We start from the raw sequence: 72,089 nt of genomic DNA on the forward strand, positions 1-72,089 counted from the left end.
TCTCGCTCAGGTCTAACGCCCCTCTTACACTTCTCGCTCAGGTCTAACGCCCCTCTTACACTTCTCGCTCAGGTCTAACGCCCCTCTTACACTTCTCGCTCAGGTCTAACGCCCCTCTTACACTTCTCGCTCAGGTCTAACGCCCCTCTTACACTTCTCGCTCAGGTCTAACGCCCCTCTTACACTTCTCGCTCAGGTCTAACGCCCCTCTTACACTTCTCACTCAGGTCTAATGCCCCTCCTACACGTCTCGCTCAGGTCTAATGCCCTTCTTACACTTCTCCTCCACTAATCATTCAGTGTTTCACATTTGTTCTGAATGGGAAGAGGGAAGTAAGCCACTGACCAATCTCTCTGGAGGTGGCTTATCTACCCTCAGAACAAAAGGTTCAAGCATGTTGAACTCCCCCTTAGACTCCACTATACACATGAGATGGTCAGTGGCTTTGGCTAGCAATCTCATTACTTATGGCCCATTTACAAGTAATGATTATTGCTCAAAATTCGTTCAAACGAACACATTTTAGAGATAATTGTACATTGTAAATGCACTGTCGTTCGCGATTTCTTAAACTGACTTTTCAGTCAACTTAAAAAACCTTGTTGGCTCGCAGGCTTATCGTCCTGTGTAAGCGCTCCCTGCCCAGCGCTTCCTAAAGGAGGTGAAGTGCTGAGCGAGAGGTAGACGAGAAGCCCGCGATCCAGCCTCAAGCCTTTCTGTGTAAACGCTTTGCACAAGTATTGACGACCTTAGCGGTGACATCAGTGCTGTGCAGTCGTTTGTAAACCTGTCAACCTTGTAAAAAGGCCATTAGTGACAATGCCTGTTTGCACCTTAATGTACTAATTTTCAGTTTTTTTTGTCATCGTCGCATTCCTGCAGCCATAACTTTTTAACTTTTTCATTGACATAACCATATGCGGACTTGTTTTTCTTTTTTAATGGCATCATTTTTGGGTACATATTATGTTTTGTATAAAACTTTTATTCATATTTTTAGGGGGATTAGAGAAAAAAACATTTGCTTTTTGGATTTCATTTTTATGGCTTTCAGTGTGCAAAATAAATAATTGGATACCGTAATTCTCTATTTTTAGCACGATTCCGGCGACAGCAAATGTAAATGGTTTTTTGTATTGCCATTTTTGCACAGAAAAACGTTTTTTTAGATTTTCTTTTGTGTTGCTGCATTCCAAGGGCCATTGCATTTTTATTTTGACATTGATGGAGTTCTATGAGGGCTTGTATTTTTGCGTGTTGAACTGTAGTCTTCATTTATTCTATTTTTGGAAACCTATAACATTTTGATTGCTTTTTATTCAATTTTTTTTAGAGGTAAGATTACCAAAATCTGCAATTCTAAAATTTTTTTTTAACAGTGTTCGGGCTTATTTAGACGTCCGTAAATTGGACAGGTTTTCACACCCGGCCGATATACAGTGTCCCTTTTTGCAGGGGGGAGGAGGCGGGGCGGGCTGGGCTGGGAGCAGTGCACGAAGCTCCCGCCCCCTCTCACTGTTTACAATAAGATGGCAGAACAGGGTAGAGCTAAGTTCTGCCCCGCCCCGTCCTACCCCCTCACATTGCACATAGTGGTGAGGGGTGGGAGCTAAGTGCACTGCTCCCGGCCCGCCTCCTCCCCCTGCAGAAAGAGACACCATATATCAGCGGGACGTGAAAACCCGGCTGATATACGGACGTCTGAATAAGCTCTTAACCATGCAGCATGAATACGTTAAATTATTTCTGCTGGCCAATACAACTATGTCAATACCAAACTTTTTTCTTCTTCTTCCTTTTCAACTTTTTCACGCTTCCTAAATACATATTTTTTCTTATTGCTGCATTCAAACACCCCTAACATTTTTCTTTCCTTTTTGTCAGCGGTGCTGTGTGAGCATTTTTTTTTTTGGCAGGAGGAGTCATACTTTTTAATGGTACCATTTGTTGATCCGTGTGACCTTTTTGATCACTTTCTATTCTATTTTTTGTAAGGCGAGATAGGCAAAATCAGCTATTTTCACCATGTTTTTTATATTTTTTTTTCATGGCGTGCGGGTTAAATAAGGTACTAAGTTTTTTCTCTGTGTCAGTACAAATGCAGCAATACCACGCGTGGTATTTAAAAAAAAAGAAAATATTTTTTACATAGTAAAAGGCAAAAAGGTGGGTTTTATATTTTTTAGAGGCTTTTTAAGCTTTTTATTTTTGCCCCACTAGGGGACTTGAATATCACTATATTTTAGCATTCTTCTAATACACTAATATACTTCACTATAGCAGTGTATTATAAAGCCTATAAGTCTCCCCCAGAGGCTAAGCCTCATAGGCCACCGTCGTTGGCAGACCCAGAAACCATATTCAAGCCTCCTGGCACCATAACAACCCCATAATCAGATCATCGGGGTCTGATGTGTGCGAAGAGCCCCCCTCCCTCTCTGTTTTTTCCATGCCATAGTAGCACTGACCGCAGCATGTAAAAGGTTAAACAGCAGGGATCGAAGGTTTCTCCAATACCTGCTCTTTGAGCAGGTGCCAAGCTGTTTTCAAACAGCTGATCACCCACTCCACCCGGCACAGAAGACCGGTGCCAGGCTTCTGATGCAGCCGCCGTCAAAAAGGTGGGGCATCAGAATTAAGCCCCTAAACAGACGCTGCCAAAAGGCATATGGGCGGTCATTAATGTATTATAGCTGAGTTTCCCTGCCACAGCAGCAGTTACAACCCCATCAACCCACAATGGTCGCATGAGTCTGCTGGGAATACAGTTTTTTCACAATTTCAAAATTGTGCGCCCATTGGCCAACATGGGTGGGCGGGGCTTCAGCTGCCACAGCATGCTAGCCTGTTTTCGATGCCAGGGATGATGATGATGAAAAAAATACATCCGTGAAAAACTTTTGCATTCACTTTCAGGCTACTAAAGGTGGCCATATAACCTACATAGTTGTCTGCCTAATGCCTTTCCTCCCCCCTACACATGCATGGTTAATATGGAGGAGGGGGAGAAGGGCACGCTTGTTTTTCTGTAGGGAGAGGAGAATAAAGGGTACTTTACACAGAGCAACTATCCTCTGAATTCTCGCTCGAAACAGCGAATTCAAGTGATGATCGTCCCACGTACACACGGCCGCCAACAGGACACCGAGCGAGAAATCGTTCACTTGTTGGAGTCGCTTGGTTTTTAGCAAAACTAAAGACGAAGGGGCTGGCAGCCCATGGAAACAAGAGACGCTCAATGTTTGCGCGACTCCCGTTTACCGTCAATGAAGGCGGGCGGGCCGGAATGAACCCGGCCCGCTCTGCCTCCATTCACTTGAATGACTTAAGCACAGGCGTGATAGTCGGGCGGCAGTCCTGTTAGGCGCTTCTATACCCGATAGTCTTCCCTTGTTAAGGGACCAGAAGCTCCTGCCAAAGATTCCTAGCACCGATGAGAATATAGGTTTGGGCTTTTGGCAATCTAACATGTCCCATCTTTGCCCCGGTATCTGCCATCAGGGAAGGGGGGGGGGGGGGGGCATGACCCTGACTGCATGAGACTAGAAAATCTCACCTGTGTTAAAGGGAACCGGTCATCAACTAGAAGCTCCATAAACTAAATTATGGTGCATGATGTGGAGTCTAGGAAGCCTCTTTTTACATTCACCCGCTTCCCTGTCCTTGTGGTATCCCCCTGCAAAGTCAGCATGCACAGGAAGCTTGACTTGTCAGTAGGCTGTGCGCACGCACGCTCGTAGAGATGAATTGGTATGCGTATGCAGTACCTTCTGAAAACAGTCACACTTGATGCGCCTGCCCTGATTTTGCAGGGAAGGTGTCCCATGCGTGCGTCCTGGTATACAAGTCTGTGGGAGAGCATGCATGAGACACCGCCAGAGTGGGCGGGTATAAAAAAAAAAAAGCAAAAAAAAAAAAAAAAACCTCACCCGGCTCCCTTTCATATTCCCTAAAAGCCTGCTAACATAGTTTATGGTGCTGTGGGGATGTAACAGGTTCCCTTCAAATCTGTGTTCAGGGGTCAGCTACCCAGCCCCGATTTTCCCCTCCTCTTACACTGGCGTAAGCTGCTGTGAATTTAAAAAGTCCCAAAATTTTTATTTTTTTTTGTGGGGGGGGGGGGGGGGGGGGGGGGGGAACAAAAACAAAACAAAAACACAGAAGCCATAACCATCAGGAATTTAATCATCACATTTATTCTAAATATACACTACACATAAGTGCTGACATGTACGTTACAATGGTATCCGTAGAACAAAAATTGCAATATACTTAAAAACTTTCAACCGCAGCAATGAAACCGCGTAAAGGTAGTCTGTTGCCCATTTTCTTGTGCTATAAACAGAATGTACTGTAGAACATGCGATGTTAGGCGGTATCCACAGGGGGTACCTTTATTTCTGTTTTAAGTGACTCCACCGTCCAGATATTCGCCTTTATGTTTATCCGGCCCCACATATAAATTAGCTTTTGCACCATCTGTTGGGCGGCCCACCGCTGCCTTTGGCCCGGTTTCTCTCCCTCCCGTGTTTGAAAAACCGCCATCCTTATTGACGTCTCCAGCTCCACCTGCTGGAGACATCACGCGTTACATCATCATGGCGCATGTGCAGTGAGTCCTCAGCCAGGACTGACCTCACATGCTTGTGCCAACAGTGCAGCGCAAGTACAGTGATGATGTAACACGTGATGTCTCCAGCAGGCGGAGCTGGAGACTTCAATAAGGATGGAAAGGGGCGCTTTTTCAAAACAGGGGAGGGAGAGAATTCGGACTGAAGGCAGTGGTGGACCGCCTATCAGACAGTGTAAAGCTAATTTACATATTGCGCAGGATAAACATAAAGCCTAATCTCTAAACGGTGGAGTCATGCAGAACAGAAATAATGGTAACCCTATGGGATTCCGCTTAACATCGCACATTCTACAGGGCATTCCGTTTATAGCACAAAACATAGGTGCCAGACCACCTTGAAGAACGGTGTCCCATGTGTACCACTTTACATATGAAGCACCAAGGTACCAGCACTACAACAGGGATCTCCTCTATACACATATATACAACACACACAACATCAAAGGAGAGATGCAACAGATCATTTACCACAATGTAGACTATAGTATATAACTCCACTAATCTGTGCTGCCGCAATATACATTAGGTTACTTAAGAAAACCCCCTTCACAGAACTTTTTGAAGAAAATCTAGAAATCGTACATTAAAAAAAGTGTAGTTACAAATGATTGTTTTCTTCAGCGATGTCGTTGCTTGGGGGGGGGGGGGGGGGGTAGTAGTGCATTGGAAGTCGTATTTCTCAGCTCTTAGAAGACCAAGATCACTGGACTCTCTAATCTTAGATAGAGAAATGAGGTCAAGGGACTATGAAAGACAATTATCCACCTGTCCGTAACAGACAGGTGTATCCCAACCACATTTACAAAAATCAGAAATAGAAAAGTGTCCCAGCTTGACTGCAGGTACCCCGACTCAAACATCATAGATTCTTATGCTGCTGAGAGTACAGGTCAGGAGCTCCGTGGCCAGGCCACTCATCCGTATTACGGACACAAATGCAGGTGGAATACACTCTTCAAATCATCAGATTAAAATGTATTTCTAGATTATTCTGAATATGGCAGGCTAGGGTGTGACCAACTCCTGAGCTGCATCAGCTTTGAGCAGTCATTTGCAACAGACAGGTTTCTATGGAGTTATCAGGCAGTGCGGCCATAGTAACCAAGTGTGTCTTAGATTACTCGTGCATTCACACAGGCGACAGTGAGTCTCGCTCGATATTCTTGGGTTCTAGAACAGGAGGGGCCGAGCAGATAATACATAGCTTTGTGGAAGGATTCGGTATAACTTGTGACAACGACAGCTCTTCTGTAGAAAGGTTAAGACTTCTATAAAAGATTGGAGATTTCAGAGGTAGAACTGAACTACATCTACAGAACGAAATCACCAGCTGCGGCGACGGGTATTAAAAACCGCCTCTGGTATGTAAAATTTAGTGGAGCGCACACTGATTTCTTTCTTGCCACATGCAGAACCTTCCAATGAGACATTTATGCTATAATTACATAATAAAAAGATAAAATAGCACATTTTATGGTAACATCTACAATATGAGCAAACGCAGCTGTCACCTTCTGGTGACAAAGGGGAATTACTCCCAGCCTGGAAAAATCAGTTTTATACACTTTCTTCTGTTCTTCAAAACTATTTAAACTTTACATATTAAAACTGGTCTGAAGAAATTTTTACAACTTACATGAAATAAAGAAAGTGTCTGAATAGTCGTTAAAGCTGATATCTCGCCACTGGCCTCTAAAAAACCCCCCGCTATTAAATGAACGTATGGTCATTTAATACAAGGCCAGATCGAGTCTGACCGAGTAGGATCCGCTGTCAGTTAGGCCGGGGGTCACGTTGCTTCTGAGAAACTTGACAAGAATACTCGTCCATGTGCCGTATGATTTCCATGTATCGCGCACATTGCATCGGTCCGTGTGACAAACTGGCCGTCTGAATAGCCTCATAAGCTAGAATGGGGCTGTGTGCTGCCCATGGAATAGACGGACAGCACACGGCCTTAACATATGGCTGTGTTTAATGGGCCTTTCTGTTCCAGCTAGTAGATGGAGATCCAAAGCGGAGGACTCTATGATGTCTATATCCTCCAATAGGTATGGATAGAGGATTCTTCAAAAGACTATCCTTTAAAGGGGTGTTCCGGGGCTTTAACCATGATGTCCTATCCTGTCCATCAGTAGTTGATCAACAGGGGACTGCTGCTGGGGATTCCTAGCAATCAGTTGATCGTCATATATGGTCAGTGAAGGAAGTGTAATAGCCTGTTTTACTCCCATTGAAATCAATAAAGCACTGATTTCTATTGCCCTTCCGGTCCTCACTGCAGTCAGAGTTGGATGCCCGGTCATCACCGCAATGAGGAGCCGGAAGTCTAATAGGCAGCAGTGCCACCACTGATTTCAATGGGAGTAAAGCCAGCTAGTTTTGTCTAGTTCACCTCAATTAAAAGCCTCTGTGACATCCCTTGTGAAGATCATTAATGACACAGCCCAAAAATGGTCATCTCTACTTACAGAGATGCTCCAAAATAACCTACAGATAAAAAACAGTTAAACATTTTGCATATTGTTCACATACTGATAGATGATGACATTTTATATGGCGCATTGAACCTGGAAAGAAAGAAGTTGGAAGCAGCAACTATCCATGACCAGATCACTGCTCGGGCAGTCACACAACTCTGACACAAGCCTACCATCTAGTGACCATAAGAGTGAACTGCAGTTTATGTGAATATTACAGTTTTACATACATAGTTTCTAATAATGTGTCTAATAAAACGCTCCAAGTTGGGGAAAGCTTGGCAGCTGTTATGACTGATGGATTTAACTGTCCCCTTTACAAACAAGGACAATGTTGTGTTGTGCTTCCTTGTAACAAGTTGGATCTCAACTTTTTCCTCGTTCCAAACCAGCAGACTGTTCTTTCTCAAGAGCAGAAACAATTAATTATTAGTGCAGGAAATTGCATCAGACTGGCTAAACTGGTGCCACATCCACCCTTATTCTCGTTCCACCTGTTTCCCGCTCTAAGATCGGGATGAACTGTAATCGGATTTTATAGGTTTTTTTCACATCGCAAAAAGTTTTATTGGAGTTTCTTTCTAAAAAAAGAGGGCAGGTCCAAAACCAGCAACACCAACACTGGTGAGAACTGGAAGAAAGTAGTTCACTCATATGGCCAAGTCTAAATGGTAGTTTTTTTCCCCCTACTAGTACTATGCAGGTATTTACTCTTTGGGGCCCAGAGTGCAGAAAATCTAGCTCTGCTACATTTGCAGCCCATCTACTTTCCACCTATGACAAATCTGGAAAGAATCAGAGCATAACTGTACTTGTACGTCTTCAACAATGGTCGGTCACACGCTCTATTGGCCTACAGCTACATCTCCTGGCTCCCCCCCAAATACATGATCACTTGGTTCAGCTAAGTGTTGTACATGGGGACCATGGAGAAACCCACAGGCTTATCTCCAGGGAGGACATGAAGCTCAATGTGCCCTATCCTTCTTTCCCCTGAAATCGAAAGTGGGAGGTCTCCATACACACACAAGTCATCAAGTCCCTTCCAAAATCAACGGGTTTGAACTATGTTTGTCTAAGATATATGACACTCTTAAAAGGTGACCTGTCATGATGTCAAGTCAGTGGGGCAGGCTGCACCCCTACTCATTCTATCCACTTTTTTCCCCCCATACTCCCCTCAATTTGCCTGGATGAGCTCTTCTTAGGTCCCGTTCCCGGCGCCGTCAGTGGAGAAAGTGGGTGGTCCCCACTGCTCATTAGCCATGCACTGATAGTGAGCACTGGGAGCCCAATCTAAGAATCGCCTGTCTGATGAAGGGAGGAGAGTATGGAAGAAGAAAAAAAAAAAGTGGATCGAGTCAGCGGGGCATTAACTGAAGAGTAGAGATGAGCGAGCGTACTTGGTAAGGACAGATACTCGAGAGAGTATCATCCTTACAGAGTACCTGCCTGATCACCCGCAAAGATTCGGGTGCCGTCTGGGGTGAGCGCTGTGTTGGGCGAGCAGGCAGGTACTCGGTAAGGACGATACTCGCTCAAGTATCTGTCCTTACAGAGTACATTTGCTCATCTCTACTGAAGAGCTATGCAGCCAGACCCGCTGATTTTACACCAGGACAGGTTCCCTTTAAAGGAGTAGTCCAGCCATTTACAACTGTTAACCTACACTCTGGATAGGTCATCATTGGTTGATCGACAAGGATCCATCACTCAGGATCTCTTTCCATCAGCTGATTGTTCAGCCCACTGTCAGCGCAGCGGGGCCAGACATAGTCATCAGTGATCACAGCAGGAAGTGAGAGCGCCACCACTTCAATACACCTCCTGCTCTTCTTATGGTCAGGACTGCATAGAACTGACCCAATATATCAGCCATCCCACTAATTTCAATGGGAGTGAAGCCGGCATTCCCTTTTCCTGCCCTGACTAATGACCATGACATCTGGCCTTGCTGCAATGACAGTGGGCCGTACGATCGACTGATGAATAGGGATCCCGAGCGGAGGATTCCCGTTAATCAACTGCTGATGGCCTATCCAGAATATAGGTCATCAGTTTTAAAAAGCCGGAATAGCCCTTTAAGATGTCTTGTAAGAGTCCAATAAATCTGTCAGGCCAAAACTATCGCCACAACCTGATGAGATTACCGTTAAGGTTTCAATTAATCCTAGAAGAATAGGGTCCATAATCACAACTGCATCAAGGGGTAAATAATGGGTTTGCTTATTTTCAGAAACAGTGCCACTTGTGTCCATAGGCCGTGTCTGGTATTGCAGATGTACATCATTCAATTGCATGTGTAAGAGCTGCAATACCAAACAATACCAGGCACGGCTATAGACACAAGTGGCGACATTTCTTGGGGAAAAATAACGCCCTGATACAATTTCAGCAGCTTTCAGCGGGCCCTTAGGTGCATCCTACACAGGCATGTCTGTACCTTCATAGGCAGTATGTAAGTCATACCAACAGGTTATGGTTTTTCTATGATGTACCTGTGTAGGACGTCTCATAGGACATCAAGTATTCTACCTTGGCTGGAAGCTACCGAATGCAAACCATCCCTTTAAGGAATAAAACTTTTTTTTTTTTTTATGTAATTGAAAGACTAGGAACTTCATTCTGTTCTAACTGGATTCCCAAAAAATGTGACCACAAGTACAGGACGCTATGCGGGTAGTAACATCCCTACATGGATACACCACGTTTTCCAAGTCTATGGAATTTTTTCTTGCACAAACAGCTGAAAACCGTAAAAAATATCAAAAGTAGTAATACTCATTACCAATCCATGTGGCTCCGTTCTAGGGTTTCCCCTCAGTCTCCGTGGCGAGTCAAGACAACATGGAATCGCTGGAGCCAGACGAATAGAGACCGCCGGGCATCCAAGAGGCATTGAAGCGGCAGGGTCTTGGCAAGGAGCGTACTATACCTTTTGTAACCATACTTCTCCTAAGGCTGCTTTCACATGAGCGCGTTATGGGTGCAGTTACCGATCGCTTTACAGACAAGTGTACCTGCACAAGCGACGGGTCCCCTAAACTCACAGCATCATAGATCCTTATGATGCTACAAGTTTAGATCAGTAGTTATGTGGTTAAATCACTTGTCCATCGGAATCAGACACTTGTGTGAAATCGGTCCAAGATGGAAGAAGCGGCGATATCCGAACACAGCAACATGGTAAAAGTGTGGAAATGTATCTGTCTGTACCGAGGCCTTCCAATACATACAACCCCCTGGAGCTTATAGAGATAGGTCATGTGGTCTGGTTGCCCCACGAGCTAGATCTGGCCCCCACGACTATACAGGATCCGATCAGGACACCATGTGCCCCCTGGAGCTTATAGAGATAGGTCATCTGGTCCGGTTGCGCTACCAGCTAGATCTGGCACCCACGACTATAAGGATCCGATCTGGATACCATGTGCCCCCCTGGAGCGTGCCTCCCCCCAAAAAACTGGATAGAACTGTTTGCATAACATTTAGGAAATACACAGATTACAAATGTATAATTACACGACCATATTAAAAATGCCTTTTTTTCTTTTACGCTGTTTGACGTTAAAAAAATGAGGGTAATTAAAAACCGCCCTGTAAACGAGTGAACATTCGTGTAGCATCTGTAGGGTTCCGGATTCTCGGCTGCGGCTCTGAACCTAGAACGTGCACTGTATTGCTAGTTCACAGGGGAACGTCACTTATTCTACAGTGATACAGAACAGTTTGTGTCTTGTGGGCACATGGCGCAGTCTCCTAGTTTTGCTGCCTGCGTTTCGCCGATCTCATCTTTTCGAAGCGCGACTCCATTTCTTCCAGGACGCGAGGGGTGTACCGGACCACCAGCTTTACCTTTCCTTGGGCAGCTTTCAGGAGTTCCACCGCTTTCTCGTGATGCTCACCTTCCACGCTCTGGACGGGAGACCAACATCAGCGTTGTAAGAGAACAGGAGAAGTTAGATAATTGGACATGCCACCATTATTCAGTGGTGGTCCAGGTGGTGAGACCCCCACCAAACACTAAAACAAAGGGTTAGAAGGACTTAGCTAAGCGCTTTGCCCCTTTGGCTGTGATCCGCGCTCCTTGAAGAGTTGATCAGTGTATAGCCTCATTGTCTATAAGGCTGTATACTAGAGATGAGCGAGCATACTCGCTAAGGACAATTACTCGATCGAGCATTGTCCTTAGTAGGTACCTGCCCGCTTGGAAGAAAAGGTTCGGCTGCTGGCGCGGGTGACAGGTGAGTTGCGGCAGTGAGCAGGGGGGGGGGGGGGGGAGGGGGAGAAAGGGAGAGATAGATCTCCCCTCTGTTCCTCCCTGCTCTCCCCCGCCGCTCCCTGCCCGCCAGCAGCCAAATCTTTTCTTCCGAGCGGGCAGGTACTCGCTAAGGGCAATGCTCGATCGAGTAATTGCCCTTAGCGAGTATGCTCGCTCATCACTACTGTATACCAATAACTAGGGACAATCACAACTAAATGAGAACACCACTCAGCTGCCTGCCCCTTTGTTTCAGCGATCAGTGGAGGTCTCCGCACACGGACCGACACACATCAAGACTAAGGTGTCAAGACAGATACACTTGGGTTCAGGGGGGTATTTATCATCTTAGGAATAACTTCTCTATGGTTTGAGTTTTCAATTAACTATGGTCAGAACCGTGAGGGCACAATATACCTTGCTTCATAGTCATAGCCCCCCGTATGTCAGCGATACGAGGTGCGTTCAAGTTCTAAGGTCCCCAAATGTTGTTTCTAAGAAACGACTTACCCAGAAAGCTGAAAATATTGCCCTTCTCAGCATCATCTCCCTCTTGATGTACATATTTTTTTCGACACCACGATTGCTTTAAATGCTTCTTTGGGGGTCTATTTTACGCACTGGGAAATCACTGGTGCAAGAGCGGCACGACTGGAAACCGTGCGACCACGGAGAGATCCCTTCAGCCGTGTCTCATCCATTGTGTCAACTGATGGAACGAAGGTACCATTCATGCCATTATCACGCGTGTAGATCTCCTAAAACATTGCCACGCATGTAGTCTTGTGATCAAGGTTCATGTCACCAGAGCCTCGTGTGGTGCAGAGTGTTAAGGCAGCAGACATGCAGGCCTAAGCTCTCGCTCACGGCCTGAAGGTTGCAACTTCAATCCTTGCACGGTTCAGGTAGCCGGCTCAAGCCTTCCATCCTTCCGGTAAAATGAGTACCCAGCTTGGTGGGGGGTAATAAATTACTTGAAAGCGCACTATACAAATAAGATTTATTTTCACCAACCTGGAGGAAACTTTCCGCAGGATGGTATACACAGATCCTATGGCAATGCCGACTTTGCAGGCAATCTCTTCCACAGTCCTCTATAGCCACTTGCTCCACTCGCACAATCATGTTGTCGGACCGGCTGTTGCACGGCCGAGGCTCTTAGGATTCGTTCTCACATGACGTTCGGCCTTCTTAAAACATTTGCGCCCTCAAAAGCACATTTTCATGTCCATGATACCTTCACCGCATGTTTGGCGATGAATGTTGATGGGTATCATTCTACGCAAGTGAAGAAAACGGATGACTACACGCTGTTCTCACAACTTGAAAGTCGCCATTTTAAGTATTGAAAGTGCTTCCAACTCCAGCCGCTGTCATGTGGGTTCTGCGTACCGGACGATGCTGCCATCTATCTGGCTTATCCCCAAAGAATGCCGACGTCTTCTAAAGTGTGCCCCATATTTCTGCTCCTGCGCCCAAGAATATTAGCCCGTAGACCTTGACTGCACCTCGTATAAGCAGCTCCTGCGGGTTTTCCAGTGCAGACGCTCTGGAGGGGAAGGCGAATGCCTGGAACATTTAACCACTGAGATCACAAGTACGCTGCCCATAAACCATCACCACAATGGAATCTCTCTATTAACCCATTTATGTGACGCTGAGAAAAGCACGGAAAATTGTGTCTTTGCCAAGGAGTCAGAAGTTAGGATTCACATATTCATACATAGATGGAACTATCAGGGGACAATACAGAGATCTCTCCCATCATCTAGTTATATCCAGGACTGTAACAAGGGGGCGCTCTCTACATCTAGAGGAAAGATGGTTTCTACACCAACATAGAAGAGGGTTCTTTACTGTAAGAGCAGTGAGACTGTGGAATTCTCTGCCTGAGGACGTGGTGATGGCAGACTCACTTAAAGAGTACAAGAGGGGCCTGGACGCCTTTCTTCAGTGTTACAAGATATAGTCAGCGAGTAGCTGATCCTTGGATTATTCCGATTGGCTAGTTTTAGGAGCAATTTTTTTCCCCTGAGATGAGAAAAATTGGCGTTCACCTCATGTGTTTTTTTTGCCTTCCTCTGGATCAACAATGAAGGGTAATAGACTGAATTGGATGGAAACATGCCATTGTTTAGCCTTATAAACCAAAATACCAGTTTTACCAGTACATTGGCAAGGTCTTCCCTAAACTGAGTTCTCCAATGTATCCTTATTGCAAATCACAAAAAAAACCCTGCTCCCAGGTAAATCAGACACAGTAACCATATTGCTGTATAGAGCATGTTTGGTCTTTGACCATCCACGAGACGTGTCATAAATGCCTGCTAGGTGGGAGCCCTGGGAGTGCCAGGATCCTGCAGGCTTTTGCCAAGTCCTCAGTGGCATCATCAACCTTTGGTAGCCTGCAGCTGCATCGCAGAGAACACTAATAGGTAAAATCAAAGAATCCATAGTCGCTACTGTGACACCTAAGGGGTTAAATGTCTGAATCAGAGATATTTCCCACCCCGGCTGTAGCAGCAGGATGTCGGCTGTTAGATAGCCATCTTTAGGATTTAATAGCACGGATGTTTGTGACAATGACCTGCTAACCGCAATGGAGTATAGTGCAAGATGGAAAGGGGTTAAAATGGGGTTTTCTATAAGCAAACCTATAAGTGGCCAATCATCAGGATAGGTAAGCGATAGCAGACCAGGTCCACTGCTCGGGACCCCCGCCGATCAAATAATTACATGCTACTAAAGACAGCCAGAAATGCCAAAGTGCTGTCCGATCGGCAGTGGCCTGGTTTGGTATTGCAACTCTCTCCCTTTTACTTCAACGGGAGAGAGCTGCAATGTCAAGGCGGCCCACTGCGCTACAGGCGGCGCTTTGATGGTTTCTGCTGTTTGTAGCAGCAGATCGGCAGGGTCCCAAGCGGCAGACTCAATTGGCTGTTTGAGACCTATCATGAAGATAGGTTAGCAATAGTTTGACTCCAGGAAAATCCCTTTAAGGGTATGTTTACACGGGGCAGAAATACTGCAGAATTTCCATTGGTGCGGATTCTGACTCGAAATCAGCTGCATACCCACAGCCGAGTTCAGAATTTACAGCACTCACCTCTGAAGTCTTCGGCTGTCAGCGCTGCCTTCCCCGGGTACCTGGCGGCCTCTAGTGAGCGCAGCGCCGCTGGCAGGTGATGCGGAAGTGCAATCACCTGTCCAGCAGCACTGCGCTCAGGACAGGCCGCCAGGTACTGGGTGAATGAAGCCCTGTTAGCTGAAGACTTCAGAAGCGAGCGTTGTATATTCTGAAATCCAATGATGCGGATCTTGACTCTCATTGGATGCGGAAATGTTACAGAATTTGTTTCAAACATTCGGCAACCTTTCCGCCCCGTCTAAACAGACCCTAAAGATTACTGCACAAGAGTGACAGGACACAATTCTGCTAACTCAATATCCCATTATCCCCTCAAGTTACACGAGGGTCCTAGAAGCAGAGATCGGGGCTGCTGTTTGCAGAGCGATGCACCTGTAGTTACCTGTAACATGGAGGTAAAAGAAAAGTAGTTACCGCCTCCATATCTCTCCTAACAATATGGAGGACGGTTTGATAAGTGGCGCCCCCTGCAACAGTGATTTCTGGGATCTCCTTTTGCAGGGTGCTGAAGTACAGATCAGTTGCCTGAACGTAGTTATGTGATAAAGCAGCGAGTACAGATTCCTCACCACGCCGTTAACGGAGAGCAGCTGGTCGCCGCGCTTCAGGCCTCCGTGTCTATCGGCGATTCCTCCGGGGATAATACGAGAAATATAAATGGGGGAGTTTTGCTCCTTTCCTCCCATTATGTTGAATCCGAGACCTTCTTCTGTTTTGGGGAGTTCGACAACCCGAGGGTGAGAGTGTCCTTCGCTGGCAGCAAAAGCAGCCACTGTTGCCTAGAAAAGAGGAAACGATTGCATCTATGAAAAGTGTTAAAAAAAGTTCGAAGTTAGTTTATTTTCAAAAAAAGGGAAGAAAAAAAAACTGAAAAAAAAATACACAAAAAAACAACACACTTTCTTTACAAATCCCCTTTATTATGAAAAAAATGTAAAGAATCATTACGTACCGCTGTGTTCCTAATGACCGACACTATAAAAATACTCCACATTAAAGGGGTTGTCCCGAGAAAGCAAGTGGGGTTATACACTTCTGTATGGCCATATTAATGCACTTTGTAATATACATCGTGCATTAATTATGAGCCATACAGAAGTTATTCACTTACCTGTTCCGTTGCTGGCGTCCCCGTCTCCATGGTGCCGTCTAATTTCAGCGTCTAATCTCCCGATTAGACGCGCTTGCGCAGAAGGGTCTTCTCCCTTCTCTTGGGTCTCGGCAGCAGCGGCGTTTTGGCTCCGCCCCCTTCTACGCGTCATCGCGTAGCTCCGCCCCGTCACGTGTGCCGATTCCAGCCAATCAGGAGGCTGGAATCGGCAATGGACCGCACAGAGCCCACGGTGCACCATGGGAGAAGACCCGCAGTGCATCGTGGGTGAAGATCCCAGCGGCCATCTTGGTAGGGTAAGTAAGAAGTCGCCGCAGAGCGGGGATTCGAGTAAGTACTAAACTTTTTTTTTTTTTTTAACCCATCCCTTGTGTTTGTCTCGCGCCGAACGGGGGGCCTATTGAAAAAAAAAAAAAAAGCCGTTTCGGCGCAGGCCAACCCCTTTAACAAATTAAGGAAAAAAAAAAAAAATCTCCAAAAAAAATCTAAGTAAAATGTTCATGTTCCCCAAAATGGTTTGAATAGAGGCAGGTCGTCTTGCAAAAAAAACAAGGCCTCCCACGGCTCATTTGGAGAAGTAATGAATGGCAATGGGTGATGCAAATACAATTTTTTTTTTAATAAAAAGGGGTTTTATTGTGCTAAAAAGATGCAAAAAGATGCAAATTTGGCATCGCTGTAATCGTATTTACCCAAATAACAAGGTAAGCCAGAAATGCCAAAATTATTGTTTGTCTGTCTTGCAAAAATGCAGAAAGTCACATTTATCCGAAAGTGTTACTAAAGGAAACTACAAATCATCCTGCAAAAATCAACCCCGCACGGATCTCCGCTGGCGGCTAAATAAAAAGCTTACAGATCTGAGAAAAAAATACTGTATTTGCGTCGTCACATTCTAAGTGCCTTTATTTCAGAAAAATAGCAAACACAGAAGCAAACAGTGCAAAAACAAAACCTAAAAAAACTATGCAAATTTCTTGGGGGGGGGGGGGCGCATCTCCTTCAAAAAAATTAAATAAAGGTTAAACAATACATTATATGTACCAATATGGTTCCGTTAGAGGCTACAACTTGTCCTGCATAAATCAAGGCCTCAAATGCCTGTCGATGAAAAGGTTAAAACGCTGCGATGTTTGTAATGTAACGTGAAGACGGAAAAAAATATGCCGTCACTAACGGGTGATAAAGGTCCTCTAAATACAGGACATACTGCTGATCATCTCACTGAACTGGTGGCCAAGCCATTCTGAGTTGCTGCCTGCTATCAGCCACTAGATGTCACTAGAGCAGCTGCAGCCACTAGAGGTGCCCACACACCTCCTACAGCTTGGTGTGATTGTTCTCAGTGGGAGAAGCCAAGTCATCTTGTAGATAGGATACCTTTTAATGGCTAACAAAAATACATGATGTTACAGCAAGCTTTCGGATCATCTATGGACCCTTCATCAGGCTAAAATGGAACCGATTAGGATGGGGCACATATAGAATATACAGATGCAGAGAGGACAGCCCTCTTCATTGAAATACAAATGTTCACACACAGACATTCATGACGGTTTTATAAAACAGAACTCTGCAGGACATGGAGGAATATTTCAGGAGGCCAAGACTGAAAATGTTCTTCCATGACAAAAGAGGAGATAGGACCTCCAAAACACAGGAGGAACTAGGGGCCAGGAAGAAGTCTGATAGGATGCCCCCTACTGGCCGCAACCCCACTTTGTATAAATACATAGACTCCTTTAGGCTTGTTGTGCGATCTACTATCCTGGACAAGCAGAAAAGGGAAGCATTTACTATCAATATGCAGGAAACAAGGACACTCCAAGACAACAAGGAGATCACCATTAAACCTGCAGATCAAGGTGGCGCTATAGTCCTCATAAACACATCAGACTACAAGAAGGAGGCAGACAGACAGCTGACGGACACCAGATACTGCACCAAACTGAATCAAGACCTGACCCAAAAATGTGTGTGGGAATTGAGAGGAGTCATCAGAAGCCTGTCTGTGGGCTCCACAAAACTTCTGGACTTGATACCGGAGAACCCCAAGGTGGGAACATTCCACATGCTTCCCAAACTATACAAAGTAGGGCAACCCAGGGAGGCCGATTATCTCAGGTGTGGGAGCCCTCACTGAGGGAATCTCAGGATGGGTAGAAGGCGTCCTCAAACCACTGGTGAGAAACACAACCAGCTACTTGAAAGACACCACGGACCTACTGAATAAACTATCATCTGTAGGTCCCCTCGCCGATGACGCCATCCTGGCCACCATGAATGTGGAATCCTTATACTCCAACATCCCACATGAAGATGGACTGACTGCCTGCCAGGTGCACCTTGCGGCCAATGAGGTTACCTCTGAATCCGTATTACAACTCTCAAGATTCATCCTCACACATAATTATTTCTCCTTTGACAAAGATATTCTTGCAACTCATTGGACCACCATGGGCAGTAAAATGGCACCGCAATATGCCAACCTTTTCATGGCAAAACTGGGGAGTGACTTTCTAGCCTCCTCTCCAGCAAACCATTGGCCTACTTCTGCTACATTGATGACATCATAATCAATTGGACCAACACCGAACAAGAATCAATAAAATTCCATGAGAGATTCAATGCATTCCACCCGACCATAAACCTGACATTAAGCTAGTCGTATACCGAAATCAACTTTTTGGACATGACCATAAAGACTTCAAAAAAACTCAATACAGACATCCTTATACTGAAAACCGATTGATCGGCCCACATACCTCAGATGGGACAGTTCTCATCCTAAACACATCAAAAAGTCCATAGTCTACAGCCAGGCCATCAGGTATAACCGGATCTGCTCCAACCCAACAGACAGAGAGGAACATCTATACCCTCGTAAAAGGACATTTATAAATCAGGGCTGCCATCCCACCTCAACTGATGACCAAATCACCAGAGCCACCAGGATACCCAGGAATCAACTACTCCAATACAAGGAGAAGGAAAGAAACAATCGTGTGCCTCTAGTAGTGACCTACAATCCGCAACTAGAGGTACTAAGGAAAACCGCAAGAAAACTCCACCATACCCTACACAAGGATGACCGTCTGAAAACCATATTCCCGGACCCTCCGCTTCTGTGTTACAGGCAACCTCCTAACTTGAGGAACTTTATAATCAGGAGTGCATTACCCTCTGACACACAAAAAGGAACTTATCCCTGTAATGTAAGGAGCTGCAAGACCTGCTCACATGTACTGACCACGGACAGGATATGGATCCCCAACACACACCAGGACTATAAGATCCCGGGGACATTCACATGTTCCACGTCTGATGTTGTGTACCTGATCAGGTGCAGTGAATGTCCTGTTGGGGGGCTTTATATTAGTGAAACAGGACAAAAAGAGAGCGAGGATGAGATCTCATCGCCACACGATTAGAGAGGGAAAGACTGAACTACCTGTGGCACAACATTTTTGTGGCCAGGGACATGGCATAGAGCAGATGAGTTATTATACTGAGCGGCAAGTCACAGCATCACAGAAGAATTTGGGAGTACAAATTTATGGCCATGTATGATACCCTCAAGAATGGAATGAACCTCAGCCCAGGATTCTTGCATAAGTGAGAAATATGAAAGGTCTGAAGGAGGTCAAGAGGGAAGTCCTCTTCGCAGTCATTTTTTTTTTCTTTAAAACTTCATAAAAACTCAAGACCTTGACTTGTAATAATGTTGCCATCCAATAGGTGGTGCTGCATTTGTCCTGCGCTCAGTGGACTGATTTAGGATTTATGTCTCAGCTCAGTTTGTCTGTTTTGAGCGCAAATCAGTCTCAAATTTCTGTGTGTGAACATTTGTATTTCAATGAAGAGGGGTGTCCTCTCTGCATCTGTACATTCTATATGTGCCCCGTCCAAACCGGTTCCATTTTAGCCTGATGAAGGTTCGATAGACGATCTGAAAGCTTGCTGTAACATGTATTTTTGTTAGCCATTAAAAGGTCTCATATCTACAAGATTACTTGGTTTCTCCCATTGAGAACAATCACACTGCTCCAAACCTTTTTTTCGTCTTACCTTCTCCAGCCGTCACCCTGCTGCTTCCTTCACCGCCTATGGTGCTGACAAGCTTACACTCAGTCATCTCCGTCAGTCCAACAGACAATGATTGAAGCAGCACTGTGCGAACTGCCTTCTCGTCGCTGTAATGCCGAGACCCCTGGGCTAGTGACTATGGGGTCAGGCATTTATCAACTATCCTACGGACAGATGAGAACTGTGCTTTGTGGCAAAAACCCTGTAAGAGCCATCATCACATGATATGACCTTGTATTACATTAATAGAACCATTATGACAGATCGACCATACTGCCATCCAGTGGAGAATTAACAGTATTACAGCTGTTTACCTTTAAACACTGCCTTAATAGGAGAAGGTATGCGGCAGTCGCCGACCTGCGTGTATTAATCCAGGCCATACGCAGATTGAGGCTGCGAGTGGGCACTTTTACCTGAAGTGTCCTTCCAATTTAATTCTCCTGCCTGATCTGGCATTGAGCGTACAGAGGCGCTGGGTACTACAGCTGCTAAGGTAGTGATAGCCACTACTAATTATACACCATCCTACCAAAAGTAATTGCACACCTGAGCAAGAAGCAAGGTAGTATTTATTTCCAGATGTTAATACTTAGTTTGGCTCCTTTGGCCCTAGTGACATTGGAGGCTCTCTGTGGTATACGGTCTACTAATGTATGATACAATTCAGCTATTTCCCTCCATTCATCCTACAAATGTCTAGTGAATTCTCTAAAACAGTGTTCCCCAACTCCAGTCCTCAGGGACCGCCAACAGGTCAGGTTTTCAGGATTTCCTCAGTATTGCACAGGTGATGTAATTATTGCCAATGCCTCACACATTACCACAGGTGTTCTTACCATAGGATATCCTGAAAACATGACCTGTCGGTGGTCCCTGAGGACTGAAGTTGGGGACCCCTGCTCTAAAAGAAAATGTATCAGCCAATGGTGCAAGCAGCATCATCATTGGATAGTTGAGCAATAAAAGAACGTTCTATGAAGTGACGAATCATGCTGCTCTATCTTCAGATCAGATGGATGTACCTGGGTATGGAGGAGGCCTGGGGAACACCTTCTTGCTGAGTGTGTTGTGCCGTTATGGTCTGGGATGGTTTACATGGCATGGTCTCGGTCTGTTGGTTGTAGTGACAAGAACCATGAACACAAAGGTGAACCTTGTCATTATAGACAATAATTGGAACTTCGGATCAGGAAATATGAACAGCGCCCATCTTCTCTCGACAGACATTTCAGGATGAATGGAGGGAAATACCAGCTGAAGTGTATCAGAAGTTAGTAGAAAGTATGCCACAGAGTCCGTCATTAGGGACAAGTATTAACATATGTAAATAGATACTACTATTGATTCTTGCTCAGGTATCCAAATATTTTTGGTAGGATAGTGTAATAGGCCCTGAGCACACGACCGTCTGCTACTATATGGTGATCCTGGCAGCTGGTAGCGCCAGCGTGTGCTCTGTACCTCTGAATGAGCAATGTAAGACCAAACAGCAATTGGATGGTTACTAAGGATGAGCGAGTATACTCGCTAAGGCACTACTCGTCCAAGTAATGTGCCTTAGACGAGTATCTCCCCGCTCGTCCTTAAAGATTCGGGGAGCGCTGCGGCTGACAGGTGAGTCGCGGCGGGGAGCAGGGGAGAGAGAGATCTCCCCTCCGTTCCTCCCCGCTCTCCCCCGCAGCTCCCCGCCCCGCGGCGGCCCCCGAATCTTTAAGGACGAGCAGGGAGATACTCGTCTAAAGCACATTACTCGGACGAGTAGTGCCTTAGCGAGTATACTCGCTCATCCTTAATGGTTACATGAAGAAACCCTCCTTCATATTCCATGCCTACCAAAACAAGCCCGTCAGCTAGTAGTCAGTGGGGTCACAGCAGCTGGACCCCCTCTGATCTAACATGTAGCACCTACCCAGGGGATATTGAACTCTAGATCGCACTATGCTCCATATTCACACTGTTGTTGGCCTCTCCTCCTCTAAAAAAAATTCTCAATTATTAAAGGGGTGTTCTCATCTCAGTCAAACATGGGAGAGATAGGTACACCCCTGATTACAAGGTGACGGGGATTTAGTTTCCATAACTCCCATAGAAGTCAATGGCAAAACAGCTCAGATCATCAACATCAAATAGTCAGGGGGTGGTCTGACTTCTGGGACTTTGGAAGGGAGAACTGCGATTGCATGACTGTATACTCGGCATAGCGCTATACATTGGGTAGAGGCTATGCCTGGTATTGCAGCTCAATCTCATTCACTTGAATGAGACTGAGCTGCATAAATGCCATCACAAGTCCAAAGTGGAGGCTGCAGCACTGGTGCAAGCACCACATCCCCTTATAACAGCGGATCAATGTGAGTGCCGGGAGGCAGACCCCAATCCATCTGATATTAATGGTCTATCATAAGATCATTGATAACTGAAAACTATGAATAACTATAGAGGGTAACTTTATTCACCTAAAACGTATGTATTTGGGGCTGACAGAAGAAGCCATCTTTTGGGGTGAAACACTGCATTAAGGTGCATCTAGGCCGGTGCTTTATATAGTAGAAGCAGGTTCATTTATTTGGTGTGGTAACGTGACTGCGATTAATGTATTGTGATATGATGCCGCTTATACAGTGTAACACGTATATGGGACATCAACCATTATACTAATGCATAACTGGCTGATGATGGACCGTTTGTGTGTGACGGCCGCACTCTCTTGTGAAACTTGTCCATTTTAAATATAAATATTTTAACCCTTTCCAATCCACTGTCTGACGTCTGAAGACATTATGATTTAAGGCTGTACAGCTCCGATGTTGGAAGACGTCCGTCGGGGTTCTCTTACTGTATATTGCCAGCCTCTCTGCTGTTGGAGCCTATCCAATGTGTCACCTCATGCAGTACTGGCTTTAGCCAGCATATAGCGCCATTGTATAATGGTAGAAAAAGAGTAAGCCCCCTTAGGAAAACCGGGATACAAATTGGATTGGAAAGGGTTAATATGAGACCCAATCCCTTTACTTCCTGATGGGGGCAGCAGGAATATACAGTCTCTGCATCGGGGAGACCTGAGAGGTCAGTAACTGATGATGTTATTGGCGCTCTTACCTTAGCGGTGGCGTTGGCTCTCACTTCCGGGCTGCTGTTTATGTCCACGGTCTCATAAACATGTTCGTAGACCTGGAAGACAACAGTACTGAGACCTATGGGAACCACAACCTCCCAATATCAAGAAGCTTCAGTTTTTTAGGGGGGGCAAATTCCATCGATGACCTATCTTCAGGTGATCGATAGATAAATCTCTGGCAACCCGCTACTCAGCACCCCCAGCGATCAGCTGATCATCCAGCTTGCTGGCAGTGCAGCGGGCCGGGCGATCAGCTGATTGCCGGGGATCCTGAGTGGAGGATGACCTATCCTGATAATAGAGCATCAGTAATATCTGCCCGGACAACCCATTTAACAGTAATGTTCCATCTTTAGGAAAGGGCTATGAGGATTACATCCCTGGTGACCCAACTTCTAACACCCGTTTGAAGGGGGCCATGGTACTCCAGAAAGTACAAAAACTGTACTTTTAGCGGCATTTGAATGGGAGGAAGTTGTAGTAGACTGCAATACCGGGCACAGCCACTACTAAAAGTGTAGAACAGTGTCTGCTAAAACAAGGTAGCAGCACTCGCCAGAGCGTTGTGGCCCCTTCAAACAGCTCCACAAAATAGCGCCACATCTGCCCATGGGTTGTATTGCAGTTCCGATAACAGGGATCAGCTGCAATACCAAACACACCCAAGTGGGTCTGCTTCAGTAAAACCCAACAGAGCTTTATTCCTAATCCCCGACATCCCCTCTAAGACGTCCTGAGCGCTCACCTCTCTGACAGCGGTACAGAAGTCGCTCTGCAGGACTCTCTGCAGCGCGTGGAGTTTGTGGGGGGGAACTTCTCCGCTTCTCTGCAGCTTCTCCAGCAGCTCGATGGCCCTTGAGATATCTGAGGGAGGGAGGAACACAGATGCCCATTACCTTTTGTAGCTTTCTATCGACATGGCCAGATGAGGCTTGTTAACTGCGTAGCGAACTATATTGTTGAGTACATGTAATGTATTGGAAAGCTTTTACTAAATGGTTTTTGGAGGGCAGGGAGAGAAAATACATCAATTTGCCATTTATGGATTGTTTTTTTTTTTTACAGTGGCAATTATGCAGTATAAGGGCTTATTCAGACGACCGTATATCGGCTGGGTTTTTATGCCCGGTCGATATACGGTGACCCTCTCTACAGGGGGAGGAGGCTGGAAGAGCCGGGAGCAGTGCTCTGAGCTCCCGCCCCCTCTCCACTATTTGCAATGAGAGGGGGCAGGATGGGGCAGAGCTATGTGTGGGACTTAACTCCGCCTCATCCCGCCCCCTTCCATTGCAAAAAGTGCCGAGGGGCGGAGAGGGGGCGGGAGTTCAGTGCACTGCTCCCGGCTCTTCCAGCTTCCTCCCCCTGCACAGAGGGACACCGTATATCGGCCGGGCGTAAAAACCCAGCCGCTAAACAGTCGTCTGAATAAGCCCTGAATGACATGATTAACCCCTTAGTGACCAGCCCATAGTGTTTTTACGTCCTGCCCAAGTGGGCCTTAATCCCTGAGGACGTAAAAACATGTGTCCTGCAGGGATTAATGCCACGTGGGCTCTCGACGTGACAGCTCCATGCTGTAGGTACCCGCAGGTAGCCGACAGCATGGAGCTGTCATCCCGCGCTGCAGGGAGTCTCCCCCGGCAATGCGATCGGTGCTATCCAATGGATAGCGCCGATAGCATAAAAGTGCAAAAAAGTTTACTAAAAGTTAAAGATTCAGCTGCCCCCAATTAGCGGGTCGGAATTACATAATCAACTCGCAGAAAATAGAACACAGCATGTTATATTGTACCGCGGATATCTGCGACTTAGAGCCCATTGTGCTCTATGACTGCGGATATACCTGCAGCCCATATGCAAATACATCGTGTACGGGCTGTGGGTACCCGGGTCATCTCTAAGCGACGGTGCGGGAAATACAAACAAAAAATGGTGTACTGCGCATGACCTCCTGTGTGAGTACGCAGTTATGCGCAGTACAATACGCGGCCGTACGCAGGGCTCACAGCTGGGATCCGCTGCGGGCCTCCGCAAGAGGATTCCACATCCGGCCGCGTGAGCCCGGCATTATTCAGACCGCTACCTGTAATACGCAATTTACAAGAAGCCCCGGGAACGTTCGCCTTCCTGCAGTTCCAGGAGCAGCTTGTTGAGCGCCCTCTGTGTGTGACCGCCGCACCGCAGCAGGCTTACGGAGCCTCACAGAGTGATACTTTGTACACCCCATACCCGCCACTGAGGTCACAAAATACCCCCCAAAAAGCATGGGAGGAGGGGGGATACCCGGTTTTCTTGCCCCATGTGCCCATCCCAACCAGCCTCCGTAATTACCCCTGTCTTCAGACATAAAAACGCAGTTTATATTATTACTTTTATCTATGATTTAGGGAATGCCAAAAAATGACTTTAGGGAGTCAATTTGTTTTCCCGCACAAGTGTATAATGGGGCCTGGAATGTATTCTGTTGTGCCCTGAAATCCAGCGGGCATTCCCTCCATTATGGGCCTAGCCATGTGTCCTGTAAGTAGATTAGGGCCACAAGGGGTATGGTTCTGAACACGGGACAAACGGGGGGATCCATTTTGGGGTGAACGTCTTCATTCCTATGTACACTGTACAAAAGAAAAGTTTTTAAATTGACACAATTGCCAAAAAATGAAATTCGTAATTATTTCCTTTTGCTTGGCTCAGATTCATTCAAAAACTGTGTGGTCAAAATACACAGTACACCCCTAGATGAATTCATTAAGGGGTCTAGTTTTCAAAGTGGGGTCATTTGTGGGGATCCTCTGCGTTTTTGGCCGCTCAAGGGCTCTACAAGTGGGCAATGGGGCTTAAATCACCTTCATGCAAAATGTCTGTTCTGAAAGCCACCAGCGGCTCCTTTCGGTTAGGGCCCCCTTGTTCATACAGACATAAGATTAGGGCCACAATGGGTATGTGTCTGAACACGGGACAAACAGGGGGATCCATTTTGGGGTGTAAATGACATATTTGCAGAAATCTGAAATTGTATTTTTCTTCTCTAAATTGCATTAATTCCTGAAAAAGAAACTGTGGGGTTAAAATACTCCTGACCCCCCTCAGTGAATACATTAAGGGGTGTAGTTGAGCAGTTTTTAAAATGGGGTCATTTGTGGGGGTATCTATCATTCTGACACCTATGAGTCAAAATGTTCCTCGAAATCAATGTTAAATTTGTACGTCATCTAAATGGTTAAAAAAAAAAGAAAGTTTTTCAAATGTGCTTCCAGAATAAAGTAAACGGATGGAAATATATCTTATCGAAAATTTGTACAGCACGTTTGCACATATTTGAGATATGGCTGTTGAAAATGTGAAAAAAAATGTTCACAATTTTGGCACTTTTAATAAATATACACAAATTATATCGGTCCATTTTTTCCACCAAAATGAAGTACAACATGTGGCGAAAAAACAATGTCAGAATCACTTGGATATGCAGAGCCTTTACGGAGTTATGCCACGTTGAACGATGCATGTCAGATTTCCAAAATTTGGCTCCGTCACTAAGGGGTTATGGTTTTCTGCTGGCCGGTGCCATAACGATACCACCAAGTTTTTTTTTTTTAATTTTTCAACTTCTGCAGATAACACCCCCCCCCTCCTTTTTTTTGGAAATCCCTTTTTTTTTTACATCGTTGTATTCCCACAACTTTATTTTTCCATTGACGCAGCTTTATGAGTTTTTTGTGAGACGAGATGTAGTTTTTATTGGTACCGTTTTGGGGTACATGCGTCTGTTTTGATCATTTTTATTGTGTTTTTTTGGGAGGCAAAATGAACCAAATAAACATTTTGCGTGTGTTTTTTTTAGTTTGTTTTGTTTTTTACGCTGTTTGCCGTGCAGGACACATTGTGTGTTTAATTTATTGTACAGATTTTTATGGGTGCGATGATACAAAATTTTTAACACAGAGGGAAGTAAGCAAAAAAGGTAGGTTTATTTTTAAACGCCATTTTTATTTATTTTTATACCCCTTGAATCACAAAGGCTCCGATTCTATGATAATGCACTGCAGTACTTCTGTACTGCAATGCATTATTATCTCTCACCATAGCGATCACAGGCCTTAGTAGGCCCACACACCAGTGTATGGCGTCCGATTGCCATGGCAACCCATTGGCCCTCCGAAATTACATTGGGAATGATGTCACAGAGGAAGTGAGCGGTCAGTTGCAGCAGCCATCGCTCTGAACGGAGACGTACGGCAATGGGGGGGGTGGGGGGGGGGGGGGTCTATTCCTCCAGTAAACAGGCCGTCCCTCCTAGATGAACAGCCTCCTGCAGAGGCGTAACTTAAAGCTCCTGGGCCCCAATGCAAAATGTGTAGCGGGCCCCTAATTATAGTGTTTTATTAATAGTACTGGGCTCCCTATATGGAGAAGAGAGGCCTTATGGCCCCCTAAGGCTCCTTGGCCCGGGTGCAACCGCATCCCCTGCATCCTCTATAGATACGCCCCTGGCCTCCTGTTTATACGGACGATTGTCGAAAGCCGCGCCGGAGGATCCCAGCTGCACTGAGGTGTCCGGTTGTAAACTATCAATGGCCTATCATCAGGATAAGTGAGCAATAATAGATTGGCAGGGGGCCCATGCATGTCAGCTCCATTCTTACTGTAGTGGCCAGAATCGGTATTGCAGGGTAAATTCCAATTTACAGGATTGGGAAATTTGACTGTAATACCAAGCTTGGCCACTACAGTAAGAGCGGAGCTGTCTGCTTCCTGTAGAAATCAGCTTACTGCACACGTATGCTGGACGGGCAAGCAGTGGAAAGGGGGAGGCAGAGGAGGCGCCCCGAGAAAAAGGGAAAGGAGGGAGGCAGAGGAGGCGCCCCGAGAAAAAGGGAAAGGAGGGAGGCAGAGGAGGCGCCCCGAGAAAAAGGGAAAGGAGGGAGGCAGAGGAGGCGCCCCGAGAAAAAGGGAAAGGAGGGAGGCAGAGGAGGCGCCCCGAGAAAAAGGGAAAGGAGGGAGGCAGAGGAGGCGCCCCGAGAAAAAGGGAAAGGAGGGAGGCAGAGGAGGCGCCCCGAGAAAAAGGGAAAGGATGGAGGCAGAGGAGGCGCCCCGAGAAAAAGGGAAAGGATGGAGGCAGAGGAGGCGCCCCGAGAAAAAGGGAAAGGATGGAGGCAGAGGAGGCGCCCCGAGAAAAAGGGAAAGGATGGAGGCAGAGGAGGCGCCCCGAGAAGAGGGAAAGGGGGGAGGCAGAGGAGGCGCCCCGAGAAGAGGGAAGGGGCTCACAATATGAATGGTAGGTGAGGCTGATCGCAATGACAGGTGAGGATCCTCCAGCACTCAGCGATCTGCTCCCGGGATCCACTGCTCCAGGACAGTGAGAGCACACAGCAGTACAGAGCGCCCACCCCTCCGCACATCACAGCAGTCCTCCCGGCACCGGCTGCCCACACACCGTAACCATGGAGACTCACTACTACCGCGTGTCACTGTCCGTCATACACCACGTACACCCACAGCGCCCCCCTGCGACCCCGCACAGCTCAGCTCTCCGCCGCTCACCTCTCTCCAGTCTGACAGGTTCCCCGGACACCGCCATCTTGTCTACAGCTGGTTGTACTAGCCGGAAACCTCCGAGCGGAAGTGACGTACAAATTAAGCAATCATGTGACCACGAGGATTATGGGTATTGTAGTTCCTGCGTCTCGAAGGAACTACAAAATAATGGGGAAGCTCCGCGAGGAGCCGGCGTGGCTGGAGCCGGGGTCTTCTTGGTTATGGTTAATAGAATTACTGACAGACCAGCCATTCCTGTAGTTCTTCCATAACTGTTCAATGTCCCCACACAGGCCCCGTGAGGGCTCGTCTGTTGGGGACAAGGTGTAACTTTTTAGTAAATAATATTAGGGGGATTAACAAAACAAACAAAACAAACAAACAAACAAACATTCCACCCTTGTTTTTAGTATTTCAAGCAGTCGCTGGTGAAGCCCGGCAATTCCTGCTGTTACACATTGTTAATGCTTGTTGCTACGCTCAGGTTATACCAACCTAAGGGTGCCTACTAGAGATGAGCGAACACGTTCGGCCCCGCCCCTTTTTCGCCCGAACACCGAACTTTGCGAACACCTCGGTGTTCGGGCGAAAAAGTTCGGGGGCCGCCGTGGCAGCGCGGGGGGGTGCGGCGGGGAGCGGGGGGGAGAGGGAGAGAGAGAGGGCTCCCCCCTGTTCCCCGCTACTGCCGCCCGCGCCGCCGCGCATCTCCCCGCCCCCCGGCGGCACCCGGACACTTACGCGCGAACACTCCAGTGTTCGCTAAAGCCGGTGTCCGGGTGCGGATGTGTCCGTTACGGACACGTTCGCTCATCTCTAGTGCCTACCCACTTGCGATTTTTTTTCCTGCGATGTTTTGCGTTTTTTCTCAAGAGCAATTAGTATAGAATGTGTTCTTGTCCATCTGGATTTTTTTTTCCGTTTCGTGGGGTTTTTTCACATAGGAACTGTCAGTTGCATATGTCTATTTTTCTCTTAATGCACCCATGATTGTCAATGGAGGGCTGCAAAAAACGCCGCGGAAAACGCGCAAAAACCGCACGAAAACGCATTTTTCACGCGCGAAAATCGGCAACGCAAGTGGGTAGGCGCCCTCATGCTTGCTTGTTTTGCCTGTTTTAAACATATCACGCTGTTTTCACGGCCGCCCGATATACACTACCATCTGAGGATTAAAAACTCGTAAACGCGTGCGCAATCTTTGTGTGATGCGTTTTTAATAGTGATGAGCGAGCATTGGCCTTAGCGAGTACCTGCCCGCTCGAGAGAAAAGGTTCGGGTGCCGGCGGCGGGCAAGGAGCTGCGGGGAGGAACGGAGAGGAGATCTCTCCCTCTCCCCCCCCCCCCCCCCCCTGCTCCCTCTTGCTGACTGCCGCTACTCACCGCTCCCCCGGCCGGCACCCGAACCTTTTCTCTCGAGTGGGCAGGTACTCGCTAAGGGCAATGCTCGCTCATCTCTAGTTTTTACCATCGTGTGAAAAAAACGCAGCGATATCGCGTGAAAAAAAGCGCAAGAAAAGTTGAAGGCCTCATGTCCACGGGGAAAATCAGGCCCGCTACGGATTCTCCATGTAGAATCCGTAGCGGGTCCCTCCTGCCCCGTGGACATGAGGCATAAAAATAAGAATTAACTCACCTCTCGCGCGCTCCGGATCTTCCCTTCGCCGCGGCTTCATCTTCTCTCCGTCGCGGCCGGATCTTCTTTCTTCGGCCTGGCGGATGCACAGGGCACGTCGGTTGCGTGCCCCGCGCATGCGCCGGCCCGAAGAAAAAAGATCCGGCCGCGACGGAGAGAAGATGAAGCCGCGGCGAAGGGAAGATCCGGAGCAGGTGAGTAAATTCCGATTTTGGTCTCCCGCGGATCCGGACGGCTTCCATAGGCTTCAATAGAAGCCCGCGGGAGCCGTCCCCACGGGAGACCCGCACCAAAATGGAGCATGGTCCGGATTTTTTCATGCTCCGTTTTTTTTTTAAATCACTTTTATTGACCATCCGCAGGTATTTATCTACCCGCGGGTGGTCAATGCATCCCTATGGGATGCGGATCCGCGGGCAGGAGAAGAGTTAAAATCAGCAGCACTCTGATATCTATATACCAACTGCGAATCCGCCAGACTATCAAAAATAAAGCCTGTAACGGAAAATATTTGATTATGGCCAATCCATATATTGTATAAATTTAAACTCCGCAGTAGCAGACACCGTTGAATATACCAGAAAACAACTGGTCTAATTTCTGTATATACCGAGAGACATATGTCAAGATAAGATAAGACTATAAAGAAGGTTAAGGCCTCATGTCCACTAGGAAATTCGGGCCCGTGCGGATTCTCCATGCAGAATCCTGCAGGGGGTCCCTCCTTTCCCGCGGACATGAGGCCTGAAAAATGATTTAACTTACCTGTCCGGACGCTGCGGATCTTCCCCTCCATCGTGGCAGGATCTTCTTTCCCTCTGCCCGGCGGATGCGCTTGCCACGCCAGCAGTGCACATGCGCCATGCACTCTTTTTTTTTAAACTCCTGCTCTCCCGCGCCGGAGAGCAGAAATTCAGCTGCGGGTGTACAGCGGGACCGGATGACTTCAACAGGCTTCTATAGAAGCCTGTGGGAGGTGTCCGCGCGGGAGACCCACAGAAAATGGAGCATGCTGCGTTTTTTCTCCCGCACGTGAGAAAACGCAAATCCATTAAAATGCCATCCGCGGGTGCAAATTTCAATTGAATTGACCGCGGATGGCCAATGCTTCCCTATGGGCAAAATTGAATGCAGATTCCGCAGCGTTCACACATGGGGAATATTCTGCCATGTAAAAATCTGAACCAGAATCCATATGTCTACCCTGCAGAGTTTGGCGCAGAGTTGCTGCGGATATGGCCACTTCAGATATGCTGAATATTAAGCCACATGTGAATGCGCTCTTAAGGCCTCATACCCGCGGCCGGGTCAGATTCCGACTGCGAAATCTCGCAGCGGAATCAGACCCAGTGCCCCCCAGAGACCCATACTTACCTGTCCGGATCCGCTGCAGTGTCTCGCCGTGAGTGCAGTGCATGACGTGCCGGCGCTGGGCTATGACGCGGATTCCCGCGATACTTCTACAGTGCTCACTGCGAAAGTATCGCGGAACGTACGGCTTCTGTTGACTTCAATGGAAGCCATCCATGCAATTTTCCGCACAGAATAGGACATGCTGCGATTCGCCGCTGAGAGCGGTAAATCACAATTGATTCCCGCTTGTGAGCAGAGGAGAATCTTTTACCTTAGCATGTCTACGGACGGACATTGCTGCGGAACTCGCGGCGGGTATCTGGCTGTGAAATACGCAAGAGAACATCTGTCCATGGGCATTCAGCCTTAGCCTGGGTTCTCACATGCCGGATCCTGGCGGAAATCTCGCAGTTTGGCTGCAGCGAAAAACCGCAAGATTTCCGCTTGGAGAAGCGCTGCTTCCAAACCCGCGGCACTTAGCCGCGGGTTTTGAAGCGGTCTGGCCGCTTGCTCTTCCACTGCGGCCGGTGCTCCCATAGAGGAGAGCGCGGCCGCGGCGGAAGAATTAAAAAAACGAACTTGCTGCGGCCGGCGAATCCGCAGCGCCGGCTTCTGGCAGTGGATTCGCCGTCCCGTGTGGACGAGATTTCTGAGAAATCTCATCAACATGGCTGGCCAACCTCGGAATTAGCGGCCGCAGGCGGATCTGCCGCGGCAAAACTCCGGACAGAATTTCCGCGGCAAATCCGCCCCGTGTGAACCCAGCCTTAGGCTGACTGCTGTATGCATAAAGACCTACCCACTTGATGCCCTAGTCATTGACACTTCCCAACCTTCAGTCCACGGCCTTTGCTGCTTTGCTTCATGGATTACAGAAGGACATCACAGTCGGGCTGTTTGGTAACAGTCATTATTATATTGGATCACAGAACATTTCAACTTTTTGAAGAAAAAAAAAATACTGGAAACCCTTTTGAAAATACTGTAATTTTTGCAAATTTTGAAGAACTTCTGTACATGTTGTTATTGTGAAGAATTCCCAGAAACAGCGGAGAAGTCTCTTTTTTTGGGAAAATATCATTTCAGGTTGTGATGGTTAATCTGATGACACGGTTCGCAGTGGAATGTTGGGCTTTAATCCTTATCTTTCATGGTGATTCTCAAGAAGACAAGAAATGATGCATCTCCTGTCTGAGGGGAGGATAACGTAGTCCTTCTGTAATGTCAGTGGGCTGAACCTGCTGTTACATGAGGATTATACCCAGTAGCACACTGTGTTCATGTAGGTCCGAGCAGTGTAGACCTCCTGGGGCAAGGACCGTATCTGTGCCCATACAGTAAGGGGCAGCTTCATAACTCAAGGGGAATCAGAGGAATGTCATATAAGGATTAGAGATGAGCGAGCATACTCGCTAAGGGCAATCACTCGAGCGAGCATTGCCCTTAGTGAGTACCTACCCGCTCAGAAGAAAAGATTCAGGTGCCGGCGGGGGGGGGGGGGGGGGGGGGGGGAACGGAGGGGAGATCTTTCTCTCTATTTCTCCCCCCGCTCCCTCCTGCTCACTCCCACAACTCACCGCTCACCCCCGCCGGCACCCGAATCTTTTCTTCCAAGCGGGCAGGTACTCGCTAAGGACAATACTCGCTCGAGCAATTGCCCATATCGAGTATGCTCACTCATCTCTAATAAGGATCCTTCAGATCCTTCCAGTTCCAATCACTCTTCTCTTTACCATAAGTACAGTTATCTTGGATTGCAAGATCTTGAGATCTTAAAGGGGAGTTCCATCTTTGATTAATATTACTTATCTAAGTAGCGATGAGTGAAAATGTGAAAAGTTCAGTTCAACCAGTTCGAAAAACTTTAGCAAAATGTTTGGTTTGGTCCAAATTAGGTTGAATGGAAGCTCAGCAAACCCCTAAAACTAGTGTATAATACTGTCTAAGAGGCATAAAAGCCATGTATAACACTCTGAAGGTGTTATACAGGGCTTTTATGCCTCTTCATGTGCATTCAGACCACCGTATATCGGCTCGGTTTTCACGCCCAGCCGATATACGATGTCCTCGTCTGCGGGGGGGAAAGGATGGAAGAGCCAGGAGCAGGAACTGAGCTCCCGCCCCCTCTCTGCCTCCTCTCCACCCCCTCTCCGCCCCTCTGCACTATTTGCAACGAAAGGAGGCAGGATGGGGGCGGGGCTAAGTTCCCATAATTAGCCCCGCCCCTGTCCCACCTCTCCTCATTGAAAATAGTGCAGGTGGGTAGAGAGGGGGCAGGAGCTCAGTTCCTGCTCCTGGCTCTTCCATGCAGAGAGGGACGTCGTATACCGGCGGGGCGTGAAAACCGAGCCGATATACGGTGGTCTGAATGCACCCTTAGACAGTGTTAAAACCAGTATTCAGGACTAGTGTTGCATGAACCAAACCAGTAGAACTTTGCTAAAAGCTTGGTTCGTATTTGTGCTGAACTGAACTTTTAGCAAAGTTCGACCCGAAATGGGCTTCAAATGGTTCGGTTTGCTCAAGGCTACTAGTTTAACGTAAAATGAGGCTTCTTTGTAAATACTTTGAACACCCTATTAGGGCATTCTGTGTTACTACTACTACTGCCTCTGCCCATAGGGTGTGTGAGCATGCTCTGGCCACCTTTTAAATAGCCAGAGTATACCCAGCTTTCCTATCCCCACCCTATCACTGCCATTCCAGGGTTATTTTAGTCAGCTCTCCCCACTGGAAGGTGCTTGAGCAGTAGGTTTTTAGTGGCTCTGTGAAGGTGTAGCTCTGTCCTGCTTAACCCTTTGCAATCCAATTTTGGATTCAGGGTTTCCTAGCCGGTTTTCTCTTTCTGCCATTATACAATGGCGCCATCTGCTGGCTAGAGCCAGTACTGCAGTATATGACATGCTGGAGAGGCCCCTGACAACAGAGCGGCCAGTAATATACAGTAAGAATACCCTGCCGGACGTCTTCCAACATCGGAGCTGTACAGCCTTCAATCAGAATGTCTTCAGACGTTAGACAGTGGATTGGAAAGGGTTAATTCTTGGTTTTGACCCGTTCCCACATTCTATACTTTCCGAACTTTGCCTGTCCTGAACCTTAGCCCATAAAATTGACTGTGCTTTGCCCTTCACTCTCCTGATCTTTGACAGCTGAGATCAGGAGGGTGCCAGCGGTCACATGATCGCCGGGGGAATACGGAAGTTATACTTCCGCATTTGCGCACTCATAGAAATCAATGTGAAAATGCACGCGTAATATGCTGGTAGAGGCGTGAAACACTGCATAATTGTGCAGCAAAAAGAATACATCTGTAACTCAGACTAATCGGCCACTTCAGTCAGTGCATATTTTCTTGCAGCGTGTAGTAAATGAACAGTTTATAGCAGTACTGAGCAGTGTAGAAATGAATAAACAACAGTAAATAGCTCAACAGCAAGTTTGTGATTCTCTGCCTCCCACTTCTCTCTGCTGTCATAGACTTCAATAAACATGGTGACTCATTCTGCTCCTATACTTCCTGTTCCAGGGGAAAAAGCACAGTAAAATACGCAGATATAAATGCAAAAAAAGCATTGTTCAGTCCACCGAAACGCTACGCTCAGGTGCACGCGAATACTCATATGATCATATGAAGGGGGCCTTAAAGTAGCCCTCAGGCCGCTTTCATACCGCTGAGAAAATTGCGCGAAATTTGTGTGCTTCAAATCTAGCACAAATATGAACTCCATTCTTTTGAACAGAGCCATACACACGAGCGATTGCAGTGCCACCTGCCGAAAATCATCCTTAAATACTCATTTTATTATGGTAATTCCTTGCATATCCTAAGGCGAAACTTGAACAACAGTTGTCAGCAACTTGAAATGTGGCTGCGTTCCCTGCCTACAGATGTGGCACTCGTCATCTTTACCCTGTTTATCTGAATACACAATGCAGAGTCTGAGCGACTCCCCCTGCTAATTAGCAAGTGACAAGCATTGTCATTTCCTAATTAATTCAAGCATTGCGCCTTGTGAAGAAGCAGGGCAATGCAGCACAGCGCCCGGGGAAATGACAGCGCAGATCAGCTGGATGCACATCTACATCCGCATGCACAATACAGATGTAGCAGAGCTGAGTTGATCATTTGGCACAACTGTGGTAGTATGATGTATAGTAACTTCATTACCTCAAAGGAAACCGTTTAATTCCACATTCAGCTCTCATTCATATTGGTTCTGTACTGATTGGGGCTCACAATCTATATAGGGATTAAACAGGATGGATTTCAACCAATGTCATTATATATTGTCCCATTAGATAAGCATAGCCTAAAATTGTCTGGTAGAAGCTCATTTATTCATCTTGCATGTATGACTTGTATTCTGCATTTTCCCCCTTTTCCCCCTCTGCAGGGTGTACATCTGATTCTCTATAGTTCTCTCAGAACTGGCAGGAGGAGCCTGGCTGCTATGCTGTGTTCTATACACTGTTCACAATGAACTGAAGATTCTGCTCTCTAACTATTTGCAACACCCAGAAAGACATAACATCATCATATAGGACAGTTTACAGCAGCACTGAGCAGTGTAGATGTGAATAAACACCGATAAATAGCTGACTGTCAGCTCTAACAGCAGGTCTGTGAGTCTCTGCTTCTTTCCCTCCCCCTCTCTCTACTGTCATAGACTTCAATAAGCATGATGACTCATTTCCCCCTACACTTCCTGTTCTGCATTGTCCTGTCTCCAGTAACACACTTGACAGCAGGCAGTGAACCACATATTAAGAGGAAAGGAGACCCCTAGTGGCCAGCACTTTTCAGTGATTTTTCAGCATAAAAACATTGTTTTCAGGTAAATAAAGTAAATAGCAGTTTTTCTAGTTATCACACTAGTTATTATACAAGCACAAGTTGTTTGAAAAGATAGTGGCTGCCTGGATAAAAGGGGTTATCCAGGCAGCGCCCATCGGGATACATCTGGGTCGGAGTGAAATCACTGCTCTGACCCCTGTGTGGTGATCTGCGCTCGTAATTGCAGGCACAGCTCTCATTGAAATCAGTGGGACCGCAGCCTGCAATTATAGTTGATTTCAATGAGAGCTGCACCTGCAATTACGAGCGCCGCTGCTACACAGGGGTCAGCACAACACGTCCGCTCAGACCCTGGTGTATCCCGGCGGACGCTGTATGGATTAAGCTTAGTGATTTTAGAATGTATTGCAGGTCGGTACAACCAGTGAGTTGTATAGAGGTGTATTACACTGCCCATAGAAGTCTCTGGGGCCCTACTGTACCTTCTTGTGAATCTGATTTCATACAGAGGCTGCTGTATTACAGAAATACAAAGAGAAGATCTCAGAAATACCCTGTTTCCCTGAAAATAAGACATACCCTGAAAATAAGACATTGCATGATTTTCCAGAATTTTTGAGGATGCAAAGTGATTTTTCAGGCTTTTTGAGGATGCTTGAAATATAAGCCCTACTCCAAAATTAAGCCCTGCTAACAATTAATTTAAAAAGTCAATCTAAATAGTGTCCAGGCAGCTATACATGTAAAAAAGTTAAACCTTTTTGAACAAAAATTAATATAAAACACTGTCTTATTTTCGGGGAAACACGGTAGGAAGCAGTTTCATGTATAATAGAGTAAGATATGTAGACACTTAAAATATATTCTAAAACAGCTTTTAGACTTTAGTTAGAATTAATAGAATTAATTGACGTTGGACTCCATTTATTTGAACTGTTTTTTTCTTTTCCGATTATTATTTTACTGTGTAGATAAGGAGTTAATACTTAACTAGTAGTAATAGTTAGTAGTATTACTAGTAGCTGCTAGTTACAGGTTTATTGCACTTTATCATACATGCAGTTTTTTTCCTATATAAGTACAAAGTGGACATTCTTAATCTTCTATGCGTTGAAGAATAATACTGTCCACTAGGTGGCAGTCTATATTCTATAAAGTATAACCAAATCATTTTGCAAGGCATTGCCTGCAGATAAGAGATTGAAATGTTGTATAACATGCATCCCAGCCAGCCAGTAACAATGGAGGAAGCCCTCCTGCACTCATTCTCCAATACACGTAGGGAAATAACTTCTTGCCATATCAGATGGCCGAATGCACACGGGCATGGGGAATCCCGCATGGAATCCACTTTGCGTACCTGTCAGTGTCTAATTTTTCTGTACTGCATATGGTCCGCACGGCTCGCCGCCAGACATGCGCAGTATTTTTTTTTTTAAACTCCTGCTTTTCCTGCGGAATCCGCGGTGGACGGGACGCATATAGGAAGGCTTACATTGAACTCAATGGAAGCCGCCGGGTCGGGAATCGCAGGAAAATTGAGCATGCTGCGATTTTTCATCCGCAAGTGGAAACCGCAATGGACGGTCATTGCTGCGGGGTCCACATGCAGACGCCTGCTCCGGATTCCGCATCAAAAATCTGCTTGTGTGCGTTGGGCCTTATTCGGATTGCTGTACCTAGGGGCGAGTACAGATTACATTAAAGGGCACAATGAAATTGGAATCTCGCTGAAGTACTCCCACCATATATCTTGTCTTTCAATTATCCATTTCATATTTACGGAAACACTTAGGCCACTCTCACACTGCAGCGCGGCAAAGCGCCGCGATTTTACTTTCATTTTCGGCTGCAGCTCCCTGCGGCCAACAGTGGGGTTTAGCACGCTTCATCATTGATGAGGTGTGCTAAATGCAAAAAAATAGAACAGGCTCCGCTCGATAATCGAGCGCATACCTGCGAGGTTCCCATTGAAATCAATGGGGCGTTATACCACATTTACCGCGGCGTTCAAAACGTTGCGGTAAACGCAGAAAAAGGCGCCTGTGTGGGAGCTACTATAACCCATTCCAAACCATTCCCCCCCCCCCCCTCCATTCTCCCCAGCTCCAATTTATTTGAATGCCTATTCGGCATTCTCCCTTCACCCTCCTGATCTTTGACAGCCGAGATCAGGAGGGTGCCAGCGGTCACATGATCGCCGGGTGAATACGGAAGTAATTCTTCCGCATTCTCTCTTCACCCTACTGATCTCGGCTGTCACTGATAGCCGAGATCAGGAGGGTGCTGGCGGTCACATGATCGCCAGGCGGAATGCAGAAGTGTTACTTCTGTATTCTCTCTGCATTACATAGCGCTAATTGAGCACTATGTAATGTGTAAAGGAGAAGGCAGAAGGGGTTAAAAACCCTTTCTGCCTTTTCCTCGGGGGTCCTCGATCAGGACCAGTGCAGGAGTGCATCTGCACCTGATGTGTCTGACGAGCGGGTGCAGATGCACTCCTGCACTGCAGTTGCGGACCTGTTCCGACATCGGGGCTATAGAGGAAGCTCATGATGTGGGAACAGGTCAGGCATTGGAGTGGAAAGGCTTATCCCCTTACTGATGGCCAATACGCCTTTTTACTGGCCCCACTAATGGGCTTTAAACCTGCACATACATTGTTTTAACTTGGTGGCTTCACTGCCTACTGAAAGCCAGGCTCCTGCTCTAACTGCCAAGTGCAGAGTAACCTCAGCTCCTAACTCCTTATATGCCGCAATCAATTTACGCAGATGACAGGGGGAGGTGTCACCCATCGGCACCCCGCAGTGTGATTGCAAGATACAAATGGGTTCATATGGCAAACCTGGCAAAGACCTCCTCTTGAGGGTGCGGGCAGACGAGCGTAGGCGTATTTACGTTCGCACGAGCGCAACGTATAATCGCCCGAGCGATCGTTTTTCACCGATCACGACCAGAGCTAGAAAGCGTATTTTCGTTTGTTCCTACTTTGCAAACGGTCTTTTCGGCGATCGAATATGTGTTGGCGCGTATTTCGGTCGCATATGTTCCGTTTTTTTTCGAATTGCCGTTTTTACGCGCCGTAAAATCGCCCATGTGAACGAATACATTCAAAACCAACGCCTCAGATGGTCACGTATATACGTTTGGTCGCAAAAATGCGCCGTTTATGCGCTCGTCTGCCCGCACCCTTACCATGTAACTCAGCCTATTAAACCCTTCTCCGGCAAGGTCCAACAGTCTGCTGTCATAGGGCTAGAATGTCCTACATAACTAATGCAGTGTACTATCGTAGCAATCAAACAGTCACAATTATAAGCCCTCTTGAGGGACTAGAAAATAGCATAAAAAAAGTTCAATAAAGTTTACTGGGCAGTCCTGTCAGTGATTGGCCGATATCTGTGTAGCTCCGCCCATTGGACTGTTCAGCTCAGGATGTGCGGAGGCTTAAATGACTAAAATACAAGTTATACTGAATCTTTCCCCATAAAGCTATATATCAATCTGCTCCGCTCGTACTGCTGTATATCATGATGCCTGCAGTTTGGACGGTGTGTTCAAGGCTTCAGGTTCTCTTTCATGGGGTGGGTTGCAAAATGCAACAATAGTAGCAAGTAGAATAAGAAGAAGAGATACAAATATACCAGCCAACCCCCCGAGCTGAATGTGGCAGCCACTAATCTTGTTATAGGCGCAATACATGAAGATCGCAGGTCCATTCTAAAGTAAAGGCATGAGATGGGGAGAGTCATGCAGCCCCATGCCAATAAGTGGCGGCTTCCTCAGGGGTGCTAGCTGCTTGTCCCATGGACATATATCAAAATGTAAAATATATAACAAGGCTGGCCTACATAGAGCACAGTTGTGGACCGCCAGATACTGTGCTATATCATATGTGCGTACAGGGTGGCTTCACACAGGCATATTTGCACGCGTAAAATTTACGTACGCAAAACATAGAGAATAGAAGCCATTGATTTCATTATTTTTCCTGTGTGTTTTACTCGTGGAAAATGTTCTATTTTCTTGCGGATTTCCCACCAAAAGTCCCCATAGAAGTCAATGGGGATGCGCAAATGTGCAGAGAATAAAACCCATTCATTGCAATGGGTCCATTTACATGCACGTATTTTTCCTGCATATTTCCGTTGCACAAAAAAACCCCATAGCATGCTCAATTTTCCTGCGCAAATCCAAGGCGCACGTAACTATGCATATGCTCGTGTGAAGGGGGCCTAAAGTTTGAAAATCACTTTTTTTCATCCCATTTTACACATACGTGTAAACGGTAGGGCCAATTTTGTAGACAGACAGTTATTCTATGTTCATGTAGTGCGGGAAGAAGCAGGAAAGGCTGGAAACAAGAGCGGTTCATGGACACTTTCTGCAGCGATCGTTTTGCTTCGGTACAAATTCAAGGCCTTGTGCTGCAATGTAGCAGTGCAGAATCGCTGTGCTGTCTCTAAAAAGCCGATGGTAGGTTTTGGCTTATGTCATTGTAAGCATTAGTTAGTTATCCATTTATTTTGTTCCTTGTATGAAAATTACACCCATGATCCCGAAGTGCAACATAAATTCAAGTGACCATTTTCTTTGGATCCGTTTCACTGTGAATCCACATCAGATCACTCAACTAACAAGCTAGGATTTCATATACTGCCAACGTTGTGGGGTTTTCTCTTACATTGGTGTGGAGAATATACAGAGAATGGTGTGATTGAGGAAAAGCATCCAGCGAAACAGGATACTTTGGATGTAAGAAACTCAATGAAAGGGGTCAGAGGAGGATGTCAAGAATCATTCTAAGGGTGCCTACTCACTAGGGATATATTTTCTTGCTATATGAGAGCGAGTGCCTTGCAGTGCAGAGAAAACTCTGCGATATCGCTCAGTGGTCCCAATAGGGCCGGCGGCAGCAGCGCTAGCCCCATTGAAAACATAGGGAGTATATCGCGGACTTCTGCCACAGGTGTCACAGCTGTGGCAGAAGTCTGTGATGCTATCCCATTGTTTTCAATGGGGACAGCACTGCTGCTGCCCCATTGAAAGCAGCGGTGATTTATTGAAAGCAGTGGGTTGCAGGCAACCCCTGCAGCAATGATTTTTGGGGATGGGCTTGAAATATAAGCCCTTCCGTGAAAATCATTCCTAGCTGTAAAAAAAAATAAAAAAATAAATAAATTATACTCACCTAGAAGAGCCTTCCAGCTCTTCCGTCCGCCCCCTGTAGCCATCTTCTGTAAGCCGGGGATTGAAAAATCCCCGCCTCCAGAAGGCGCTGGTCTCATTGGCTGACCGCTCGCCAATCACAGGCAGTGCTCAGCCTTTGAATAACAGCTGAGTGCTGCCTGTGATTGGTGACAGTGCTCAGCCAATCACAGGCAGCACTCAACCATTCATTGAATTCAATGAATGGCTGAGCACTGCTTGTAACTGGTTGAACGCTTGAGAGTAAAAAATCGCGAATGACTATGAAACCATGTGTTTTCACTCGCTCTCGCATCGCAAGAAAACATATCGCTAGTGGGTAGGCACCCTACAGAAGAGGTGCTGTACAGTCAAGCAAATTCCATCCAAATGCAACACTGGTGCTCCAACGAGCAGCTTGGTATTCCTTACCACAAATGGGCAAGGTGGCCAAAAGAGTGCAAAAATTGGATTACTGACCAGTAGAAAAGCATTACCTGATCAGATCACTCCAGATTTCTGTTGCACCATGCTGCTGGGAGTCATAGGATTTGGGGCAAGCAGCATGAATCAATGAACCCTCCCTGTGAGATGTCAACCATATAGGCAGGTGGAGTAATGCTTTCGGGAACGTTCTTTTGGCACACCCTGATTTCTGTGAATGGACATCACAATGAATTTCTGCAGTTCTGAAGGCCAGAGGAGGTCCAATGCACTACTGGAAAGGGTATCTCTAAAAAAAAAAGGCCATTCAGTGTATATAAATACTTTTCTCTCTTTTTCAAAATTATTTTTGTAATTTTAGAATAATATCCAAAATTCCTCCGTGAATCAAAGTAAATTAGCCGCATGTCTAATTTTCTGCTAGTAAAGCATGGGCCAATTTAGCTCCAGTATAAAGTCATACTCTAGAAAACCGGTTGCTGTCTGCTCTGCGTCTCTCATCAGTCAGCGCTGGGGAAATAACCAGGTTTCTGAGTACCAGAGCATTGAATTACGGTTTAGCCTTCCTGCAGAAAACATGCAATATTTATAGGCAATGTGCTTTAAAAGGATGCTGTTTTCTGTAGACGTGAGCCGGGGAAGGGAGGAAATGACGCCAACCTCTATACTTGTACACTTAATCTGTGAATGGAATAGTATATATATAACTATAGCACCGTATACCTCAGCCCGTCTTGGGAGGAATTCACAGAATCCCTTGTTTTATTATCGGCTAAAAGATTCCTTGTGTGGGAAATAAGGATGGTCCATAAAAAGTAATGCACAACTTAATCCATTGCAGCATTCCAAGAAGGTGCTAATGGGATCAAGAATCCGGAACTGCAGAGGTGGATCTTACAGGCAGACTGAGAACACAGCTCAAGTCATTAATCTGTTTACCAGAAGATGACGATTTCTTTAAAGGGAAACTCTATCTGAGTCTCAACTGAATTTAGAATATGGTCTTTACTGCAACTATATTACAAGCTTCAATATCATCAAGGTATTTTATACTGATTTTACATCTATTTCCATATGTTAATACTTAGTGGGGCTCCTTTGGTCCTAATGACATCAGATGCTCTCCGTGGTATGCTTTCTACAAACGTCTGATACATTTCAGCTGGTATTTCCCTCAATTCATCCTGCAAATGTCCGGTGACTTCTCTCAAAGAAGATGTATTGGCCTGTCTACAGTGATGCAAGGAGCGTCATCATTCGACAGTTGAGGAGTGGAAGAACAATGTATGGAGTGACAAATTACGCTATCCCATCTTCAATTCAGATGGATGCACCTGGGTGGGGAGGATGCCTGCTTTTGCCTGAGTGTGGTGTGCCACCAGTTAAGTAAGATGGAGGTTTCATTATGGCCTGGAGATGTTTTATATGGCTTGGTCTTGGTCTGTTGGTTGTAGTGGCAAGAGCCATGATCCCGGCGGTGTACCTTGACTTTCTAGACCACACATGCAAGGCCTGCGGGTCGAATCTGGCTTGCTGTCTCATTTTATGTGGCCAGCCGGCTGTGCAGCACACTAACAGACATTCCACTTACCCAGCCGCCTGCAGTTCTGGTCCAGCAGCAGTGTAGAGTCTCTGCCTGCTGATCTCTCCCCGCTGAAAGACCGGTACGGCAGACTGGGTGAGTGGAATGCTAGTAGGGATGCTGGCAGACAGAATCCAATAGGGGGCTCGCTATTACTAGTGGGACTATTATTGGGGTCACTTTTTACTACTGGGGCCAATATAGGAGATACTATTTCTACTGGACCCGTCATGGAGGGCGCTGTTACTATTGGGGCCACTATGGGGCACGCTATTACTACTGGGGCTACTATGGAAGCACTACTACTAATACTGGGGCCACTATGGGGGACACAATTACTATACAGTCTTACAATTACAATCGGCCCTTTGAAGGCAACCATAGTGCTGATGTGGCCTTTTGTGAAAAAGAGTTAGACACCTCTGTTCTAAACAATAATGAACTGCTTACAATGTGACAATACCCTGAGAAGGGTCAGCAATACTTCCAACACCACAACGCACCTTGTCACAAATCAAATACTGTTTTACGTTGGTTTCAGGATATAAATGTCCAAACCTGATCCCTACTGAACACCTTGATAATGAAATGGAACGGGTCAGGAGATATGAACAGTGTCCATCTTATTTGAGAGAACTCATCTGATGTTTGCAGGATGGATGGAGGGAAATATGAGCAGAAGTATATCAGATGTATTGTAAGAGAATATCGGATGCCAAAGGAGCCCCACTAAGTATTACCATATGTAATAAATACTACTTTTGATTCCTGTTTAGGTGTCCAATTACTTTTAGTAGACTAGTGTATGTATGCTTGGAGAATGCCATATCTACTTTATGAAGCATCACGTGGAGATGTTCGTCTCTAATTTTATAGTAAAAACTCTTTTTACTTCTTTTAACTCCTCGTTGCGATAAATCAGGCATTCCATTAATATCAAAAGCAGAACAGTGGAGGGAGGTGGGAATAAATAGTAGGAACAGAGGTTCTAGTTGAAGTTCCCAGACAAAGCATACTTCGCTACAACTTATCACGTTATTCACAGAAAAAGCCAAAAATACAATACCTGAAGGTCTGCATGTGAACGATACCAAAGATGCCAGCCATAGATGGATGGTGACCCACCATACAGGATATCAACCCTGGCTGATATAACAGCGGGTTGCCCTGTATCTCTATAGTGGGCCACACTGGCTGACATCTTGGGCTCCCCCACCAACTAGCAAACTACATACAAAAGTACTAATGCATACTAATAAAATGCGGGTGTTGGTACTGCATTTTGGCCAAAACTTATCACGTTTTATCTATAATACTGGTTTAGGGTCCTGGTGCAATTTGCTACCTCTGTACCTCCTGGCAGGAAATATGCATTGCTACAATGCCTGGGTAATTACATGGCTTAGGCCCCATCACACAGGCGTACATGTAGAGAATAGAACCCATTGATTTCAATGGGTATGTTCGCATGTGCACTTTGGTCTTGCAAAAAAAAAGTGCAGCATGCTCTATTGTTCTGCACATTTGTACACCAAAGGTTCCCATAGAAGTCAATGGGGTGCGCAATACACAAGGAGATATGTAATACGCTGCATAATTCTGCTGGAAGAATAACATCTGGAACTCATTAGCCATTTAAATCAGTGCGTGATTGCTGCTTGCAAATGAACATGCCCTGCAGGAACAAACAATGCAGTAAACTACATGTGGAAAAAGCATCATTCAGTGCGCATAAGAGTTGCGATGAGGTTCACGCAAATGAGTATATGTTCATGCGAAGGGGACTTAAGTGTCCATTCCTGCTCCACAGGATAGGGGATGACTTTCATCATACTGGGACCCCACAATCCCTAAAATGTGGCTCCGGCGCGTCCTGATGTGAGGTCAGTGGCGGTTGCACGTGCCCACTGCAGCGCTAATCATTTCAGTGGGGCCACAGGAGATGGCCAGGGTCTTAAATTCAGGTATTTTTTGAGGCTATTGAAATGAACAGTGAGCATCTGCAACAGCCGCTATAGTCAATTCAGGACGCATTGGAGCCCCTTCTTAGGATCAGAGCGGTCCTAGTGGTCGGACTCCAGTAGATCAGAAATTAGCTCTATCCTGTGGATAGTTAATAACTTTCAATCATGGCACAATCCCTTTAACTGGCACACAGTAAACAGCACACAGTAAAGGGAAACTCATTAGACAAGGGTATGGTGAGACGGGACTTAATTCCAAATATGTCCATGGTAAAAGCATCAGGTTAGGGGTTTTCAAAGAAAAGTAGTTTAATTAAGGCCCGCCCTGTATGCCGATTCGACACTTGGAGTCATCTGGGTGTGCCGAATCACAGAGTCACGGTCTGTAAGCCACACCCAATCCTAGGTGGTCTAAATTTCCTTGTATACCCTGACATCAGCGCTAGGCCTGCACAGGTTTGTGGCTTACCTTATTTATGGCACATGCTTCCGGGTAATATGAGCCACTAGTGCTGATGTCACTGATTCATCGATAAATACCAAAAAGGATAAAAAGTTGGGTATAAGGCACAACCTGGGAACATATAAGATTACACAATGGTCTATTCATTTAACTTCTCAGTTTATTGTATAACCAGTATATATACACGTTTCAAGGCTGCCAAGCCTCTTCCTCAGTATCTGTTGGGAGCATACCGTACATAGAATAACAATTAAAGGCCGGTGTTGATAACATTTATAATTTGGTGTGTAGAGATGGTAGAAGGGGAAAAGACAAATATAGAGGAATACAAATGGTGACAGTTGTGGCATGATTAGGTGAATGGTCTTGCCACCTGAGGCCCTGAAAGTAATTCCACTCTTGGTCTATAAAAAGGCTCTTGTCTGTAGTGGACCTCTTTTTTCACTTGTGTAGAGCTTGTTGGCCACTAGACATGCCTGTAGGACACAATCGAAGAGATTTCGCACAGTTGGTCACCCCTAGTAGTGGTACGAGGGACAATGACAGCTCAGCGATATGTTCAGGACATCCTGTATTCCTCTCATGGTGGCTTCAAGGAGGCATTTTCCAGCTTGGCTGCACATACAATGGTGTCACAGGAATGCCTCCACAACATTGCCACACTTACGTGTTCTGCCTGGTTGCTAGATTTATTGCCAACCATAGAGATGCAAAGGGTGGGCAAAAATAAGGCTATTTACATGATTATGTACTAGTTAGTATTATTTGGTACAGTAGATGTTTTCCCAGTACTGATTTAGTATTTTTTGATACTGGAAGACTCCTTATAAGAAAAAATATTTCTAAGAACAGAATTTCATTAACAGTTTCCATACCTCGTCTTCCATTCTTTTGAGTGCAAGATCCATCTTCTGAAAACCTTAGCAGTTGACGATCAGGGTTTTCAAAAGGCTGACCACTTACTTATAACCAGCTGATCTCTGGGGTATTTTTTTTTACAAAAATGGGGCCAGGATAAGATGTCCATAACCGGAAGGACCTGTATCACCCTAAGAATATAACACCTCAAACTACTCAAGTGTCAATAAGAAAATAACCAAATCATGGAATTTTTGGCTGCTGAAAAGGCCATGAGATTCTCCTCCCATTTGTATGATGTAGTTATAAACAGCCATTTGGTCCAAGAAAGGGCTAGATCTTGAAGGAGAAAGCGATACCATTACATCATCCGCTCAGCATGTGTATAGCTAATTACTCTACAAATGGCTTCAGGACTTGTTATGACAGACCATGGCTGCAGTTAAAGGAGCTCCAGTGCTTTGCACTTAAGTATAACCCTTGTGAATGAGGTTGAGCGTGATTAGGAGATTAGGCCAATGCAGTAGGCTTCATTAGAGAAGCCTTGGAAGTTCCCTGCAATTTCCTAAAGATTAAGCAGTACTTGAAAACAAGACAGGTGCAAATATTCTTCTAGTTGACTCCTAATTACTTGCTCACCATAACTGTTACACTCATTAAAGGAACAGGAACCTACAAGTATCATCAGCAAAGCTTCAGTGTTTGATATACTGTTTGGTGGAGCAGGCTGAACTTTGTATGTAAGTATTAAACTAGTTTAGGTCTTCTACATGTTTCTGGGCCATAAGTGGATAAACTATAATATGAAACATACATGTACAGTAGTGCACAATTAATGATGCTTACAACATTTAGGCCTTATTCACACAAATGCTTTATTGTGGCTATTTTGCCGCCGGTTGAAAATCGCCACCATCAGAAGCATTGGATTCCAATGCATTTGTTTAGATGGGCAATTTTCTGGGCCGGAAAAGATAGCACATACTCTGCCGGTGCGCAGCCCGAAAAGATAGGTCTTGCCCTATCTTTTGCCCATGATCAGCTGGCAGCTCCCATAGATGTCTGTGGGAGCTACCGGCAAGGAGAGGGGGAGGGACTTTAGCAGCGACTCAAGTTGCTACACTACCTTTATAATTCTCTTTGACCATTATGATGTAAATATGTCTCGAATGTTGGGAAGGGCTTAAAGTGGAATACACTATCCTACCAATTGGATACCTGAGTAAGAATCAAAAGTAGTATTTATCACATATTTTAATACTTAGTGGGGCTCCTCTGGCCCGAATGACACTGAATTCTTTCCGTGGTATACTGTGTGCTAACATCTGATACATTTCAGCTGGTATTTCCCTCCATTCATCCTGCAAACATCTAACGACTTCTCTCAAAGAAGATAGACGCTGTTCATATTTCATGACCCGAAGTTCCAGTTAGTCCCAAAGATGTTCAAGAGGGTTCAGGTCGGGACTCTGTGGAGACCAGTCCAATCATGGGACATTTTTTTCCCCTTTTTTTTCCCTTAAATTCTGTATTTAACTTTTTAAAAAGTATAACATAAGGAATTCCTCCGAGGAGGCAACAATGAAATGCAAGTGCTGGTTATAAGTGCTGGTATTTTTTGTACTGGTATGGCAGGTGGTGCTACCTTCCACCTAGCCATCTTTCATAAGCCGAGGTTCTATCGGCCGAGTCCCCGTCGACTCCTGGTGTAACCTTTGGGGCGAATCGGTGTACCTATGTCTACTAGTCGTTTGGTTACAACCAATATACAAAGTTGTAAACTATTTAACTATAACTTAGAAAAGGAAGAGAAGTAAAAGGGGGAAACAGTCTTATCGGATATTGCCTGTGGGGAAAAGCATCCAAGGGGGAAGAGTAAATTGACATACTTAAAGTGGGTAGACCAGTAGAGTAAACTCAAACCAACATCGTGGGGCACATAAGCGGACTGGATTTGAGTTTGACACATGTGTTTACATTAGCCATTCTTTGGAGCTTGGATCTTAAATAGAGATGAGCGAGCGTACTCGCTAAGGCTACGAGTAGTGCCTTATGCAAGTACCTGCCCACTCGTCTCTAAAGATTCGGGTGCCGGTGGGGAGCGGGGAGCGGCGGTGGAGAGCAGGGAAGAACGGGGGGGGGGGGGGGGGAGGTCTCTCTCTCACTCTCTCCCCCCGCTCCTCCCTGCTCACTCCTGCAACTCACCACTCTCCCCCGCCGGCAACCGAATCTTTAGAGACGAGCGGGCAGGTACTTGCATAAGGCACTACTCGCTCGAGTAGTTTGCTTAGCGAGTATGCTCGCTCATCTCTAATCTTGAACAATCTTTTAATTTTAGCATTTAAAGTCTAATATTTGTCTATTTAAATACGTAATAAAACAGAAAATCAGTAAGAACGACCACTTCACCGGAGCACTATGAGCCCTAAACTGTGACTATGTGCCATTTTATTGTACTATTAGTATTTCCGTATTATCTCGATGTGTTCTGCCACGCTCTACAATTGTCTATCTCTCCGAAGACCTGTCACTTAAATGCTCCTGTCCTGTGGAATGAAAACATGATTGAAACAGCTGCACAACAATTTCCTATGTGAACTTTCATCTACAAAGGAGAAAGAACAAGTGTCAGATGGTCTAAGTCCTAAAGAACAGGGGCAAATGGCCTGATCTAAGTGATTCATGTTTGCTGGGGAACATATAAAGCATGAAGTATTAGGAGTGCGAAGCTTTTCTCATCTTCGGTTTACAAGTTTACATCGTGTTTTATATGAAGACATCTGCAATGGCTCCTCATCTTGCAGTCATTTTTCTTACGGGTCATTTACTCGCTCCGGTTCGCCGGGAATGGTCCCTGATGCAATAAGCAGACATACTATTACACACACATGTGATGTCATTACATACCCCAAGGGGATTCTGTGCCACCTTCGGAAGTACAATTTAGGAAATCGTGATTTAGTGATGAGCTGAAATGGTCGCTCTATTCGGTGTCCACAGAAATGGGAAAAAATAATGGCAATTTTATAGGATTGATAAATGATAGCATTTACAGATGTCAGATCAACAAAACTAGAGACCAAATATCATATATAATAATAAGAATACCAACAACTTGTTCTGTAGCATATGTGGAAATAATGAGGAATTATAGCCAGTGCTGGTTTTATTAAAAATGGGGCCTTGGATGCTTCTAATTTTTCTTCTAACTTCAGCTTACATAATACTGCCATATAGTACCAATATTATACTACCTATATAATATAATATCACTATTTAGGTGAAATCACTCTTTATTGAAATTATAGGATAGAACAAAAAGACAAACGTATCAGGTGTAAGAGAAATTAACAATTTTGTATAATTTAGTATGTCTGAGCTTTATACAGGGCCTCACTACTGCAGACCCAAAGCATAAAACAACACAGCCAGTTGGAAGTAGGATAAAACAGGATCAGGCAGTCCCAACTACTCCATAAACAAATCACAGCTCTTGGCACTTTAAGTGAGAGTTATAGGTAAAAAAAAGTAAGAAATAACAAGAAAAAAAAGAGAAAAAAGACTAAAGGGGAATGGGAAGGGGGGGGGGGGGGGCAAAAAGAGGCAAAAGAGAAGAGAAGTGTGTTTCCTTAGTTCATATGACATCCGGGACCAACAAGAACACAATATCACTATTTAGTGCCCAAGTAAAATGCCATATCCTTATAAAACACCTAACTAGCACACATAATACTGCAACTAATTTCCTAAATAATACCGCCATCATGCGCCATCAAATTATGCTACATAATTTAGTTTGTTTCTGGGATTCTTTTTATCAGGGGATCCCTAATAACTGGAGATCCTGTACAATTGCCCCATTTTACAGATCCTAAAAAATGGCCCTGATCATAGGAAACTATCATAAAACAAATGTGCACATGGTGTAAAACAACTTGGGACATAGATCTCTGTTGGTTGGAACTAACAACACCCACAGTGATCATGGAACTCAGCGGAGAGAGTTGGTTGAGCATCTGCTCTTATTAAAGTTTTTTCTGGGCATTTGCTATTGATGATCAATCCTCAGGATAGGTCATCAATAGTTTATCGGTGGTGGTCCATCGCTTAGGATCCCTACCGATCATCTGATCCTCTGGCCCACTGTTAGTGCAGCTGAGCTGGACGGAGATGGAAGTGTGATACAAGGCTTCGCCCCTGTTGAAATTCTTGTATTGTACTTTTGGCTTCTCCTTGTGGTCGGAGCTAGAAGTGTAGTAGAAGGCATCACTCCCATTGATTTCTGGCTCTGCCCCATTTCAGACATCTGGCTTAGCTGCACTGACAGTGTGCTGAAGAATCACATGATCAGCAAGGATCCCGAGTGTCAAAATCTGTTGATTATCTATTGATGACCCATCCTGAGAATAGTAAATGTGCAGAAAACCCCTTGAGTATCTGAAAAGATACTATGAATGTGGAATGGTGCAAAATAAAGAAAAAAGGCATACTCCCCTCCTTCAGTGGTTCCCCGTCCAGCACTGGAATTGCAGTCACCTCCGCTCCGGATCCTGAAGATGTTTGCTACAGCCACATCCTGTTCATTGTGTACATGAACGCTCAGCCAATCACAGGCTTCAGTGACAATTCTACCAAAACTTCTAAAGCCTATTGACTGCTCATGTATACAATGAACGGCATGTGACCACCTTTGGCATTCGCCAGGCAAAAGCATATCCTATGGTGGGAGATAAAGTAAAGTAGGATTCGTTGGACAAAACTACATGTTTCCAGTCATCGGCAAACCAGAATTAGTGCTTGTGGCACCACGGTAGTCATCCTTGAGCATTCATTTGTGCAACCAGTGGTTTGCGATTTGCTGCTCTGCTGTAAAAATTCAGTTTGTGAAGTTCTCTCCCCACTTTAACCCTTTCCAATCCACTGTCTGACGTCTAAAGACATTATGATTTAAGGCTGTACAGCTCCGATGTTGGAAGACATCTGTCGGGGTTCTCTTACTGTATATTGCCAGCCTCTCTGCTGTCGAAGCTTATCCAACCTGTCACCTCATGCAGTACTGGCCTTAGCCAGCATATAGCGCCATTGTATAACGGCAGAAAAAGAGTAAGCCCCCTAGGAAAACCAGGATACAAATTGGATCGGAAAGGGTAATGGTCAAGACAGGATGCTGGAAACTATTGAACTCTGCAGTTACTCTGCATTCAGTTGTCTTACTCTCAGAGGTCACAATCCAATTTAACCTCCTTCTGTCTCTGTCACTGAGTTTACACTTTTAGCCACTACTGTGTTTAGCAGAGAGTGCTTTGCCTTTGAGAGTTTAGGCTGTTTTGACTTTTGATTACTGTACTTCTGGATACACAAAGTAAACTGCCGATTTTGCTGACAGATGCGCCAACTAGACAGTCACCAACAATCTGTTGTCTCTAAACGTGTGTAAGGGTGGGGGTGTCATATTCTATATGCGTACTATTACTACTCCTAGGCATTTCCCTTATTTTGATAAACCCCTGTACATACACTCCTCAGTATTGAAATTGCAACACCAATAATATGTGGCTTGTCTTTCTTGGAGTTGCAATTCCAATGTTGAGGAGTGTATGTCCTGTTGTAGATTATATTAAGGATGCATCTAGAGATGAGCGAACGTACTCGTCCGAGCTTGATACTCGTTCGAGTATTAGCGTGTTCGAGATGCTCGTTACTCGTAACGAGTACCACGCGATGTTCGAGTTACTTTCACTTTCATCTCTGAGACGTTAGCGCGCTTTTCTGGCCAATAGAAAGACAGGGAAGGCATTACAACTTCTCCCTGCGACGTTCAAGCCCTATACCACCCCCCTGCAGTGAGCGGCTGGCGAGATCAGGTGTCACCCGAGTATATAAATCGGCCCCTCCCGCGGCTCGCCACAGATGCATTCTGACAGAGATCAGGGAAAGTGCTGCTGATGCTGGAGCTGCTATAGGGAGAGCGTTAGGAGTTATTTTAGGCTTCAAGAACCCCAACGGTCCTTCTTAGGGCCACATCTGAGCGTGTGCAGTACTGTTGAGACTGCTTTTTGCAGTGTTGCACATTTTTTTTTTTTTGTATATCGGCCGTGCAGAGCATTGCGTCCTGCAGTAATTTTACATAGTCCACGGCCAGTAGTGCTGGTGAGGCAGGGACAGTGAAAGACATATCCAGTCTATATAGGCAGTGGGCTTTTCCAAAAAAATTTGGGAAAAAAAATCTATTTGTACTGCCTGTGACCGTCCTGACTGTACTGCGTCTCTGCTGGGGGTAGTTGTCCTAATTCATACGCAGCCAGCTAAGTGTTACAGCAGGCTTGTGCAAAATTCTTTCCTGCCTCTGCTGTGCGTTCCGTAAGCGAAGTCAGCCTCCAACCACAGGCCAATAAGCGGCACATTTAATTACAGCGTTCTGTTTCTGCACTACTGGTAATACAGCATGCTGAGGGGTAGGGGTAGGCCTAGAGGACGTGGACGCGGGCGAGGACGCGGAGGCCCAAGTCAGGGTGTGGGCACAGGCCGAGCTCCTGATCCAGGTGTATCGCAGCCGACTGCTGCGGGATTAGGAGAGAGGCACGTTTCTGGCGTCCCCACATTCATCTCACAATTAATGGGTCCACGCGGTAGACCTTTATTAGAAAATGAGCAGTGTGAGCAGGTCCTGTCGTGGATGGCAGAAAGTGCATCCAGCAATCTATCGACCACCCAGAATTCTGCGCCGTCCACTGCTGCAACTCTGAATCCTCTGGCTGCTGCTCCTCCTTCCTCCCAGCCTCCTCACTCCATTACAATGAGACATTCTGAGGAGCAGGCAGACTCCCAGGAACTGTTCTCGGGCCCCTGCCCAGAATGGGCAGCAATGGTTCCGAATCCTCTCCCACTGGAGGAGTTTGTCGTGACCGATGCCCAACCTTTGGAAAGTTCCCAGGGTCGGGGGGATGAGGCTGGGGACTTCCGGCAACTGTCTCAAGAGCTTTCAGTGGGTGAGGAGCACGATGACGATGAGACACAGTTGTCTATCACTCAGGTAGTAGTAATTGGAGTAAGTCCGAGGGAGGAGCGCACAGAGGATTCGGAGGAAGAGCAACAGGACGATGAGGTGACTGACCCCACCTGGTTTGCTACGCCTACTGAGGACAGGTCTTCAGAGGGGGAGGCAAGTGCAGCAGCAGGGCAGGTTGGAAGAGGCACTGCGGTGGCCAGGGGTAGAGGCAGGGCCAGACCGAATAATCCACCAACTGTTTCCCAAAGCGCCCCCTCGCGCCATGCCACCCTGCAGAGGCCGAGGTGCTCAAAGGTCTGGCAGTTTTTCACTGAGAGTGCAGACGATCGAGGAACAATGGTGTGCAACCTTTGTCGCGCCAAGATCAGCCGGGGAGCCACCACCACCAGCCTCACCACCACCAGCATGCGCAGACATATGATGGCCAAGCACCCCACAAGGTGGGACGAAGGCCGTTCACCGCCTCCGGTTTGCACTTTTTGTGGGCCGGGTTATATTTTTCAATTGTACTATTTAATGCACCATATAATGTACTGAAAACTAAAAAATTCTAAGTGGAGTGAAATGGAAAAAAATGGAATTCCACCATCTTAGGGGAGGGTAATTTTTCTACAGTGTACACAATGACATGATAACTTGATTCTATGGGTCAGTACGATTACTACGATACCAAATTTATATGGAATTTCTTTTGCTGTACTACTTTTACAAAATAAAATATCTTTAGAAAAAAATAAAATTATTTTCGGCTGCCATTTTCTGACAGCCATAAGGTTTTTTGGTTAACATAGTTATATGAGGGCTCGTTTTTTTGCATGATGTCCTGTATTTTCCATAGGTACCATTTAAAAAAAATTTTTCTTGGCAGCAGGGTTACAAAAAAACACAATACTGAAATTGTGTTGTTTTTTTTCCTGACAACGTTCACCGTGCGGGTTAAATAATGCGTTACTTTGATACATCAGACTTTTATGGATGCAGTGATGCCGAAGATGCTTTTGGGTTTTTTTATTTAGATTTTTTTTTTTTTATAAATATGGAAAAGGGTAGGGGGGTGAATGGGGAAGGGGGTTAAACGTAAATTTTTTAAAATAATTAATAAAACTTTTGGTGGCTCCTGCAGTATGATGCAATACCATAGTATTACATCATACTGCGATCTCACAGGCAATCTATCAAGCCACGCCACAGGCATGGCCTAATATTTAAACTGCATTGGCAGCCCTGGGGGCTTTCGGCTACCATGGCAAAGGAACAGCGCAGTGCGATCGCATCATAGGGAGAAGCTGTGTGTGTGGGTGGTGGTGGTGGTGGTGGTGGTGGTGGGGGGGGATTTTTGACCCCTGAACTCCAATCAGAGCATTTGACAGCTGTATTTGAAGGGATAACAGCTACAATCAGTGGGAGCGCTGATCCCAGCTGTTGCAGGCTGGTGTCAGCTGTAAGAAATAGCCAGAACATTGTATGTATCCTGGGAGATTCAGACAGAAAGAAATAACTAAGCAAGGTAGCACTAGCTCACTTATATATACTGGAGGGATAGCTACATAATGAATGAATTTAAAAAAAAATCAACGGAGTGGCCCTTTAAAGAACATTTTATAATGTTTTCTGGTGGTTCCCCTTTAAGTATCATTATATTTTATAACATATTATTATTCTTCTGTTGGTTGAAGATGCTCTCAGATCTCCCACATACAGTGAACCTTACAGAGAAAACAAATGCTTTGGGATAAATGCCTTGCTCTCACATGTTTAAAAGACATTTATGGAAATCCCCCAAAAAAACTCTTCTCTTGAGTAGAGTATATATTCCTTTAATAGAGGAGTGCGGGAAGCTGTCCAGATTTCATTTGAGGTCACTGGAATGTTTCATAACTTCTCAGCGTCTGGTTCATGCATGCCTAGGTGAGAACTGTTCATCCAAGTAGCTCCAAAAAGTCTCAATAACTCTTCAAGGAATGACATGGTATTAGGAAACTGCCGTGATAACAGAGGTAGGAAGTAAGGCTGGCCAAGCTCCAGAATCCTCTTGTAATATTATAGGAATGACAGGAAGCTGAATGTCCTAGACAGATAAATTGAGAGTGTGGAGATGCCAAAGAATGTTCTTTAAGGTCTTTTTCTTTGTAAATCATGAATGTGGTTTCTGCGGTCTATTTGAGTAGGATAATTAAACTTGAATCTGTCTTATTTTTAGTGATCTATTTCTATCACGATCCTTCGCTTGCTCTATCCTGTTGGTATTTATTGAATGGATGATGGAATACTAAATAAATTCTTTACTGTAAGAGCAGTGAGACTGTGGAACTCTCTGCCTGAGGACGTGGTGATGGTGAATTCAATAAGAGTTTTAAGAGCGGCCTGTACGCCTTTCTTGAGTGATACAATATTACATGTTATGTCACTGATTACTTCAGAAGGGTCGGTGATCCGGGCATTATTATGATTGCTAGATTGGAGTCGGGAAGGAATTTGTCCCCTTACAAGGGAAAAGTTGGTTGCTACCTAAGGCCTCATGTCCACGGGCGAATTGGATTCCAAATGCAGGCGCCCGCAGTGGAATCCGACTCTGCCCATGGCCGAGGACACTGCAGGTCTTCTACTTACCCGTCCGGGTCTTCATTTCCTTCACTATGGACGTGGGTGGAAGCGCCGGTTGGCGCGCGGCCGCACATGCGCAGTGGAATTTAGTTTTTTAGCTTTAAACTCCAGTTTGAATTGCAGACGGGCTACAGATTGGCTGGCTTCCATTGACTTCAATGGAAGCTGTCCTTGCGGGATTGGCACTAAAATGCAGCATGCTGTGATTTTTTTCCTGACCAAAAGGCTTGCAAATGAAATCCGCATGCTTTATTTCATTTGCAGACACCCATGTATCCCTATGGGCAGCCTCATATGCGGATCTTTCGCAAATTAGATCCGCCCGTAGACATTGGGCCTAATTGGGTTCTTTTGCCTTCCTCTGGATCAGTATTAGGGGATAAGAGGCTGAACTGGATGGACATGTCTTTTTTCGGCCTTACAAACTATGTTGCCACGTTGCAGTATGGAAATTAACGGGCAAAATGTAGACTTATCTCTAAAAGAAAATCTTATGTACATGGAGCACCACAGTGGGAAGATCTCCTAAACTACATCTCCTGGATCACGATTGCAATACCTGGACAACAACGTCATCATTATATACACAGTCACGGTTATCCTAATCCAGCAGGAATACTATATAGGTATATTGCGGACAGTATAGAAAAAGAAGGTAGTGCAACCTGAATAAGAAAAAAGGATGTGTGGACTATATCCTTCGTAGGGGTGTGTAGACTGAATCCTTAATAGGGGAGAGTTCTCTGGACAATAGGTGTAGCCAACCCCAAGTAACCGTCATAACCTTCTAGGTGGATGTGTGAACAACAGGTGCCCGAAAAGTTACAAATAATTGGGAATAAGGCACAATACTGGAACATATGTGAGTACACAAGGGAAATTTTGCTTAACTTCTCTGTTTCTTGCTTAACCAGCATATATACAAGTTTCAAGACTACCAAACCTCTTGCTCATGATTTGCTGGGGACATACATGAGGAGAGGGGATGAGCATTTTGACATCATATCCAAGGAGAAGTTCAACATCACGATGCATGATGAGATATGTGCATTATTTCATACCTTGGCTTTGTATTTTCTGTACTTGTATAATCAGTTTAACCACTTAGCTAGTTGTGTTGTGTCCCTGGAGTATAGTGGGTGTATTCCTTTTTGGCAACGAGATGTGTAAAAGAACACATGTACAGTAGGGTTAAGGTAAGTACTACTGTGACCACTTAGTTAGTTATGTTGTATTGACAAATGCCCTAAAACAGTGTTCCCCAACTCCAGTCCTCAGGGACCACCAGCAGATCATGTTTTCAGGATTTCCTCAGGATGTAATTATGGTCAATGCCTCAGACATTGCCACAGGTGTTCTTACCATAGGATATCCTGAAAGCATGACCTGTTGGTGTTCCCTGAGGACTGGAGTTGGGGACGCCTTCCCTAAAAGGATGAATACATCTACACGATATAAACACGACTAACACAAAAATGTAAAAAAGAAACATAAACGGGTAAAATGGAGAACTATCCCTGAATGCTCATATAAGAGAAAACCCTACCTACCAGAGGAGTGCTCACCCTGATGAGGGCAACCCCATGTCAGGAGCCTGAGGCAATCTTTAAGGTTAAATGCCACTCTAAGGATAATTAACCACAAAAATGCAGGGTTCTCATTCAGTGCCGACGAGTCATGACAGTGGGTGTACTCCTTTTTAGCAATGAGATATGCAAAAATGAAAAATAAATCAATACTCTGCTCTGTTTGATAAAACCTTGAAGCATTTACTCAGAAGGATGAACTTGGGCTTGAAAAAGGAGAACTGTAACTCCAAAACGCGTTGCACTGCTTTGGACCTTTTTTGTATATTAATACTATAATAAATAATCTTTCCTACACACTATTGGATCAAGCCTCATGTTACCGGAGAACAGTTTGTATTGTTGGAAATTTCTGTATACTGGGGGGGAGGGTGGGGTTTCAGGCGATCCCTAGACCCCATTCTGAGTAAGTACTTCAAAGTTTTATCAAACAAAGGACAGTATTGATTTCTTTCGCAACACTTGGAGTGCTGGATTTCATCTCCATTTTTGCATATCTGCCTCTGGGATCTTTTATTGACGAGGTGTTGTGTTGCTTGGACTTATACACCTTCTCGGACCACAGATGTGACCACCTGCCGGTGGGAGGTTAGGCTGTTCAGACCAGGTGAGTCCTTTCCTTTTTATCGTGTTCTTATCTTTGTTTTTACTTCCTGGAGTGCTGTCTTGCTTTTAATTCCTTTTTGGCAATGAGAGACTTTCAATAATACATGCACGGTAGGCCGTACAATGTTCTTCGGGTTGGGTTCCCACCCACATATTCAAATAGCAAAACAAACTTTTATGGATGTTATTGCACTGAATTCCATTGGGGCTTGTAGCAAAATTCTTCGAATCTATTATTCTAAAAGGAAAGATGATGAAGATATTGAACCCATGACCAGCCATCTTAGACTGGACTTGTACGGGCGGTCCTACCTCGTTGTGTTCTCTGCTTTCTTGCCTGTAGTGAAATCCTGTCTTGACTTCAGCCCGTTGTAGATCTGTGTAGTGTGTAATGTTCAATATGTTTTCATTTATCCATGTCTCTTTCAGACATGTTGAATCCACCTTTCTTACAACACAGTACATAGCTCAGGCCAAGCCAACCCCAGGACCTGCTCCCCCCCCGCCCAAACAGTCATTTGGAAAACAGCTGCTTATTGAACAGGGAAAACAGATTTTATGTATTTTTGCAGTACAATTTCATATTTCCATCGTTGTAATATTTCCCCAAATGCACAAATTATTCCTGTTGCCATATACATTGATAAAAAATACAAAAACATGCTCCTCATTAGGCACAATAACTCACCCCAGGGTGTATTGCATCGAGTTTTATATACACCATCAGGTGGTTAACGTTTGACATAAAAGAATATAATATGCAGCCTATTAGATGGCTTCCATTAAGACCACATGTTCTGTCACATGTTTATGGTTCTCAGCGGAGGCGCAGATTGTAGAGAGCACATTCTTATGGAATATAAATCTTTATGCTATTATACCTGCATTATAATGCCCCAAGTGTACTGTGAACACCGGAGCTCAATAATGAGGAACCCTTCTCCAAAGAGCTTACAATTTAATAGGATGTTAAGTGTATGTTCATGTCTACAAGTTAGTGGAAGAAATTGGTTCAAGGAGTGAACATTGTTGTAAACACGTAAGAAGAACCTAAAGAATCTAAAATTACTTTTAAGGTGGTGGCACCAAAGTTCTTTCATAACGCTTTTCCATAAAACTTTTTTTCCCAACCTTAGGGCTTAAAGCGGTTATCCAGAGAAGCAAAAATTTTTGAGAATAGGTCAGAGAGCTATAAAAACATAAAAGACAACATACTTACCCGATCTCCTGCCGCTCCCTTTTCACCCGTGGTTGGTCCCTTGCTGTACTCTATTAAGAGTGTATTAATTCACTCTCAGTTATTCCAAATCATATGGAAAACCATTTCTTTATATGTATTTGGGCTTTTGGGGTAAAATTGAAGAACGAACGATCATCTGGAAGTCAGTCGGCTGTGCTTGACTTTTTCACCCGATATTTGGACAAAAGACCTTTCGTGTGTGATCTGTTTTTTGAAAGAACGTTCTCGGAAAGCTCTTTCGTCCAACGTCTGGTGTTATTGAACATCCCTAACATCCAATATGTATGTGTATGGCTGAGTCTGGCCTGAGTATGGTCTGTGAAATAGATGATTGTTTGCTCAACTGATGTTCATCCATCAGCCAACTTGAGCGTTACATCTTTAAGCAGGCCCATTTTAATACTTGAGTAGGTCTACTGCACGGTTACTAAAACGGACCCATCTCCACTGTCGCCCTGCCCTCTCCACCCCCAAACTTTTTTGGTGCATAAAAAACCCACTCATACTCACCTTACCCAGGGCCAACAGACTGAAGGCTTTCCTGTGATCTCCCCAATCACCTCAGTCCCAGCAGTCACATGCCCCCATATGACTGGCAATCACTGGCCTCAACAGGTACGTGACCACTGGACCTGGAAGTGAGTGGAGACTGGAGTGGTGGAGGCATACAATAGGTGAGTATAGCTTTTAAATGCTAGGCTTCTCAATACTTTTCAACTGTCCTAAGGTACAGTTGAAGTTGGTGTTGTGGCCAGGGTACCTGGTGCAGATGCACTGTTTTCCCTAGGGTCCTGTTTTCAAGTGGTGAATGTTCTCAATATGTAGTTGGTAATAGCAGTTGTTTAATGGCTTGTCAACTTCTACTTGTTATCTTCTTTCTTAGGATGTAGTATAAGAAATTGCAGCAACACTCTCTGTTCTTTCTGTACATTCTGTTCCAAACAAAAACAGTTGTATAGAGAAAATCCAACCAAATTTATTTGACAGAATCTAATCTAAACAAGAAAGTGCAAGATGTGCAATATTATTGCGAGTCATGGGGTAGGCTCACGGCAACAGCTCTGACTCCCCTCGAGTACAAACAGTCTGGTAGGTGGCACTAGATGGTGCCTATAGGTACTTTTAACCCTTTGCAATCCAATTTTAGATTCAGGGTTTCCTAGGGGGATTTCTCTTTCTGCCATTATACAATGGCGCCGTCTGCTGGCTAGAGCCAGAACTGTGGTATGGGACATGCTGGAGAGGCCCCCGACAACAGAGCAGCCAGTAATATACAGTAAGAATACCCTACCGGACGTCTTGTGACATCGGAACTGTACAGCCTTTAATCAGAATGTCTTCAGACGTCAGACAGTGGATTGGAAAGGGTTAAAATTCTCCACCATTCTCCTCCATAAGAGAGAGAGAGAGCTCCTAAGTACATCGAGGTCCTGTCCAGGCTGCTTAATTTTGGTACTTTTTAAAATTCAAATGGTAATATAATATTAACCCTTTCCAATCCACTGTCTGATGTCTGAAGACATTCTGATTAAAGGCTGTACAGCTCTGATGTTAGAAGATGTCCAGCTGGGTATTCTTACTGTACATTACCGGCTGCTCTATTGTCGGGGGCCTCTCCAGCATTTCCCATACCGCAGTACTGGCTCTAGCCAGCAGATGGCACCATTGTATAATGGCAGAAAGAGAAAGCCCCCTAGGAAACCCTCAATCCAAAATTGGATTGCAAAAGGTTAAATGGGCCACAACTAGATTTTATAAGGAAATTATTTAAGAGGAAATGCAAGATGCTCCATTACTTTGAATTTAGTTATGATAATACGTTTCTCTATACTGGTAATTTCTTCTTCGTCATCATCTTCTTCTTACTTGTTGTCCTCTTCTTCGTCTTCTTCTTTGTCTTCTTGCTTGTGTTCTTCTTATTTTTCTTCTTCTTTATGAATAGGGTTTAAGTCCATTACATAAGCTAAAAATAAGTACAGTAACGATGAACAAAATGAGTGATAAACCGATACAGCGAGATAGCGGGAGATCTGGATGTAAGGGCTTCCAACTTATAAGGGAAGCGGAGAAGAAGACAATAGGTAAGAGTTAGAAGCTGCTCACATTGTAATGTGTCCTAAGAGAGAAATAAAAAAAGGAATCAATAACATAAGAGCAGACTAGATGGACCATGTGCTCTTTTCCTGCCATTCATTTTCCATGTTTCTCGATGGGGCGACCAAAGAGCGCAATTCTGGCATTGCATATTTTTTTTCTGACGGCGCTCACTTTGCAGGATAAATAATGGAATATTTAAGAAATTGTACTTTTACAGACATGCCAATACCAGGGCTCAATAGGAGGAAATCTATGGCATGCCTGGTATCCTTCATAAGGCCCAGACTACCATTGTTACCAAATATCCCATGATCTTGTTGCAGGGGGCCGCTCGGGAGACCGAGGGAGCCCCCAATCTTTGTCGGGTCATTTAAATGCTATTGTCAAATGATGAAATAGTTGGGTTCAGAGTTATCCATGCACTGACAGAAGGGATGTTGATGAGGGGTTATTCGCATTCTGGCAGTATTTTCAATCTTCTATGCTTTTTTCCTGCCTTTTTTAAGGTTTTTTTTAAATATTTTTGTATCTTGAGCTTTTCTGTAACAAATATATGCGTATTTATATGTCCAGGCAGGTTCTCTAAAAATGTTATTTCAGGATATATTTTACATGCTGTACTTAATATTCTGGGGTGCCAATAATGTTGACCATAACTGCATAAAGAGAAAAGTCAGAAAATCTAATGGTTTTGGTTTAGGCATTAGTAACATAGTATGTAAGGCTGAAAAAAACATATGTCCATCCAGTTCAGCCTGTTACTCCACCCAAGGTTGATCCAGAGGAAGGCAAAAACAAAACAATGAGGTTGAAGCCAATTTACCCCATTTAAAGCTGTGGCCCAGATTGCTGTGACCTCCTTGCTGCACATACGAGGGGATACCCAAAAGAAAGAAAAATATTCCTCTGGTGGTCTGGGTGTTACTACTACTGTTGCTAGGTGAATGTCTGCAAAAGCCTTTTGAGGTGGTATGCCGACGTTATTGGGGAAGGTTGCGTTCGGCTATAGTTATTTTTTTCCAAAAGTTATTCAGTTTTTCACGTATTTTGTGATTGCTGATTCATACAAACAATGTGAAGTTGTGAAGTTTTGTTTCTTTTTCCACTGCTCAAAGCACTCGTAATAAAAAGTCGCACAGAGCAAGATCGGGTGAATACCGAGGGTGAGGTAAGGCTTATCACTCAGGGCTGTATGGGCAAACAGGTCACTGGTTCTTCGATTATGATAGCACACAAAATATCCCAGCTGCATGTTGTTCGTATGAATCAGACATCACAAAACAGGCGAAAAACTGAATAACTTGTTAAAAAAAAAGTCATAGAACCCAAATGGAACCTTTCCCAACAATGTAGGCTGGCATACCTCCCCAGAAGGGTTCCGTAGGTGTTCACCGAGCAACAGAAACCCCTTGTATATTACAAAAACTGTCATCTCAGTTGACTTAGAGTCATGTTGTACTACTTCAGCTGAAGTTCCTTTACTTTCTAATTAAGGAGTTCCAAACGTTCTTCATCTGGTTCACAAATATTTCTAATATCATGTGAAAAGCAGATTGTGTTCTGCAGCAATAAAAAAATCCTGCCGTGGTCCCGTCTTGCAATGGTCTTCCATCCAATATCTTGTAATTAGGACTCACGATTATCCAACCAGATTAGATCTCTCCACCTGTTGCTCTGTGCTGAACACGTTTTGGGACTTCCGGAGCCGAAAAGTCAAATGTCAAGAGTTCCAGCTGAAGAATGGGAATCAAGAAGCCACACATGATGGGAGCTCGAAGGCTGAACATCCGATATAGCTTTTCATAAGATTGCTGGCTAGAGAATTAGCATTGACTTTCATAACTTTTTTACATGTTTGGAACGGAGGCAGGTGTCTATTAACCATTGTTTAACTAGCATCAGTAAGTAGATATTAATTATAGCTAAATAAATATACAGAGAATATTGTCCTCGGGGCTAAGGTGTGTATTTTTCATGTGAGCAAATGTTTACAACGGAACTGTGCCAAAACCAGAAAAGAGCTTCTCCCCAAATATTTGGCATAATGCATTGAATAGAGAGGATCATCACAATACAGAGCTATTCATTGTGGTGTGTCAAATGAAATGTAGTTGAACTGTGCAACTCAGCAAAAAAATTACTTTTAGGATCATCCAGCTAAATGCTTAGCTGACGGAGATGAATGGAAAGGGGCAAATGATTACTCAGTAAATGGCACCCATATTCAGATGCCAGCTGTAGGGTCTGTAATAGAGATGAGCGAACGTACTCATATCGGGTGTTTTTGCACTCGAGCACCGCTTTTTCCGAGTAACTGACTACTTGGACGAAAAGATTGGGGGGGAACCGGGGGTGAGCAGGGGGTTGCAGAGGGGAGTGGGGGGGGGAAGAAGAGAGAGAGCTCCCCCCCCCTGTTCTCCACTGCTACCCCCCGCTCCACCACGCCGCCCCCCTGGCGCCCCCCAGAAGCTTTTCGTCTGAGTAGTCAGTTACTCGGAAAAAGCGGTGCTCGAGTGCAAAAACAACCGAACCGAGCTCATCTCTAGTCTGTAAATTCCTCATGGTTAATCTTCCTTCTCTGGTAAGAAGAGATTGATTTCAGTGAGGGTGGTTTCAGATGGCCGTATACGCAACTATGCTCGCATGTAGTGGCGCATGAGCAGATTTTTTTCCTTTGGCTATACAAACTCTGCGCTACAGAGCAGGAGCTTGAAAAAATCGTGGGAAGATAGGTCCTGCTCTATCCTTCCTGTACGTAGTATTAACTACGTGTGGGAAAGATAGGGCAAGTCTTATGTTTTCTTGGGAGTAGTATTTAATTTTGCACGTTTGTGCGCGCAAAGAAACATACAAGCATGCTTTCATTCATTGAAATGGGCAATTAAATAAATTAGTTCCGTATGTGCAATTTTTGTACACAAATGTGCAGAAAAAAAGACTTTTTGCACAAATTAAATGTGCGCGCAAAATATGCGCATGTGAATGAATTCATTTAAATCACAATGCTGTGCAAATACGTTCATGGGACACTGGCCTATGGCTGGCTTCACATGAGCCTAAACACAATTGTGCAAGCAATAAAAAATGCACTCCACGGATGAGCAAAATGCATGTGACCGAAGGTCCGTGCATATTGCTCTGTTCCCTGGAGTAGCTGAGCTTGTAGAAGTGCAGTTGCTCCAGGAAAGTCTCCTCATCACTGAACACTGTGGCAGTGCTATCACAGTGTTCAGTGATGAGGGAACTCCCGGCGGGGGTTAAAGAATCTACCGCCACAGCTGTCACGAGCTGTGGCAGAGGACCGCAATGCTATCCCATTGAATTCAATGGAGCCAGCACTACAGCTGGCTCCATTGAAAGCAGTGAGATGCTGGCAGCCCCTGCACTGATTTTCTGTAAAAACTCTTCCCTGAAAATAAGCCCTAGGTGAAAGGAAAAAAATTATTATATCATCTAGCGGCGCTGACTGCGGTCTGGCACGTCATCTCTCTGTGAATCCGGCACTGTACTAAAGCATTTTCTTTTGGCAGGGAATTTAAAAATCCCCACCTGAAGAAAACTCTGCCTCTGATTGGCTAAGCACTGTGACCAATCAGAGGCAGTGTTCAGCCATTGAATCACACAATTTATGGTGCTTGGTCCTGGGCTTTAATCCCACACCGTATATTTCCTATCGGCCAGGATTAAAGCCCAGGACCAAGCTCTGTAAATTTACTGCGCTTGGTCCTTAATGGTTTAAGAGGGTTCTTCACATTCTACAACTCTTTTTTCATAAAGAATCCATTGAAAATAAGCAGATCATGAGGTGTTCCAGTGCTAAAACCAACTGGGATCAGCTGTAGTCAGAGGTGAAAACATACCATATGTTTCATTTGCCTGTAGTGCTGCCACATGGGAAGCATGGCACGGTTGATGGTATTGCAATGCAAATTCAGGATAGAATGCAGCAAGAAGTTATACAAAATATACATTTATTCATGAAAGCAATGGAAATTAATAAGGTCATAATAACAGGCAAGCAGTTAACTTTCACCCTAGAACCACCTACTGCTAACTAAATCCTAGGATCAATAATACTCTATGCACAATATGGTGTAATGCACAACAATATCACACTTCAAGGAACAATCCTGTAGAACAAAAAGACAGCCAAAGTAACGTTAATACACAGTTCATATTTTAGGGAATAACACTCCACTTTTCGAGTTCCGTAATACTGGAATACAATTTAGACAAACTCTAATAATAATAATGTCTCTGAGGTTTGAGGCTTGGCTCTGTTTAATGCCACTACCTCAGTTGACTCCCAAATACTCAAGCCCAGAATTGGTAGCAGCCATCTGAATAATAAGCGGTAGGCCTGTTGACTACTTAGTCCCAAGTGGTGAGCACACCTAGCGGCTTTACTGAGGCCAGCCTCACTTACAGTGGGTTGCGTAGAAATACTTCCATTGACCCAGGGTCAGGAGCACAACACTACCATGGTTTCCATAATTCCTTGCCTCTGTCCAGATGCTTTCACCAGGTTGGGGGCTGTGGCACAGGCACTCTCTCATTGCAATTTCCATCAGTCTCTGGTACTTAGTTCAGTGGTCCTTGGCCTTCCTCCAGCAGCAGCCCCTCTGTAGACCATTGCACCCTTGTTCAACAGCACTCCTCTGCAGACTCTTGTTCTTCATAATGCAGCTTTCAGCAGCAGCTCTCTGAAGACTATTGTAACTTACCAGCAGCAGCTGTACTGTTTTACATTCCCTGTGCTTACCCCCTTCTGTGGCGCATCAACAATTCTATTTATACATGGCAGTCGTAGAGCTGAGAATGTTTGGGGCTTGTTCTTTGGGGGCAGGACTTCACATTAACAGCACTAACCAGTGCTAGTACTTTCTGGCACTTCATGCACCACATTTCACAGCTGTGTACCTGATTATAGCAAAGAACCAGACTCTTGTCACTCCACTCCCCACTGCCGTGTTTGACAGGGGCTGGAGTTCAGTGCGGCTGATGCGGCCATTTTAATAGTTAAAGGGGTATCACTCCTAAGAGTAAAGTGCACAACCCAATGCTATCTGATGTAGGGGCTTACGGCCCTCAAACATGTTTTATTATGCTGGTTCTAAATAAAGAGAAGTCATGTTCAAGGAAAAGAAAAACAGAAGCGGAAGAAGATCTTCTACTCCACTGCAGGAAGAAGAAGCATGGTGGCTCAGGGGTTAGCACTGTTGTCTTGCAACACTGAAGTTCTAGGTTCAAATCTGACCAATGACGAGATCTGTATGGCATCTGTTGAAATCCATACAGATGTTGTCCTTGGTCAGGTTTGAACCTCTAACCTTAGTGCTGCAAGACAACAGTACTGACCCGTATTTGTGAAGAAGAAGACTTTTATGGCTCCTAATTTTAGGGGTCTTAGTGAAGTTCCGGTTTGGATCAAATTAATTCAGAGCAAACCCAACTTTTTTACTAAAATTCAGAGAACTAGCCGTATCAAACTTTTCAAAAGTTCGCTCAACACTAATTCTGATACCTCACATTCCCTGGTGTAGCAATCGTCTAGTTCAGCAGCACCTTCCACCAATATTGGTATTACTTTTACCATAACCCACTGCTCCTACCACAACCATGTACCACAGCACTCATTGCAGAAAACTCCTGTTGGGGTGATCTACTTTTTCATTTCTTACATACCTGGACTTTTCTTCAAGCTGTCTAGGAGACCAGTGCCCATGTAAACCAGCAAAAACTGGGAGCGTCAACTATAGAGGAACACTTTAATTTGACTGTTTCAGACATTCACATTGATTGGTATTTTTGACTTTTTCTGACAACTAACGTGATACTATACGGTACAACATACTGGGTATTAGTGTATCTTGACACCACCAGGAATTCCTGGTGGAGTCAAGATTGACAGCAGGTGACACCCCCTCAACGTGATTGGCTGCAGTGCTTTTTATTGGTGAGGTCCTGCAAGAGCACTAAAGTTATGTGTAGAAGGCATAGAGGGGTTGCTGCTACTGCTTCCGCACAGCCCCAGGTGGAAGTGTGCAGGAGCGTCCACTTTTCTTGACAGCAGGCCTCACGGATGACAGATGCGGCCGCCGTCACCTATCACAGAGGCGGCCGACATCTTCAGACGTTTATTCGGTGCGCGGTCATGGGTAACACAGGCGGTCGCCCTCATCCACCAGAGAGGCGACCGCCGAATTTAGAGATGTCACCGGGGGAGCGCCCATCACCCTGCTGAGAGGTAGCCACCACAACACAGCAGTCAGGCGGCCCACCGGTAGGGAGCATGCAGCTGCTGGGACGGACGCCAGTAAGCCGCGAGGCAGGGGGCGTAAGCAAAGCAGAAATGACGGCCGGTCCGCAGCAGACATAGGCGTGCCATGCACGCATAAATCAATCCACCGTATGATGCTAGGACTTTACACACTTGACCCTATCGGGAGCTAGGGGTGTGACAGGGGCTTTACTCCTGTCAAACCACTAGCTTCCGGTGGCGTCAAGATACACTAATACCAACATACTGTATATAACAAAGATGTTGGGGAACCTCAACTCATACACCACATTTAAACTAACTAGAGAAGAAATCTATATTTTCTTGTGGTTAGTGCTATATAAGTCTGCCCAGAGCCTGAATCTACGTACAGACTGACATTTCCATATGTTGTGTTCTGTATTCATAGTCCTCCAGCACCCTCTTACCTATTTATATGAAATGTAATTTCATACAGAACACTTATGTCATTATCATGTATGGCCGCATAATAACTGAGCAGGAAATTGTTTTCTTTGACTGAATGGTGTTACAGTTAAGATTTTTACCTAAGCCAAAATAAATTTCAAAGTCTTAGAAAGTGCAAAATATAAAGCCAAAAAATCTGTCCAGAGGCAAAGAGAACGAGCCAGAATGTTCAATGTTCATCCCACAAATAGAGGCTGAGAGCGTATGTACTTTTTCCAGGAATATGTTTGTATTTTTCTGATCTGCAATATAACATGCCCAATCAAATGGGCTTAACCCCTTGAAGACCAGAGTGTTTCCCAAAGGAATAGACACTTGGCGCATTTACTCATGTGGTGGTTTTATAGCCCTATTTTTTTTTCCTGGCCTGCAAAATTATTTTTGCTCCGTTTTTTTTCCCGTCGCATATAGAGCTATTTTTAGTACCATTTTTCATAGAATTTTTTGTTCTATTTTATTACGTGTAATGTGTACAAAAACAAAATCTTTTTTTACATTTATAGTTCTTTATTTTTAAAACTATTATATTTACATTAAAATAAAGCACAAGGATGGCTTAGCGATTTTGTTTCAGACATTTTGATATATAATTTGTATAATCTCAGATTACGGGGCGGTTTAGGTTGGCAGCGGCAGTGGGTCAGTCGTTTATATATATATATATATGTATATATATATATACCGGAGTATAAGCCGAGTCAATAAGTTTCACCATAAAAAACTGGGAAAACGTATTGACTCGAGTATAAGCCTAGCTATACTCAAGTATATACTAGGTAAAAAAAAAAACTCCAGCCGGCGTCTGTGTCTGTGCGACAAGCTGCTTGAATTCTCCCCGCTGTCAGTGCTGTGTAAGTAAGTGCTGTGATTGGATTGAGCGCCAGCCAATCACAGCTGGCGCTCGATCCGATCACAGCGCTTACTTACACAGCACTGACGGCAGGGGATTTGAAAGCAGAGCAGGGAGATGACAACAGGGAGAATTCTAAAGCAGCCTGATTGGCTGTGAATGATCGAGTAACGGCTGTGATTGGCTGACACTCGATCCAATCACAGCTCTTACTTACACAGCGCTAACGGAGGGGGATGACAGAGCCAAGCAAAGAGGACAGCGGAGAGAATTCAAGCAGCCTGCCGTACCGCCGCCAGAGACACACCAGCCTGCCGCACTGCCGCCGGCTGGGAGGTGAGTATGGAGGTTTTTTTTAAAGCCTTCCCTGACTTGAGTATAAGCCGAGGGGGGCTTTTTCAGCACAAAAAAATGTGCTGAAAAACTAGGCTTATACTTGAGTATATACAGTATATATATTTTTTTTTATTTTATCCTGTAACTTTTTTAAACTTATTTTTCTAACTTTTTTTTACATCTTTGTCCCTGATGAGATCTTAGTAGACTTCTGGGGGATATTCACATTGTAGTTTTCTTTATATTTCATACTTCCCCACTGTAACTGGAGTATCCATAGGAGCCCTGTCAGAGCTGGTCTGCTAAAACCCTGCAGCTCTGACATGCGGAGTATCGCTGGCGGTCATGTGATTACAAGGTCCCATGCAGGAAATGGCTCTGCCTCTTCCTGCATTTTCTACATAGCACTCACCAAGCGCTATATAGTCTGTAAAAGAGAAGGCAAAGACTGTTAAAAACCTCCAGGTCCTCAGCTGTATCTGACAGATTGCAGGAGGTGGAGCTTTAACTCTGCACTATATATTTTCTATCATCCAAGAATAATGCCCAGGACTAAGTTTTGTATGTTTATAGCGCTTGGTCCCTAATGGGTTAAAGGCTATGGACAGCTTCAGGGGCATTTTTTTGACTTACATGCATGTATTTTTGCCAGAAAAGCATTTTCTTTCAATAAGATTGAATTAAACATTTTGCACCTTTTGGCTCCTGCAGCTTTTATGTATTACTGAATATGGCATGTTGCAGAAACCTGATCAGTATCAAATCCGTCAGTGAGCCCGCTCTCCACTCCTGAGCCATCTTATCTGCTGATTTATGACCAGATCAAAGTTTATCTTTGTTTTTGTCATAAATCCTCCAACAAGTTCCTTCAGGAAAGGAGAGAGAGGGTCTGGAAACTGAGCCGTCAGAGGAGCGCACTGACAAATTTTCTAGTGAACAGCTTTCTGCTACTTGCTATATACGGGGATATGTAGAAGCTGCAGAAGCCAAACAGTAAAACCTTACTGAAAAAATACATGCATGTAAGTAAAAAAAAAGTGCCCACAAAGGTGTCCATAGCGTTTAACCTGATTACATCCAAATACTATACATTTATGGTGCTAGGTCTTGGGCTTTAAACTCCGCCATTGGCAATGTATGACATAGAGCTCATAAACGCACAATTAGGCGGATTGTGGTACAGATTTTGATAGAGAATTCATCCTTTTAATTACAGTGGTGAAATCTGCATTGTGGCACACAGCGGTTGTAACATCCAGCTGGTCACCTCCTTGATGCCGTAGCCAACAAAGAGGTCCGGTCTGGCCGGATGGGGGCACAAGATGGGAATACCCCTTTTAGGGCGAGCACCCACTGGCGTTTTTTTACCTGCGTTTTGCGTTTTGCGTTTTTCCTGCACAGGCATAGAGATAACATGTGTTCCTGTCCACTGGCGTTTTTTTTGCGTTGCGTTTGCGTTTTTAACATAGGAACTGTCAGTTGCATATGTGTCCTTATTTTTCTCCATGGAAATTAATGGAAAAGCCGCGAAAACGCCGCGAAAAACGCGCGGAAAAATCGCGGGAAACGCGGCGAAAACGCTGCGTTTTTCCCCGCGGAAAACGCAAACGCCAGTGGGTGCTCGCCCTTATAGTAGGGTGTCCTATTCAGTAAGACCAAGCGATATGTGGATAGAAATGGTGTCTTTTGTCGCTTTGGAAGACCCAGGGAGACCTGTTAATGACAACTGTGTAACCCTTCATATGCCCTGCTGTGGCGCCGCTGCGATCTTGAATACGTACTGTTAGTTTTTACTATTCATTACAGCTGATTGCTGGGGTACCGGCCGCAGGACGCCGTGTCTTCAGCTTCTCATCAGTAAAGCACACACTTCTTGAAGCATGCTTTATAATAAAGCTAAACAGGACCAAATAGCGTGAGCACAAAAAGTTCCATTATTTTGTCACATACAGTATGTAAAAAGTTTCCCGCTGAGAGCAGCTAGAGAAGAGTGAGGGAATAAAGCAGGGAGGAGGCTCAGACGTTCTGCAACTATGTCTGCTGGTTTCCTTATATACAGAATGTCCAGAATGACATTCGCTTGTCTAGCGCTATATGTAGATTTGCGGGATATAAACAACTAATCACTCCCCCCCAAATCTATTCTCTGGGACCAATTACAGAGACGATGGGTAGATGGCCAGCTCTGAGCGTGTACTGGGATCGTTCCAAAGTGTTTAAAGTACCGGAGAATTGTTTAATCTGCACTCGTCTATTGAGTATGCTTCGTCTGCTTTGTATTTTGACTTGACATAGAGCAGCAAGGAGAAATATTCAGATGTGCACATAGGAAGCGCCGCCGTGAATAAGCCCTGG

The 72,089-nt window shown here is 45.1% G+C and overlaps 1 protein-coding gene across 1 annotated transcript; it reads right to left on the reverse strand.

The window, feature by feature from the left end:
- Window positions 1–4,165: 4,165 nt before the first annotated feature.
- Window positions 4,166–28,444, reverse strand: LIN7C (lin-7 homolog C, crumbs cell polarity complex component). The gene is made up of 5 exons (XM_066583228.1): window positions 28,380–28,444; window positions 23,587–23,705; window positions 22,823–22,894; window positions 15,093–15,302; window positions 4,166–11,029 (listed from the first exon to the last, which is right to left on the reverse strand). The coding sequence occupies exons 1-5, from the start codon at window positions 28,414–28,416 to the stop codon at window positions 10,874–10,876; spliced, it is 594 nt and encodes a 197-aa protein (XP_066439325.1). The 5' UTR covers window positions 28,417–28,444; the 3' UTR covers window positions 4,166–10,873.
- Between the last annotated feature and the right edge of the window lie 43,645 nt (window positions 28,445–72,089).

The sequence above is a fragment of the Eleutherodactylus coqui genome, chromosome 11 (genome assembly GCF_035609145.1).
Source record: "Eleutherodactylus coqui strain aEleCoq1 chromosome 11, aEleCoq1.hap1, whole genome shotgun sequence".
NCBI classification, from domain to species: domain Eukaryota; kingdom Metazoa; phylum Chordata; class Amphibia; order Anura; family Eleutherodactylidae; genus Eleutherodactylus; species Eleutherodactylus coqui.

Excerpts from the sequence above, each read along its gene's own strand:
- LIN7C (XM_066583228.1), bottom strand. The coding sequence starts at position 28,416 with ATGGCGGTGTCCGGGGAACCTGTCAGACTGGAGAGAG. Across the intron at positions 22,895-23,586 it reads TCTGTACCGCTGTCAGAGAG|GTCTACGAACATGTTTATGA; the intron begins GTGAGCGCTCAG and ends GTTGTCTTCCAG. Across the intron at positions 15,303-22,822 it reads GAGCCAACGCCACCGCTAAG|GCAACAGTGGCTGCTTTTGC; the intron begins GTAAGAGCGCCA and ends CCTCTTTTCTAG.